The sequence below is a fragment of the Miscanthus floridulus genome, chromosome 1, assembly GCF_019320115.1.
Source record: "Miscanthus floridulus cultivar M001 chromosome 1, ASM1932011v1, whole genome shotgun sequence".
NCBI lineage: Eukaryota > Viridiplantae > Streptophyta > Magnoliopsida > Poales > Poaceae > Miscanthus > Miscanthus floridulus.
The window spans coordinates 43,064,039-43,135,576 of NC_089580.1; the positions used below are offsets into that span (position 1 = coordinate 43,064,039).

Consider the following 71,538-nt stretch of genomic DNA (forward strand, 5'->3'; position numbering starts at 1 on the left):
GTTGATCAGAAGAAGTTTGGTGGCGATACCCCATACAGGTAAAGATTGGTCTCCATCGATTTGTGTATTCAAGCTATAACATCTCTGACTGGTTGATTGAACAAACTCTATCTGTAATTTTTACTGTCAGCATCATGTTTGGGCCGGATATCTGTGGGTATGCCACCAAGAAGGTACATGCTATCCTTACTAAGAACGGCAAGAACCATTTGATCAAGAAGGAGGTGCCATGCGAGACAGACCAGCTGACACATGTTTACACCCTGATCATCCGGCCTGATGCCACATACAGCATTCTCATTGATAACGATGAGAAGCAATCTGGCAGCATCTATGTTGATTGGGATATTCTTCCTCCAAAGAAGATCAAAGACCCTGAAGCCAAGAAGGTGATGTTTAGACAATTCTTCCTGCGTTTGCTAAATACTGTAAAATCTTGGTTGAGCTCTTTTCACAGAGGAGCTTAATGTAGAATGTAATGGTTGCAGCCAGAAGACTGGGATGATAAGGAATACATTCCTGATCCCGAGGACAAGAAGCCAGAGGTATATACTTTACTAAGCTTGGCATAGTAGTTTGGGTTATATTCTGTCCACTATGTTCTGTAACTCAGAAAGCTTTAAGTAAAAGTATCATTTACTTGTATGACAATCTGAGCCTATATTGTAGTATTATAAGCAGCCTTTTTACGAGTGATCTTTATCACTGTTGGTGTCTGACTTAGATTGTTCTTTGCAGGGTTATGATGATGTTCCCAAGGAAATTCCTGACCCCGATGCAAAGAAGGTGCATATTTTGCTTATTCCATCGTTTGTTTATGGCACTTATTCCATAGTATATACACCTCCTGTGATCAGATCATCAGCAGATCCTTGATTTCACATTCTTCAATACCTGTTGCAGCCAGAGGATTGGGATGATGAGGAAGATGGTGAATGGACAGCCCCAACCATTCCTAACCCAGAGTACAAAGGACCATGGAAGCAAAAGGTATGAACATGACTAAGTGGCTTAATTATGCAAGACAAGCTGCAGTGTGTCATGACACATCTGCTGACATGAGTTGATCTTTGTGTTGTCCAGAAAATCAAGAATCCGGACTACAAGGGCAAGTGGAAGGCCCCTTTGATTGACAACCCAGGTATATTTTCCTTTCAATTTTGAGAGAGGCAATTTCACCTGAGGCTAACCCTACTTTCCATTTCAGCTTTTATGCTTATTATGAAAGTTAATTGAATTTATTTTTTGATGTGTGCAGATTTCAAGGACGATCCTTACATCTACGCTTTTGACAGTTTGAAGCACATTGGCATTGAGCTGTGGCAGGTTATTGATTTACTCCATGAACATGATGACTTTCTTAGTTATCTTGTCCGATGCCCCACTAATTTTCATTCTCTATCATACTAGGTTAAATCAGGAACTTTGTTCGACAACATTTTGATAACTGATGACCCTGAGTACGCCAAGAAGTTAGCAGTGGAGACCTGGGGCAAGCAGAAAGATGTATGCCAACTTGTCTATATGGGGTTACTGTTTTGAACTCTGCATTCCTAAGTGCACACAACTAAAATAATGATCTGTTTCAGGCTGAGAAGGCTGCCTTTGACGAGGTTGAGAAAAAGAGGCTTGAGGAGGTGATACACATGCACTGTCTTTTTGCAATCCCATACCTGTTCTTTTTTGAGATTCATGCGTAGCATAGTCCTCTCCAAAACAAAATAAATTTTATCCAGTTCAGTATTAACTCGCAATGTTTCTCTTTGACAGGAATCTGCAAGCAGTAAGGACGATGACGACGACTTAGATGTAGATGTAAGCTTTGGGTTGATTTGTTTGTGCTTAAGTTTCTACCTATATACCATGCCAATCTTTTGTTAATGCCAAATTGCAATTGCTTATGCCTGACAGGAGGATGAGGATGATGCGGACGATGACAAGGCTGATAATACTGATACTGATGAGGCCGAGGACAGCGAAGATGCTAAACATGTGCGTTAACGTCGTCCCTATACCAACAAGGCTACTCTATTTTTATTTTTTCACTTCTAACGTTCCTTCCTGTTGATGCTTGTGCAGGATGAGCTCTAGAGCGCACCGAGGTGGAGGAATGCCGTCACATCTTTTGTTCCAGTTTCAGTTTCAATCGGAGCTGTTGATGACAGAGTTACCACCCCAACAGAACAAGGCCGTAGCGCGTGCGCCGGTCTCGACATAGCGAGTAGTCCATCCCTTTGTAACACTACTGAGAAGAAGCAAATCCGGCAATTTCCATTTTCCCACTGTAGTGTCTATTCCCCTAATGCGGGCGGTAGTCAGACATCGTGAAACCAAGTTTTCATCAGTGTTGCGTAGACATATTCTTAGCTCGTTGTCTTAGTAGTTATATTATTTGCATTCCATGGCCTAAAAAATGGCCACCGCTTTCTTGTTGGGTATCTACCGTTCCGGCGATTTGTTTGGCTGGACGCGTTGGTTTAATTCTTGCTGGCCAGCGACAAAAACATGCCTGGCCTATTGGAGTCGATATGCTTGTTTGATTCCTTCCAGCGTTTGGCACAACGCCACGGGGGAAGTTCTAAACTCGTAATTCTTTCCTTTCGGCCTAATTGGCTGAGCATATCCTCTCCTTTGTAAAATTGATGTCAAACTCGTTGATAAGTCGGTGATTGAGACAGCGAAGCACCAGATGATCAATTTTCAGCATGCAGAGTGACGAAACGGGCGTTATATTTTGGATTTTAGAGTTACAAAAACTGTAACAGTATAGTATCCTGCAGTGGAAGCATAAAATTTTGCACTTTATCTTAAACTACATGAAGTTTTTGCTCTTTCTGTTTTTTTTCTATTCCCGATATCCTCCTCTTAACTCTGAAACCAAACAAATTGCACCCCGCTAACTCAAACCATTTAAATTATCTAACTCCCCGGAGTGATTCCCATAGTGATTTTATCATTTTTAAATAAAACTTTAAAAACTAGATAAGGTTTTTAAACCAAAAAGGCATCTATATAAACTCATAAAATTTTCAAGAAAAATCGTAGATAGATTGGGACACTACAAACCAGAATGAATTATTTATATTTTTGTGGAAATATATACAAAATTTTCAAAACATTCTAATAAATGTCTAAGCAAGTTTTAAGAACTTTTCATAACAAAAGCATAATATGCAACCAGTATGAATGCACTGCACATTAATGTATGTTTTTTTTTGGCCTCTCATTAAGTACAGCGGTAGAATCTGTTCGGATATAAATACACACCACCACACACGCACACCTCACACACATGGTATACGAACAAACCTACAACTATACCTAGACAACGAATGCAGCTGATAGATACTCGAAGATCACCAGACTCCGAGCGTGGTGAGCACGTCACTTGACCATTGTGGCACATCTGCGCGAGAGGCAACTGAAATTATTAACGGAGAATAAATATCTGAGACGAGGGACGAGCGCGGGTCGGCACGAAGCCACAGGCTCCGGCCACTCACGCTAAGCGCGGTCCTCACATTAATGTATGTTACATCTATATTGCTTGCATCTCATATTTTTGTTGGGGAAATTTTTAAAACACGTCTAGACATTGACTAGGATGTTTTGAGATTTTTTTGGATACTTTTCCCATTTAAGCTAAATCTATAGATATATTTTCATTATGTAATATTTTATTTAGGTTTTCATGTCTCGCTTTTTTAATGTGTTTATAGACCTTATTATTGAGTGTTTATTAGGCTTTTTTTATTAAAAATAATCCAAAGCTTCTTGGAAAAATGCTTCTGGTAAGGATGAAAACGAATGAAAAATAGCTCTTACCGTTTTTGTTTCCATATTTTTTGACGAAAACGGTAGCCGGACAGCCGGGACGAAAACGATAACGGTAATAAGAAAACGGGTAAATACGATTAAAAAAATAGACGGAAACAAACGGTAAGCAGGAACTTAGCAACCCAATTACATTATATATACACTTTTCCTATGCTATAGTCGCCTGAAATGCAACTTTTGTTCAGGCGACGTGTGGATCGTCGATCGTGCTTGATGATTTGTGCGCCATGGAAGCTATCTATTGGGTTTTTTATCCAATCGGTTGCTATCCATTACCCGTTAATCCACCGTATTCGGACATTGTTCGTATTCCTTCAAGCGCGTCCAGGGAAGAGGATTGGGGGCTATTTCCTCGAGCTCATCGCGGCGCGGTGATTCCTCCGGCGGAGCCGCGGGTCCTTGTCGCTGACGTTGTCGGTGGTCTCCGAGGAGCTCCGACGAGGCGGCTCCGTTGCTACTGCTGCAGCGGCACCACGGTGGCCACGCTGCTCCTGTTCCTGTTCACCAATGCCGTCTCCGTCGCTGCCGTCTCCTCCGGCGCCGGGCCCTCCCTCCTCCGCCGCTATGGAAGCTACAGCAAGCCCGCGGCTACCATCGTCCGCCTCTGGGACGGCTGCGCGGCGCTCCACGCGGCTCAACGCCACGCAGGCCGCGGCGACCTCGCGTGCCTCCACGCCCGCGTCCGCACCTCCAACGAGCTCCTCCAGACGCTCCTCCGCGCCATGCAGGACAACGGCGGCGGGGACCTCTGGTGCGTGATTTGTCCCTATTCTTCCTCTTCGTTTCTGTGGTCCTCATGCGTTGCTTTATTTATCCAATCCCCTTTCCTGATGTGGTGTGGATTTGTTCGATTGCTCGATCCCCTTTCCTGATATGGTGCGTGATTCTTCCTCTGGGTGCTAGGAGCTTGTTTTGTTGTCCTAGGATGAGATTTGTGAGCAAGGAGAGGAGTTCGCCCTCTGCTGCAGAATCAATTTCCGAGTCAATTTCGGGTTGAGCAAATCTGGAGCCCAGGTTGTGGCAGTGCACGCATTGATTTGGGAAATGGAACAAGAGTGCATCAAGGGCGCGAGCATGGATTGGGCAAACCAGGAGGTCTCAGCGGTAAGCTTAAAGCAAGACTCAAGTGTAGCTCTGTTTCTGTTAGTGTTTGGTGCAGGAAAGTATTTTCTGAAGGTAGAAGGACATGGGAGGGATCCACATTCTGTCAGTCCATGGATTTGTTGGAGGACATGGGAGCTTCGCTTCATTCAGTTACCCGAACAAGCTTCAATGCTTCATTCACCCATTACTTGTCACTCACCTCATTCTGTCATGGCTTGTCTTTTTTTCCAACACCAGTCATTGCCTGCTTGTCACTCTCCTCCTCTCCCTGTTGGCATTCTAGGGGTGCTATCCAATTTGATTTTAGACGCTACTGGTGCATTTCCTACTATCTGTTGCACTCTGCCTTCATATTGCAGCCACCAAATAGATAGTCGAGTAGAAATAATAAGGCGAAGCCATCAGTATAGAGTGAAAAATTATATGCAACAAACTAACCATAGGCCAATAAACTTATTTCCTGGTAGGAGACTAAGATTAAAAATAATTGTAAGCAATAAAATGCTGAGTTCATGCTCATACTGGACAATAGCTGTTTTGTTTGTTTGCTTGTTTTTTGGAAATTCCAATTATGATTTGCTGAGTGAACCGTTCATAGGTTCATAGCAGCTGCTAATCCACAGTTTGCCATTATCTAAATATATTTTTGTCATGTAGTCATTCAAAAGAAAATCAATTGGTTGAAAATGCAGCTCCTGCATATACTGTACAATAAATATGTGTAGTATCCATTTCTTGATTGCACATTTATAAGTAGTAAATTACACACTTAAATTACTGTAATTATGGTGTTTAGCATGTGTAATATCCAGTCTTTTAACTGTGTGTTCCATTCTTTTTTGTTCATTTCAGATTCAGATACTAGTTCTGATTTACAGTGAGTTGTTCGATAACTTGATCAGTTTTAATTTTTCTTTTTGTATGGTAGTGAGCTTCCATCAGAGTACGGTTCTCTGTTGAGCCTAAAAAAAACCAGAATTTTGGTAGTACAGTGTCATGTCTAAATTTGGTCTCTTTGCCAACTAGTTTAATACATACAAGAATGAACCTGAACTTGCTATGCTACTAAAAAGAGCTGTGCGTGGGAGCCATGCAGCCCTCCAGATATTTCATTTATAATTTAAGATGTTCAACCTCCAGAACTAATATTTACATTCAAACTGCTTTAAAGAATCATGCTCCTGCTTGGTCTGTAACCGAATTGTCTTAATGCATTTGAGTTTGTCCAGGTATGTCAATGATGAAAGCCCCTTTGGCAAAGTACCTTCCGAGTTATGGCTGTGTGTTTATATGGTTGCAGATGGGTGCGAAGGCATTACTTGTGGTGGGCATTTGCTCATTACCTACCAGTGCTTTATGCTCTCACCCTACCTCAGGTGCAAAGGCGAAATTGCAACTAAAATTGTCTGTCACTGCTACTTTTGTTGACATTAGAACTAGAAGGCTAAATTGCTATTTGACTTGTCTATCTTACAAGTAACATGATCTTGTGGTCAATGGCTATTTGTTAACAAATCAGTAACTATTTGTAGGTTAATGGATGATTACAGATTTAGTAAGAATATTTCACACTAATTGCTATCTTACTAATTTGCTAAATTACAGACTTATTCACTGAAAATAGGCAATAATGTGCTATCTTACTAAATCTCGAATATTCTTATAAATAGCTACCATGTTCAATGGATGCACCCAAGTATTTATGGAAAATCTAAAATAGGCAATAGTCATATTGGGAGTTTGAGATGTATAGGACAAGTGGCAACTAACATTATCTTTTGTTTTCCTATATCAAGTTACCACATCTAACACTAGTCTGTAGTAATTCTGACTGAATGAATACTATTTTTGGTTTTTTGAACTTTCCGTTTCCTTGTCAAACAGTAATGTGTGCTTACTGATTTTTCAACTCAACTTTACTAATTTTTAACTCAACTTTACCTTGTAATATTGTAAGAGCAGAAAAGAACTATTTCATCTTATATGAACAGTCCTTTCGCAAGTTGATGATGTATTGGAGTCGAAGTTGGATAGAAGATTTGAACTTGTCATGGATGAAAGGACTCTTGATGCAATTGGGCTCCATCCTGATGAACCTATGATGAAGAGGTAAATGCATGTTTCCTGTGTAGATCTGGATGTGTTATGAGACCACCTTCTATGGTTTTCTTACATGTCGAACTATATAGACATGTTGCTATTTATCTTGGCAACAAGTGTAAAAATGACATGACACCAGAAACATAAAATTCCAAAACCCAAATTTAGATATACACTTGCAATTCTGAAAACCACTCCTAGTGTAGAGTTAAGTTCAGATTTAAGTTATCAAATAATCTTGAATGGTGAAGACCACATGTAAAATCTCAGGTCAATCGCGTTTAGTTTGATTTTTGGAAATTTCTCACAGGGGTTGCTTGTTTGTTTATCATTCTGTGTGACTTCTGTCTGTCGGGCGTGCTCATGCTTGTTTTCTTTTTTGCTTTTGAATAATTGTTCAGTGACAGTTTCCTCTTGTTTTGGGCATCCATTTGGTTTCTACAGCAGTTCAGTCGAACTATTGTAGCTAGTTGACAGTTTTTAGAGTAAGTTATCAGCTTGTGACTTAGCTCTTGTTGCCTTGTTTTCCTAGTTCATGTAGCTATTCTGTTTCTAAAACTCCTATAATCCAGAGCAGCAATAGCTCTGCTGCAATGTGTTTCAAAGTTTCAGTATAGAGCTTCAACAGCATCTTATTTTTTCAGTTTTCGAGAGCTTGGCTTGACTGATTTGTACAGGGACGCAACCTTTTCGGTTTGGTCATCATTTGATCTTGTTAAGGTGCCAGCACAAACCACATTTTTGTCCTTGTCCTTTCATAGAAAAAAACTGTTTCTTGTGTTTTGTGCTAACACTCATTTTCATCTGTTTATTGTGATTTGTGCCTGTCCACACCAAGTTTTTTGTCCTTGTCCTTCCATAGAAAAAAATTGTCTCTTGTGATTTGTGCTAACTCACCTTTTCCTTTTGTTTATTGTGGTTTGTGCTCGCCCAAGGCAAGTTTTTGTCTCTGTCGTTGTTTTGGAATCGGGAGTTGTGGTTTGTGGTGCGTGTGGATGCATGGGTGACGTGGTCTGTTGATGCCCACTTGATTGTACTGGGAGAATGGTTGGGTTATGTGTTCCGCCTATGATGATTGAGTGCCAAGTGAAAATGAGGGTCTCAGGCTGTCTAGAATTCATATTGCTTGTCTATAAGTCAGGATACCTTGAGATTGGTCTGGTTGATTTTCTTTATCGTGCTAAGGAAATAGTGAATTCTGATAAGGCCTGATGGTTATACAATTGCAGATTGCAGTTGATAAGTTAATTCATGTGTGACATATATGTCAGCCCCCTCTCTTTCCTGGTTTCTCTGCATTGTATTCTGTTCTAGAAAGATTGTCAGAAAAAAGGAAATTTTCTGCATTTTACTATTGAACCCTTTCAAAATCCAAGTGACCACATGGGGGGTTTATGCAGAACTCTCCTTTGGGTTTGTTCCATTTTGTGCTTTTTCGTCATATCTACCAAGTGCTGACTAATAGGCGCATTCTACCATAGTCTCATAGCCATAGGCATGGTGCGGTTAACATAATAACAAATTGACAATGGCAGTGGCATTTTGTAGTTTGAACTCTGGTAGGCACCTTGTATTAGACCATCTTTGTACCTTGTTGAGTATAAGTATCACATACTGATGGAATCATGCTCGCTGCCTCCATGTATATACATCTTGTAGTTTAATTTTGAATAGTTGTAGTCTATAGTATCCTCTTCTTGGCTATATATGACCTTGGGAGCTTGTCTGGTCAGATAGTGAGTAAAACACAGATATGACCATGTATATTTGATTGTTCAATCAATCTACCACAGCCAACATGTGCATATAGCTGCAGGTCATATATAGCCCTGTGTGTCGGTAGCTGATGTGGTTCTCTGGAATATGTAGACTTGTAGCTGGTTTTGGATAGCTCGGCTGTTGTAATAGAATAGTAGGAGCTCACATCTTTTAACTGTGTGTTGCATATACTGTACAATAAATATGTGTGTAGTATCCATTTCTTGATTGCACATTTATAAGTAGTAAATTGCACACTTAAATTACTGCAATTATGATGTTTAACATGTGCAATATCCAGTCTTTATATATATAACTTTCCCACTATTTTGTTTTCCTTTTTACATTTGATTAAGCAGGAAAAACATATGTTCAAAAAGCTTGCACTAGGAAAACTCTTTACTCTAATAGTTCAAGTGTAGCATCATTTAGATTGTTTGATGATGAATGATATTGCTCTAACCTATTTTAGTGCTTGCAGCTGAATTATATGGATGAGTGCTTCAGTTCATGCTTCTTTACCTGATTTTTGAAGTCTAATATGCATTTAGGAAGCACGGTCTTCCAGTTTTGTCATTAGTTCTGTAGTGTGCAGAATAGAAATGTGTACCTATTGTTGATGTCTGTACTTTTAGTAGCCTCATCTTGTCTTCAGTAACTCATGTGTTGTTCTTGTTCTGGCCTTAATTGCAGGTCATCAATTACATGGTAGAACATGTCACAGGTACAACTCATTGTGTACAGGCTCATTTGGGATTGTCTTCCAGGTATGGTGCTTGGTCGTGGGGGATTAGGGGCTCTTCTTTGTAGGTGCCTAATATTGGTTGATACAACATGTACTTTCCTGGGGCCTGAATTGTTTTTTCTTCATTGTTTTTTCTTCATTGTTCACACTTATACCTTAGACCTTGTTCTTGTCATTGTGTGTAAGGTATCATAAGGAACCTTGGCATAGGAAATGGTGATCGAGCAGCATGCCAGGGCCATCTGGAGATGTGCAAGTACTTGGTTGAGGAACTAGGGTGTCATCCAAATATGGCTGCTACTGGATGCTCATGTTAAGGTTCTTTCTACCTCTTTTGTGCTTCTGGAAATTGTATTATCTCATTGTGTGAACCTTTGGAATCTGGCAGTATGAGATATGTAAATTGTTCTCTCATATGTGAGGTTGTCTTCCAGTTTATCATTCTTTCATGAGCTGAATTCTGTATTTATATACATATACAGTATAATTGCATTAACAGCATGTAGTTTTTGCACTATGTGAAACGTGCAATTGTCATATTCCTGTTTTGTAATTTTTGTAAATTAAATGTCCTTGAGCTTTAATTTATGGGATAATTACTGATCGTGTCTCTTCTATCCTGACCTTACACATATATGTAATTTTGAATGTAACATAGGGACCAAGCATCTTGCATTGCCGTGAACAGAAAACTGGACTAGTACAGTGAGTTGTGGATGAGCTTTTTGTATATTTAGGATCATCAGAAAGCACGTGGACTGTGAAGTTGTCAATGGTAACATACCAGCCTCATGCTGATTTAGAATCTACATTGCTAAGGGAGGGCCTAGTGCAAGCGGTAGAGACTTACTGCCTGTGACCGAAAGGTCCCGGGTTCGAGTCGTGGTCTCCTCGCATTGCACAGGCGAGGGTAAGGCTTGCCACTAACACCCTTCCCCAGACCCCGCATAGAGCGGGAGCTCTCTGCATTGGGTACGCCCCTTTATTGCTAGTTTCCCCCCCTTAGTTGTTAGGTTTGCTGAAGCTGAATAGTAAAATAAGTTATTTACCATGTCTCAGGTGGAGATATATTTGGAAAAGTGAGGTGAGTATTTGGTAGAGAATTTCTCATACTTCCTCTCTAGAAATGTTGTTTAAAGTGCTGCTATGGAGAGGATCAATTTTTATCTGTTCATATCTCAGGGACCTTCTTGACTTGTCCAAAGACAACCTGCTGATCAAGGAAAGTAAAACCCAAGGAATTTACATTTCTGGAGCAACAGAGGTCAGAATGAAGGGCATGGCACCTTCCTTCCATTCTAATTTTATGTGATATTCAGAAAGAAGTACTTGGCATCAGGACCTCCATGCTTTCACTTTAATGTCTGGTATCTGTTCAATTACCCATGCAGATGTCTATCCTGAACAGTTCAGATGCATTAGCGAACCTTTATGTAAGTCTTCTTGAGCTTTACTTGGAGTGCCTTTCTATAAGTAGATACTAATTTAGCTTTGTTGACCTATTTAAATTACAGCAAGGAATTGCCAACAGTTACACCTGTCATCAATATTCGCATTTCTAAAGTGCATATAATGGAGCAGTTACAGTATGGCCCTATAGGGTTGCGAAGGCGCTGAACTTGATATTTAATACAGTAGAGCTTGTATTGTTCTACACGTCTTTTAACATCAGTACATACTATTCTGTTATAATCCTAATTCATGTTTTTTGTGATTGACAGCTTGTACTTCTTGGAAGTCAGCTTACCAAATGAGATAAGCTTGTAAGCATGACGCTCAAGTACTAGGATGTCATCTGAAGCTGTGAGCTTGTCAGTAGATCCTGATTTATTGTGCTAACTCACCTTTTTCTCTGTTTTTTTATTTGTGTCCGCCAAAACCAAGTTTGCATTATCAAATAGTAACCGTTGCACTAATACAAATGTGCAATTTTCTTATGTGTGGTCTGAGTTTTTCAGCATCATTTAGATGGTTCATTCTTTACTCAGTAGAAATGATTATGCTTTCATTGTTATGCAGTTCGTAATGTCTTCTATCTATACTTGAGTGTGTATTCAACAAATCATCATGAAATACTAATCCTACTTTAGTGACAAGAGAGAGGAGGGGCCATGCCTGATTTTGTGCAAAGTGTTGTGTGTCAGTGTGATCTCCAATAGCAGATTATAGAGCATTACAGAACAAAGGATATGAAGGCAAAAAATACAAGATTCTGTAGGTTAGGACCTTTTCCCTTGACTGATCTTCGTATCCTTTCTTCTTCTTCTTCATGTTTTGATGTTTTTTCTGTGCATTTATTTACTAATTTTTACCCTTTTCTCCACTCTCGTGCTCTTTCTGGATCTAGATTTTATCGGCATGCTGGAGGGTGCAGTGGCAGAGTTGTAATTTTCTGTGTATGCATGTACGTGTGTTTATTGGGCCAATAGTTTCATTTTGGCCCAAATGAGCACCAACTTCAGTTAGCGGGTATCAGATCATGCGCCCGTTAATGTTTGGCGGGTTGATTCGCGGACCCGATAAGTGGCTGGGTGACAGAAACGACTACAACAGATTCTGACCAATGGATGTACATCTAAAGGCTGTTAGCCATCGCCTGAAAAGTTGTTATATTTCAGGCACCTGAAATATAGCAACTCCCTTGTGTATAACATAAAGCGAACTGTATAAGTGCACACGTAATACACGTCACAACTCTCATAGTCACGGCATGACATACATAAACATAAACCAAATTGAATAAGTACAGCTCACAAGAAGTCACGGGCTCACTGCATTAGTGCATGACAAACGCATAGTCTACAGCAGCATGAGGCAGGCCACAGCAACGCCACCACCGGAGGTCATAGCTGAGAGGTGAGCACTCGGCAGGGAGCTCCCGTCTGCGTCGACGAGCATGCGGCGGCGGCAGCAAAGCAGAGTGGAGCAGCTTCGCGATGGGACGACGGAGGAAAGGAGGGAGTAATGGAAGGACGGAGTGCCGTTGTGCCCAGGCCGGTGTGCCGGTCACGGCCTCACGGGAGGACGGAGGAGGGAGACAGGGAGTGGACGGCGGCGGCTGAAAGGAGTCACGGGAAGGAAGGAGGAAGTGCGTCAGTGCGTAGTGCTGCTGGTAGGGTTTTATTTGGGCCAAATTGGGCCTCTGCCGAACGAACAGGCAAGTAGGCCGCAAGACATTCGACTTATCCCGGATTGAAATACAAACGGGATCAAAACGGGATATCCCGGTTAAAAAACGGCGGAAATATGGACGGACAAACGCTCAACCATTTTCGGCTCCGGTCCCGGTGCATCACATCTCGTTTTCGTCCCGTTTCTGTATTTTCCCGGAAAAAAACGAAAATGGTCGGGAAAAAACGGTATACGGTTGCGGACGGAACGGGATTCATCCCATCCGTTTTCAACCTTACTAACTAGTGTAGGGAGGCACCATAAGCACTTTTACGAATTGATTGAGGAAGACATTTTGCCCGGTTTAGAATTAGAAGAAAACTTGGGCTACGATAATAGATTTTTTTAGAGGAGACTAAGATAGTAGCTTAGAGCATCTTCAAGAATTTTTCTTAAACTCACTATCTAAACCATCATTTGGAAAGTCATTTGGATAAAAATCGTTATCTATATCTTTCCACCCTCCAATAACTTTTCTAGATCTTGCGCGCATGCTAGAGAGCTAGCCCGCTCTCCATCTTAAGCTAGTGAGAAATCCATAATAAAAGATGATAATATTTAGAAATCTAACTTAAGAAGCTATTAGAGTTTTTATTTTGGTTGCCAAACTCTCCATTCCTATCAATTAGAATGGAGATATGGTACAAGGGGGGCTCTGGACATCTTATGTTGGGCCTAGGTATGCAGCAGCAAAACAGCCCTGTAAAGCCCATGTATCTCATCCGCAATTTCTCAAAAAAAAAAAAACTCAACGGCAACAAAAGAAAGAAAGAAAAGGGCCGCAGTATCGATTAGTTAGAGTCGTTATCCACCAACCAATTCGCATCACCGTCACATCCACTTCCTCGTCGAAAGCCTCCGGTCCACCAAACCATGCCGGCCGCGATGGCGGCTGCGGCGGCGCAAAGGCTCCTCGCGGCGAGCACGAAAATCATCGGCGTTGGGCGCAACTACGTAGCCCACGCCAAGGAGCTCGGCAACCCGGTCCCCAAGGTGCGGTCCGCGCGCCTCCCATCCTCGATCCCAAAACGCTGCCGCGCTTCTAACTTCCCTCCCCCTCCTTCCCGCGCGGCCCTCTGGTTTGATCTCGCTTATGTTTGGGTGTGTTGCAGGAGCCCGTCCTGTTCCTGAAGCCGACCTCGTCGTTCCTCCACGCTGGAGTGGCCACCGCCGCCGTGGAGATCCCGGAGCCGCTCGAGTCGCTGCACCACGAGGTCGAGCTCGCCGTCGTCATCTCCCGGCGCGGGCGCGACGTTCCTGAGGCGTCCGCCATGGACTTCGTCGGAGGTAATTTGAGAATTGCGTCACAACGAGTGACCTGAGATAATTAACGATGGAGCCATAGTAAGACTTTATATTCTCATTTATAGAGAAAAAATTCGTGTGTTTGCAAAGTGTACTAAAAAATTCTTATGGTTTCATTGTTCAGAAAGATCAATTAGGATTCTATGATGTGTTCATGCTCTGGAAACTATTTAGGATCATTGAGAATTATTTTGGCCTTACTGCTTTATTGTGAAAACTGACAAGGAGTGATGGCAGCTAGAAACAGATGGATTTTAGCAATTCTAGCTTCGTTTGATAAAGTGAAAGCGAGCAATTTAACAGTTAGAATTGCCAAGGCAAGCTCATGCTCATTTGATGATCGTTATTCCATAGGCAGGAATACGGAAGTATGTTTCATGGCATATAGAAATAAAAAACTGTTTGTAATATGTTCTCTTCATCATTATTGAACTCGAGTTAAAAGGTTACAATACCTAGTCTCCTTTGTGCTTACCTCATTCTTTTTTGTGCTTTTTGAATTGATCAGTTTAAGGCGTTTGTTGGAGACAAACTAAATATGAGATAACTGCTTGCGTCATTCAATTTCCCAGGTTATGCACTTGCTTTGGACATGACAGCAAGGGACCTTCAATCTGTTGCTAAGGTGAGTTCTACCTTCTATAGTTTTCCTGAGTCTCAGTACTAATTGTTCAATTATTGTTGTTGTAGTGTCATCTGTCATCTCCAGTTGTTGTTGAATGTCATGTACGATCATACGAGCATTTGATTTACTACATAAGGAAATTCAGTAACTAACTTTGCAATTTAGTCTCATGAGTGGATCTTCTCCGTGATCATATCTATTGATGAATAGCAAAGAGTCAGATGCTTTTAGTCGAGCTAGCTACTGTCTTCATCCATCCAGTATATTTCATTCATTTCACATAACGTTTTTTTCTCTCAATATATCTTGTTGTACAAATCTGCTAGCATTAATTGGCTGCCAAGACCTTAAGTAGACTCAATCTCTTGATATTTTTTATTCAAAAGAACTATTACCATTAATTTTCTTTTTCATATTCACCATCCACTAATTTGCAGTCTGCAGGCCTTCCATGGACTTTGGCTAAAGGACAAGACATCTTCACTCCAATTAGTGCAGTAGTAAGCAATGGCTTTTGTTCATGTGCTTGGAATTGGTTGGTGGTGGCTCAGGAGTCAGGACAGTATGTTGTATTTATTTGTCTTCGCTTGTTATAATTACACCTCAATGAATCAATGCCATATTCTAGTCAGTGCAGAAGTGTTGTTAGATAGAGACACTACCAACTGTATCCAGGTAGATGATGAACTAAGGCAGAAAGGACCGACAATTGACATGCTATTCAAGATTCCTTTTCTGATCAGCTATATCAGTTCCATCATGACATTAATGGAGGGTGATGTGATACTAACAGGTAGTGACATTTTCTCTACGTGCAGTTTTTGCGCATCTGAGTTTTTTCTGTGGCTTATTCATTTGTTCCTCAACAGGTACTCCTGAGGGTGTGGGTCCTGTCCGAGTAGGCCAGAAGATCACAGCTGGTATAACTGACCTAATTGATGTCGAGTTCGATGTTCAGAGGCGCAATCGGTCATTTTCCACATGATGCAATAAGCAAGAAAGTAATGGTAAGCAACAAGTATTGGGAACATATGAGCCAGAACTGATTTTTCTAAAAATAAGATGATACATAAGATAGTAAGGCTGCATGCTTTTATTTGTTGTGTGACTAAAAATAATATCATGCAATTGATTTCATAAAAGCAAACCTGTTTACCTGTAGCAAGGTCAATATGATCAGAAAGGGCATCATATTCATATTCGTGGAAATTCTTGAATATGTACTCCAATTGGACAGCCAGGTGGTGTATATGTATAGGGTATAGGGCCAATATGCCAAAGCTACGTTGTCCTAATCCACATTCTCACATATACATAGCAATCAAAACCTGAAGTATATGAACTACTCGTTAGTTAGAAGCTGTGCTATATGAACTATTGTTATCCTGATTGAAAAAAAGATACTATTGTTGGATAACTTATAATGGTCTTAACAATTTCAATAGTAACTATTGATGCCTATCCATTCAGCGACTTATTATTTCTTACTCGTGCTGTCTGCAGGTGAATACAAAGTGCAGTCCTTGACCGTGAATCGCTTTCCTGGACCTGGAGCAATTGCAGATAGCTCTTGAGCCTTATCTTGATTTTGTTTACCTAGGTTTGGGGAGGCTATCTATGAATATGCTAACTCGTTCCTGAAGTATCTTTTGTCCCAGTTGATTGATGGAACTTTAAGCTCGCTTTCTGCATGCAACAAAAAAAAATTATCGCAATTTTTTCCCTGCCCTGGTGCAGTGATGAGAGCGGTCTCACTGAGTCATCAGGTCGCGGGTTCGAAGCAGCCTCTCCGTAGATTTTGCGGGGGAAGGCTTGCCTCGGTTTTTCTATAGATGGCCAACGGGCCGGCCCGATAGCCAACGGGCCGGCACGGCACGCCGTGCCTCCCGGGCCGTGCCTCATAGGGCCACGGGCTTGGCCTCTGGCCCAGGCACAGCACTATGGGCCAATGTCCGTGCCGGGCCGGCCCGCGAGGCACGACCAATTTCACAGGCTGTGCCAGCCCGAGGCCCAACGCTGCCGACAGAGAGAGAGGGGAAGGGGGTCGACGCCGCTCGCCGCCGAGGAGATCGACGTTGGATCCGGAGGAGGCTAGCACGCTCGCCACCGAGGAGGCTGACGCCCTCGAAGCTGGATCCGGAGGAGCCGCTCGAGGCCAGCCACCACGCTCGTCGTCCCTGGATCCGGTCGCGCCCGCCCTCGATCCGCCGCCGGGGACGCCACCACCCTAGATCCGCCGCGGAGGCCGAGCACGCCCTGGATCCGCCGCCAGGGGATGCCACCACTCTTGATCCGCTGCCGGAGGATGGGCATGCCCTGCATCCGCCACCGGTGAGCGCGCCCACCCTGGATCCGCCGTCGGGGAGCGCCACACGCCTCCTCGCGCGTGGATCTCGTCGTCCTCCGCCTCATCGCGCTGGATCCGGATCTCGTCGGGGCTGCGAGCTCGGTGGATGCACCGCCTGCTCCTGGCCGCACCACCGACCCTCGAGAACCGCGCGTCGCCGCTCCTCGAGGACTACGCGCCGCCGCTCTAGGGCCATGTGCCGTCGTCGCCATGGAAGAGAAGGGAGCCGAGCGGACCAGAGGAGGGAGAGGGAGGGATGGAGGCGAGCGCACCAGAGAAGGGAGAGGGAGGGTGGCCAGCACACGACGAGGGAGAGGGAAGGAGGGAGGGAGGCCAGCGCACGGAGGGAGATGGCTGCGCGCGGGAGGGAGACGGACGCGCGCGAGGGAGACGTCGCCGCACGGGGAAGAGGCGAGAGGCGAGAGGGAGCGGGTAGGATTTAGGGCTCGGGGTGAGGGACTGAGGGTGAGGCGGGGGGAGGCAACAAGCGAGAGGGAGCTGGGCTGAATGTCGCCCTGCCCTGGCCTGGGGGCGCGGCCGCGCCGCTAGCAGGCCGCCTGTTCTGTAGCAGGTCGTGCCATGCCGGCCCACATGCCTGGGGTAAGGCCCAGGCACGGCCTGCTCCTCCGGGCCGGGCCAGCTCGGGCCCGCTAGATGCGCGGGCCAGGCTGTGCTTGGGCCGGGCCAAAAAAACGGGCCTTGGGCCGGGCCGACGGGCTCGGGCTGCATGGCCAACTATAGGTTTTTTCCTTCCCCAGACCCCACTCATGTGGGAGCCTCCGGCACTGGGTCTGCCATTTTTTAATTTTTTCCCTGCCCTGCTGCGAGAATACTGCAGCAGCGATTTGAAACAGCTTCCGAGTGCTGTGCACTGCCGATGAAATACACTCAAACGAGTGCGTGCCTTGCAGCGCAGAGCAAATAAGGTTTTAATTTTACCAAGTGTTTAATAACCATTTGATGTTACTGAATGTAGTTGTGATGACAACGCTGGATATAAGGGAATTACATGAGGGGTGGAACTTGATATTATTTCTCTATAACGATATTCACAGTGCCCCGGAGTTTCATCTTGTGGATCACTGCTATTCAATTCAGACCTTCTCAGTCTCAGCATACTTCTCATTCTCAGGCCTTTCCCCCTTGACTAAGGACCTCAATGCCGTTAGGGCCGTAAACCTAACTCTATTAGCCCGTACAATCGCCTTGTATACTCCCAAGCATTTCTGCTTAAAGAACTTGCCTTCAAACTTGGGTGCCTCAGCTACCAATTTTGATAGCTCATCATCTGACAAAATCTGAAAGCAAAACACTTTGGCCCATTAGTTGTATGTCTTTCCCTCAAACGAACATCAAGCAGTTATTGAACACATTTGCAATGCTTTATGCCTTTATATTACCTCATCATATTCAAATTCTTCTTCAGGGTAACATATAACCTTGAGAGCAAGGGCAATTTTCAGAGCATCCCAACGTCGATTCCAGATACCTCCTTGAGAATACTAGCAGAGTGTTTCAAGGATTCATCATGTCTGTTCTCACAACGGTTGCATTCAAACAAGGCGTCGCATGCCATCTCAATGATCTCTGCGTTTACCTACATACAAGGCGTTAAGTGGAAATACACAAAGGGCAGAATTTTCTGTATAAATACTACAACTATAACTGTTGTAAGTGGATATTTAAGAAAAAACGCAAAATATTGGGAAGTGTGAAGTAAGCAAGCAATAAACCAGGACTCACTATCTCTGGTTTGACATCGAAGCCATAACGTCCAAGGATGATCTTCATTCCTTGACTCATTGGGAGGCAGTCCTCCTTACTCAGCTCTACCCTTTCATCAGGCACTAAACTCTTCATGAGATTCTTTAGGCCCCACATCAGCTCCATCACAGCTTCTTTAAACAGGCAGTATATTCCCTGAAAAAAATACATAGCAAGGTTCCTGTTCAAAATTGTTAACATAAGCAAAGCAAACAAGAAAAGCTTACACTAACCAAGCTTTGCTTCAATGATTGTTTTATATTCGGGCTTTCCAACAGCTAGCTTCTGCCCAGGTCGAAGCCACTTCTTGATCATCCTAACTAGCTGATCATTGACACCCGTAAGTGTCGGTGTTTTCAGACCACCGACGAGTAAATTTGTATTTACGCGTCTGGCTCGGATGGTGTGCTCGGAGGACACAAGGGTTTAAACTGGTTTGGACAGAACGTCCCTACGTCCAGTTTGTTGCTGCTCGCCGGCACTTGGTTTGCAGTAGGGGTTACAAATAGGCGAGAGATGAAAAGGATCCCAAGTCTCTGGTGGAAGGAGTGAATGAGTGCTGAGATCTCGATTGCTGCTCAGCCGTGTGCTCGTGTCGCGCTCTTGTGTTTTTATCTCCTGGGCCCGGCCCCCCAGTAGGGGCGCCCTGCTTCCCCTTTTATAGGCGAAGGGAAGCGCGGGTTATAGAGGAGAAAAAGGAGAAGAACGGGAGAGAGAAGAAGACTTACAGGATTGTCGGGTTCTTCTTCTCCTTCATGCGGGTCTCACCCATCATGTAGATGTCAACAGGGATGGCTCCACGTCGCGGCCATGTTCGTCACTGGCATCATACGCAGGCGTCATATGCTGGTCATGGCGTTCGATTCCATCCCGGCGGGCGTCGTGGTGAACTGACTCGCCTGTCAGCGTTCGTACGAGGGTTAGGCAGAATAGCACCGGCACGTCCGACACTGTTCTTGATGTGAATCCTCAGATATGGCCCGTCATGGCCACGGGTTACATCGAGGCGTGCCAGTCTCATCCCTGGTGTCAGAGTTTTGACCCAGGCCCATACGCCTGGACCTAGAGTGGTTGTCGGCGGTATGTGTCCCCGTCAGACGAGACAGAAACCACGTCCTTAGGGTTGGGCGAGACAGAGCCCGCTCCCAAGGGGTCAGGCGAGACAGAGCACGCGGCCTTGGGGTCGGGCGAGACAGAGCCCGCACCCAAGGGGTCGGGCGAGACGGAGCCCACGGCCTTGGGTGATACCCCTGCGGCCTCGAGGTCGGGCGAGACGAAAACCGCATCCTTAGGGTCGGGCGAGACGGAGCCCGCAGCCTCGGGCGAGACTCCGCAGCCTCGAGGTCAGGTGAGATGGAGCCCGCACCCAAGGGGGCGGCTGAGACGGAGCCCACACACAAGGGGGCGGGCTAGACGGAGCCCACGGCCTTGAGGTCGGGCGAGACGGAGCCCGTACCCAAGGGGGCGGGTGAGACGGAGCCCGCACCCAAGGGATCGAGCGAGACGGAGCCCGCGGCCTTGGGGTCGGGCGAGACCTTTTAATACGTCTTGCTCCATTCGGGGAAGTCAGGGTATCCCTAATATCAATACCCGACAGTAGCCCCCGAGCCCACGGAGGAGTAGAATACTCCTTTGGAGGCTTTTTCAGACGGGAGGACTCTGAGGGCCTTGACCTTCTTTTTGTAGTCCGCGCCGTGTCCTAGTAGGACGATGGTTTCCTTTTGTCGCAATCGGTCTTCTTGGGGGCATGTAACCATAGGATTCGCGAGGTCGGAAAGATTTTTCTTGATTCCAGTCCCCTAGGATCCGATTGGTCCATCGTCGTACTGCGACCGCGCGTTCGGTCTCCTTGCGAGTCCAACTTCCCTCGAGCCCCTGCGCGTAGCAGGGGTCCGATCAAGGGTTGGCTCATCTTTGTGATCATCGTCCTTTAAGCTTTTTTTGATAAAATGGTGGGGCTGAGCCATGCCACGTTTTTCCTCGATGGACGAAACATGGTGCTCGGTGAGCTGTTAACAGGCTAGTTCGAGTGGGGCCCTAGCTTCCTGTTCGCCAGGGTCCAGCATGGGTTAGCTGGTGACCTACTCCAGATTCTCAGTGGCTAATCCATATAGTTCTCGAGTTTGTTCGACCGGTCCCGAGGGCTCATTGCCTTTCTTCGAGGAAAAACCATGGACTAGGAACCGATCAAGACTCGAACATGGGCCGGGATGCCTGTGACGCTCGTGCGCCCGGGTACTGGCCGCTAGTGGGCCCATCCCTTTCCACCCCTCACTCTAAGGGTGCCCCGGAGCGGCTGTGAACCCGTCGGAGGGCTAGCCTTTGAACTCCTAGGCCTAAATGGGTCGTAGGAGCGTTTTTAGCTCCGTATCTCACCTTACCTACGACGATTCTTGGCCCATTGAACGGGCGAACCGTCATCCGGTGTATCCTTCGAGTGCACGGCTAGAGATAGCGTGCGCGATCTTCGGAGGGAGGTGACGTGACGCGGCACAGCGGGCGCGTGAATCCAGGCGGACGGTTCACCTTCTCGCCCCGCTCCGCCCTATAAATAGTGGCCTCCCCCTTTGCATTCCTGCACACCAAAACTACAGCCTTACCTTCTCTGTTTCTCCGTTGCCGCAGTTCGGATCTATCGTGCTTGCTAATCCGCCACCGGAGCCCTAGATCTATAGCTTTCACTCCTCCGCCGCCGCCTTTGCTTCTTCGCAGCCACCTCCATCCTCCATGGATTCGTGGTACCGCTCCGATGTTACCCATGTGTGCATGGAGGGCCTCGTCAAGCGTGGTCTTCTCCACGGAAGGACCGATGCGTCGGAGTGGCTTGTGCCCGACCATGAGGATGCGCCGGCGCCACCCGATGACTACGTCGTCACCTTCGCGCTCTTCCACGAGCGTGGACTCACGGTTCCTCCCCACCCGTTCTTTAGGGGTCTGCTGCACCACTATTAGGTCAAGCTGCAGCACTTGAACCCCAATGGGATCTAGCACATCGCGGCCTTCATCACGATGTGCGAGGGGTACCTGGGGATCGAGCCCCACTTTGAGCTTTGGAGATATTTCTTCTCCATCTCCTTGATCAAGAAGAAGGAGAGAGGTCAGGAGACCCCGGTGCTGATGGGATGCGCGGGCATCCACCTCTAGGGGCAGCGAGCGACCGAGTACATGTAACACCCCTGGTGTTACGAACTTGTTCAGCACCATGATTTAGGCCTAAGAAAAATTTCCGAATCGAGTTTTATTGAGTTTTTAATTTAAACGTACTTGAGGCGATAAGCGAATCCTGTGTGACTTAGTTTCGTAAACTCAAATAAACGCTCAAGTTAAATTACATAGTGCATAGAAATATTTAGGAATATTCGATAACGATTCTAGCAAGTAAATGGCTAATGACTTGTTCTGTTGGATTAAACATGAAAACAATTTTTATAACCAAAAATACGATTTGACTGGTATAGAGTTCTTAAGTAAAAATTCGGAGTATGATTTTGGTTACAGTTAAAATATCGAGTAACAAACTTTAGTGCTTTAGCCGTGTTTAAAAATACAAATAGTTGGCTTGGTAAATGAATATTTGAGAGCTGAAATAATAACGATAGTGCTGCAGACCACTTATCTTACCTATCTCGCCGGTACGACGTGCGCGTTATGAGAAAGGACCGAGCTTGCTGGCCTTGCCGGCTGCTTGCTCTCCCTCCCTCTACTGGCCTTGCCGCATACTGCTCTCTCTCTCTCGCGCGCGCGCACTCTGCTGCTGCCCGTGTCCTTGCCACGATGCCTGTCTGTTGTCTCGTGCGCCTTTAAGCTGAGGCCAAGCTACGGCTGCCGCTTGTTCCCCTGCCTCCGAGCTCGAGCTCGGCCACCGCTGTTTCCACTGCTCTGTTTACCCGCGCAGCACGCGCACAGCGACGACCGACCATAGCAATAGCATCGCACACGCTACGCATTAATCTCACTTACAAGCTCGGCCCGCTGAGCACGCCGCTCGTTCGCTGCTCTGTAAACGCAGAGATTCTTCTGTGATCACTCTGTTTAATGCCGTGGTACGTGCGATCGTGCGATCAAAGGAAAGATGAGCTTTAGAAAGTTTATTAACGTTGCAATGCTACAGTTTATAAGCTACGTATAGTATATAAACACTCGTCGCGGCCACCTGGATGGATAGCCGAAAGCAAAAGCTGAGCTCATCAGGCTCACACACTCACATATGTTTCGTGCAAGTCTGGTTCTATCTCTCTGACCAATTATTTGTGTACTAGTATTTCGCGGTAGCTGAGCACTGTAGCCAGCCATGTGAGCAGCAGCAGCCCCTCATGCAGCCCTGACGATATGAATTCCCAGGGTTGTGTTGTGCTGTTCTGCACCTGGTTTGGTAGCAACTAGCTTGGCGACGATGACCGGTCGGATGACGAACCGTGTACTGGATTGGATTGGTGGAAGGGATGACCCATGGCCATGGCATATATACCCAGTCAATCGTCGTGTTGGTCGGGGCACGCCCATCAAACACGCACTTGAATTAATAGCAAATGCAAGTAATAGGGATCCACGTACGACAATTTGTTAAGTCTACATTCCATGTTTCCTAATACAATGATAGCAGATGCAAGTAATAGCCTGTTACGCTTCACGTACTCTACTTAAGCCACAAAAGGCAAGCTTGAACTAACACGGCTATTACTAAAACAACAATAATGAGGTATTTGGTACAACACTTCTTTACTGATTGATCATCCCTTTCTTGTACTTTTTCTGTTGGCTTCTTTCCAACTTGCCCATTCATTGCTTCTCCTATTGCTGCTTGAATCTCCACAGCTTGCTTTTGTTCGTGCATGTACTTTTTCCAAGCATGGCCAGCTTCTTCCCACGAAACACTGTAGCACGCATAAAACACTGTAGCTACGACTTCTTTTGTGCTCCTGTGGCCAGTTTTTGCTCTAGTCCAGGCCCATCAGTGATATTAATTGCATTTTGCAGAAACCTTTTTCGTCCAAGAAGCGAAATAGCTAAATGCATCGGTCAAGCAGCATATATGCATCATGTGCTTTGCTCCATTGCTTGACTCGCACACTCAATCACTAGTTGGTCAATAATGCACCAGGTGAGACGCACAAGTACCTAGCTCTAGGCCGGTCAGAGCATTAGTTATTTCTTCCTAGGTCCGGTCCAAGCGTCTGAAGCATCCAATCACCTACAAGTTACAGTGGAGCTAACTATTCTAGATTTCCCACAGATCCGATCCATCGCTCTCACCTTATCTATAGCCCGTCCAACACGCGCACGATGGCAGGCGGACAAGCTTGCCAACTTCTCTTCGCGGCCTATAAAATGCGAGCCCGCACAGTCCAGCAGCTGAGCCTCCGCTCTCCGTAGCTCCAGCTCTCTTCTCACTCTCTCGACTTTCCTGTTCTGTCCGCAAGCTGCACGCGGGCCGGAGTCGACATTTTGCCGGGCGAGGAACGATGATGGGTCATGGGATCGATAGGAGTAGCTAAAAGATGATGCTATGGTGATCATATCACGGAGATGGAATGTTAACTTTTGATTACATTTTACCAAGGCAAGCCCCGGTGCATAACCCCTACTTTTCTGCAGTTTAAATTATATTTGTGCATTAAGTTTAAGGAGTTGAATGAAACCCACTTGCATATATATATATATATATATATATATATATATATATATATATATATATATATATATATATATATCTTTATTCTATGAGTCTTACTAGTATGACAGGATCGTGTAGATTGCTATGCTACAGGACTTCGGTAGAAGTCGAGTGATGGCTGTCACTCGCGAGAGATAGGAAATATCTTAATGGATTATTATCACTTGGAAAATATAAATGGTGGAAAGGAAAATGGTGACCGGGTAGAGATATGGTTTGGGTATTGGTGGGTGCAAGAGGTTGTGGCGCCGTGGATGCGGGGCATGGCTTGGTTACACTGCTTTCCCTGTCTGGTCGGTTAAGGACCGATCGTTGCATAAGGCTCTAGGCAGGTCACAGACTTATTATCCCGAGCACATACTTGTGTATGGGTGCTTGGAAGACTTGTTGCTCTCTTGTCACGGATCCAGCTCTTTCCGGACCGACTGTTAGGGTTTTATTTTGGTGGAGGAGGTCCTTGCACCGCACTGAGTCTGGGACTCAGCGGCGGGGGCTTGGAGTCCCAGTTTGGACGGGGACCTGGACAGGAGAGTGATGGGTTGGTCCTGCTTGTGCCTGGGGTATAAGCAGGGCGTGTGTTTTTGGGGTACCCAGCTGGGGGCATTGATTCGTGAATCGTCAGGAAATCCAGTATGGCTTGTCTACGGTTTAGCATCATAGTAAGAACTGAAAGATGAAGGATGTAATGGAAAAAGGAACTCTGATTGCTTACCACCTGCTTGAAAGTAGTACAGGTGCTTACATAGAATGGTTAGTTAATGAACCAATGTGGCTTTTAATAAAAATCAAATATAAGGACGCACGCTTAGTAATGCTTCCTACAAATGCAATAAACCCACAAGCCAGATAGCCTTGCATATCCTTGGAGTCTTTTCTTTCCTCCTGTCAGGTAAGTCTTGCTGAGTACAATTGAGTACTCAGGGTTTTATTCCCCCTGTTGCAGGTGACAGGTGGAGGCTAAAGCTGACCTTTGTGTGTGGATTCCTCCTGGTGGGCTCAGCGAGGATTTCCTTTACGCTGCGATTGTAGTTGTTATTTATAACTCTCACCAAAAGCTTTTATAAATGAAAGTATTATAATCTATTGTCATAGTTTATATATCAATGCTTCATCATTTCATGAATAGATATTTATTTCCGCTGTAATTCTGATCACATGTTTATATTCCGCTGTTACATTAAATTATTCATAACTCTGATAATATAATTACATTCTTCTATTATAGTAATAAATATTATACTCTGATGTTGTACTAAAAGCGATGTAAGAAATGGTTAAGAATGATGTAAGCTTTATTCTCTCATTTGTGATCCTGATGGCGAAAATGTGGATTTTCGGGTTCTCCCCTGGGGTGTGCCCGACGGAACCGAGTAATTTAGTGTTCTCCTTTAGGTGCTTAGTGTCTAATAGAAGACGAGCACTCCTGGAAGACATTAGATTAGGTGGTTCTGCCACAGTACATGCCCTGCCAACTCTCTAGATCCAACAAGCGGTGGCACTCGCATTGGTTCTACCTAAAGAACGACCCTGCTGCTCCCTTGCCGGTCTTCTCCGGGCGTCTGATCGAAGAGGTACCACCGTCATGGCTGTGGGGGCCACCCATCAAGGAGAAGAAGAGGATGCGCGGCCTCCTCGAGGCCATCAAGTTCCTAAATACCTACGGCCTCCATAGGGCTAGCGTCATTGGGGGTATCACGCGAGGAGGGTGGCGCTGCTGATGGCACATGTCCTCCTGCTGTACGGGATGACGCCCGGCGTGCAACTCATCGGGACGACACTCGCCTAGAGGCTGCTTCACGATAGTGAGATCGCACAGCACGTCAAGGAGGCCACGAGGAGGCCGACGTCATGTTCCTAATCCCGGGGCATCCCGTGATGTGGCCGGATATGGGCTTCATCGAGCTACCAGCAGGGTTAGCCTTCTAGGACTTTGTCGCGCTGCTGCCTGAGCACGCGTCCGTGAGGGCGGCGAACCATGCCGCGGATGAACAAAGGAAGAAGAAGAAGGACGACGAGGAGAAGAAACGGCGGTTGAAGCAGCGAGGGAAGCGGCGTCAAGGTTCGTCGGAAGAACAGGAAGAGGAGGAGGAGGATGATGGCTCCATGTCGCCCATCCCATGGGATGATCTGGCCACCAGGGATGAGGACCCGCCTTCACCATAGGCGGGGCCCATCCTGTGGCATGCCATGGGGTGGGAGGGGAAGGATGCGCCCCCAGAGCCGGTGGAATCAAACTGTCCCGCCCCGTCTGGACCTTCGGCGGTGGCCTCGGAGCCGGTGGAATCAGGCTACCTTGCCTTCTTGGGCCTTCAATGGTGGCTATAGAGCCGGCAGAAGCGGGTCGCTCCGCTCCATCCAAGCCCTCGATGGTGCCTCCGGAGTTGGCGGGAGGCGACCGTTCTGATTTATCTGAGCCCTCTGAGCCGAGAGAGGGCTCGAAGCGGCAACGTGCTAACGAGGAGCAGCCAGGGTCAGGCAAGCTGGCCCAAAAACATCCTCGCAAGATGGCATCAAGGTGAGTCAAGAGTTTTTTGATCCTTTTGTCTTGACTAATTTCTACCACGAACTGACCGCCATGTCCCTTGCAGTGTCGAAGGACGTGGGACTCTCCTGTGGCTCACTCCGAAAAAGATCCTCCTTCGACAAATGCACCAGGAGCCAGCTGGCGCTATGCCGGTGGAGGGCGTGAGTGGCTTCGGGTGGCCATAGTGTCGACTGGGGAGGCGCAGCCAATGGCCGTGTCGATGGGAGAGCAGGTAGAGGAGGGCACGTTCGAGGCGCCCGTGGCGGGCATGATGCGGCCAGTCGTGTCCTCGATGTCGTAGGCGGAGGAGGCACGGCTGAAGCCACCGTCCGTGCAGGTGGGCATGTCCATGGTAGGGCAAACGGAAGAGGGTCACTTGAGGCATCCTTCATGGATGTGGCGATAGGGCAGGCCTCCACGTCCATGTCACCCGCCCCCTCCATTGCTAGAGGAGCCACTCTGGAGGAGCTAGCACCGCTAGAGAGGTCGACGCCGCTTGAGGTCGGCATGGGGATGTCCCGGTCTCTGGTCCGGGTGGCTACCCTCGATAAAGTGGTAGAGGAGAGGGAATGGGGGAGCGTCTACACAGAGGTTGGGGACGCGGTTCACGCCTTGACCACCATGCTGAGCTCGATGCGCGACATTGTCGCCCCGGTTGGCCAGGTATGATATGACCGTGCTTTCAACCCTCATGTTTTCTTTTTGAACCTCTAATTCTTGTCTTCTTCGTAGATCCTTATGGCATGCAGCCCAGGAGAAGTCCTAGTTCCTTGCTAAGGAGACGTAGTGGAGTGAGAGGCTAGCCGCATAGCTTGCTGCCGCCCGTTAGGAGGTGGCTGAGCTTGCCCCTGTCGCCTAGGAGGTGGCCGACCTCAGAGTTAGGGAGAAGGACGCTTGCAACGATGCTCGCAAGTCCAAGGAGAAGCTCACGGCCCTAATCGAGAGGGCGTGCACGGATGTCGTGGAGGTCGAACGGCTACTTAAGGAGCGGGATGATTTGCTTTGGGCTGTAGAGGAGCTCTGCATGGGGACTACACTGGCTCGCCAGGAGCGCGCCGACGCTCAACAGTGGATCAACCACCTCGAGGGTGAGCTTTAGAGGGAGAGGGACCTAAAGGTTGTAGCCAAGGGCGTGTCCACCAGGCTCGCCGTGGTGGTCGGTCAGCACTAAGAAGAGGTCCGGCGCTTGGAGGCCGAGGTGACCCGGCAGCGTGATGAAGTGTGCAGGCTTCGGGCGGATGTGGATGGTATGTCTTTGGTTTCCCTTCTTGTCTTTCTCCCTAGAATCTATGGTATGCCTTTTGACATGATCAGTACGTGACTTAGGTAGGTCTCGATGATAAGCTCGGGGTAGAGGTGGTGAAGAGCCACGGCCTAGAGAAGGTGTTTACACCAAAATTTGGGAAAGAAGAACGCGGGAACTCAGAGCTCCTAAGATTGTATCATCAAGGAATCGATCAGATGTGAATTGATATCAGCTGGTTTTGATGCAGTGTTGGAATCTGCTATTTTGTGGATGACATCAGTAGACAACATCGACGGACTACGTACGGATGGTGTCAGGGAGAAAAATGTCGAACTCTGCAAAAGGGATAAGGATTGGAGTCTAAGTTATCTTAAATTAGGAATGTTTTCTTTTATTTCAAAGATTGTAATGAGTCATATTTGAGTAGGATTCATGCTTAGGTTCTGAGTATAAATATTGGACCTCGGCTATTGTAAAAAAACATCCAATCAATACCAATTACTTTTTTTGGCTTCACGCCAACCTTTAGGAGTAGGAGTACTATAGATATCGGCGAGTTCTTTAACAAGCCGGGCTGCATCGATCCGATCGACCTCCGGCTTGTCTGTAAGTACCATCATGGCTTGTACTTCTGTGTTGTAAGGCTGCATCGGTCTGACCGACCTCTTGCGAGCTCTAGTATAAGCTAGTTATCGATCCTTATCTAGTTCAAGTATGGCTGCATCGGTTAAGTTCGACCTCCACTGCTCGAATTAGATTAAGGTCAAGTTATCGGCTCTACCTAAGGGTGGCACCCTTTGGGTAGATTCATTAAGTTACCAATCTTGCTAATGTTCTTATTGTTATTAGTTTCAGCAATATCAACCTGCCCGATTGAGATCAATCTATATCGGCCTCATATCCTTTTAGTCCATCGTTTATTTTGTCACATCATTATGGTTCATACTTTAAATGATGGATTATGTTTTATCTGTTGTTCTACTTTGATCTTGATCATGTATAGTACGTGGTCAAGGCATGTCTGATCTTGAGAAGGTTTACTAACTAGTTGAATCAGATCTATAGCTCGCTATTATGGCTGTAACGATCTGGTCGATCCCTACTGTTAGCACTTTAGATCGGAGTATGCTAGCTGGTAGATTTGCTTTCGACCAGGCATGACCTCGGATGTTTGCTATGCCTGCATCGGCTAAAATAGCCGATCACCCGTACTTTAACGCTTACAGTGTGTCTTCTTGATTCTATTAAATGTGAATACATTTGTTTACTTTAAAAGTTTAATTTATTATCTTTATTTTGGCTAACAACAATCCGGTTGAACCCCACTGTTAAGGATAATGGGTTAGATCTGATGAGTTTATAGGTCTGTCCATATTAAACAGTCGATTGTTCACATGGTGTAATCCCTTTTCTACCTGAATCGGCTATTTTAGCCGATTTGTCTATGCCTTCACAGATATGGCACACTTTCATGAACATGTTGAAGTATGGTTAGTTCTATGGATTTTCTGATCCTAGACTATCATCATCATCATAGCTGCATCGATCCGGTCGAACCTCACTGTTGACGGTAATAGATTAGATCTAGACGGTTCGTAGATCTATCTATATCAAATAGTCGCTTGTTTGCATGGCATATCCCTTTTCACCAGATTCATTGGCCCTACACCATGTATTGATCAAACCTAATTTAGCCAGTGATACATTTTTGATGCATACATGTTAATAGCTTAAGGGAAAGGATCATTAAAATTGAGTACGTTGCATTCGTTACTATAAAAACAATCATGGCCCGTGAGCGTCATAGTCCTTAACAGCCGATTTCTTCTCGTATCAGCTATTTAGTCTATTTTCCTATCTGGCTGCTCCCAAAGCGGCACACTTGGAACTATCTTGGCAAAACCAGCATGTTTCACCCTAAATTTCTGATAAACTTTCTCTCCTTATCAATTGCAGGTCAAATTGACTGGCATGCCTTGGGAATTCATAGGATCGGTTGGTCCTACGTTGAATCCACGCGTATCTCCGAGCTCGCTCCGAGCATATCCTTCTGGCTTGCTGTGTGTTGACACATTTTTGCACCGATAGAAGGAGCTCAGCAAGGTGAAGGATACCCTCTAGAAGGAGAGCGACGAACATGACAACCTGCGTGTCGCTGTCCAATTGGTCTACGATGAGCTCGAGCTGGCCTCGGAGCAGGAGACAAGCTCGCTCGCGGTTCATGCCACCTAGATCATGGACTAGGCATGTGATATGGCAAGGAGCGCGCTTCGCTTTGGTGTTCACCAATCGTTCATGATCGTCCGTTCTCATTACAAGAACATCGATCTAGCAACGATGAGCCAAGGCTTCGCGCCCATCTATACCGACGCCGAGCTGGACGACATCGAGAAGGAGGTGGCCCCCAGGTGCATGACCTTTCTGCCAAGATACAAGATAAAATCATCCCCCCGAGGGGTTAGTTTAGTCAGATAGGTCAGGCGGTGCACTTGTAATAAGTGAACAATTTTCAACCCTTCTGTTTCATCTAAACAAGCTTATTTTTTCATTTTGGTTGAACAAATTTGTTCTTTATCTCTTTTTATGTGTAAAAAGGGTTAATGCGTTCTGACCCTTCCTGTTGTTTAAGACTATAGAGCTCAAAGTGTGGGCGAGAAACTCTGGTCACACTGGTAATCAAGAGTGCCATAGCCGCTGGGTCGTAGGTTTCTTGCAGTCCGACCAGTTTTACTCAATGTTTGTTTCTGCAAACCTTGACTCTAGATTTTCAATGTGAGGAAGGGTCGTGCACGGATATATATACCCTTATTATCCCCCGAGTGAGACCCGACCCCTTGCCGTTGCTGGGGTTGAATTTCACTAAAGATCAAGGAGATGATAGCGAAACTGGTAGGAGAAAGCATTTTTTTGTTTCAGAAACATTATTCTTAGTTTTTGTACTGTTTATCATTGTCGCTTTGTAATTCCTACGCCCATTGCACCGTGGAGGTGGCATGCCAACTGACAGTGTTTTCTCCCTTGTTTGTTGTACTGCGTAGGTAACCGAGTAGGATTTAGGCACCCAGCCTCTACGGGGAGAACTGGCAAAGGCCATGGAGGCACACCAGGGGGATATTGGCGCCTAGCCCCTGAAGAGGGAACTGGCGAAGGCTGCGGAGGCACGCTAAGTAGACATGGGTGCCTAGCCCCTGAGGGAGGGACTCATCGGTAATTCATCTTCTGCCAGGTGCGCGCAAACGCACCCGGTGGGTGTAGCTCCCGAGCCTATGACTGACTGGTGAGTCAGTTGGAGGCTGAGCACCTTATTACTCTTTCCTAGGGCCACAGACTCCTATGTTCCTGATGGTCGGGGTGTTCGCCAATGTTTGTCCTAGCCACAACCTGCGCGGTCGGTCAGATTCTCGAGTTGGGGTCAGGCGGCTCGAGCCCCCGAGCCCCGTTGGGCTCTATAGGGGTCGGCCGAGTTTCATGCATCACCTTGTCCATGGTTTCCACAACCGGAAGGGTTGAGCTAACATCACTTGTCTCGATGGCTCGAGTGTCGCACTCGGTGAGCTCGATAACGGGCATGTCCGAGTGGAATCTGGGTCCGTCGTTCGTAATGGGGTTGGCATAGCCCTCATGTGGCATTCCACTGCTCCTTGATCCGCCTCCCAGTAGATGCCCAAGTTGTTCCAGAGACTGACTTAGGTGGCCCGCTGGCCTCCCCTCGATGGAGATTCTATGGGCATGGCTTGAGGTTAGGATCGAATGAGAAGGTTGAGATGATCCTGTCCACTTCTGAGCAGGTTGGGCAAAGGCCGCTAGGGCTCATCTGTGTTTTCTCCTCTGGCTCCGTTCGAGCCCTTCGCAGGCTGGCCTTCGAACCCTGGTCGGTCGCCGCTCATGTTGAATGAGACGACTACCGCTTTGTGACGCAACGCGAAGCATTGTGATGCAATAATTGCATATGCGATGCTTAGATGTATGAGAATGGATGAATGAATGCTCATGCACTGGAAAAGTAAAGTGGGGGTTGGTAAAGTTACCTCGATGGCTCGAGTGATGGGTTCGGGGAGCTCTTATCGGATATGTCCAAGTGGAATCTAGGTCCATCGTTCGTGATGGAGTTGGCATAACCTGCATGGTCCATCCTACTGCTCCTTACCCGTCTCTTGGCAGCGGCTCGAGCCGTCCGATCGACTTGGATGACCCGCTGGCCTCTCCTCGATGGACATTCCACCAATGGGCCCCTCTAAACCGTTCCTGGGAAGGCGGAGGCTAAATCTTGAGGTGCGGGCACAAAAACTTAGATCACGCTGGTGAGCAAAAATGCCATAGCCACTGGGGCGTAGCTTTCTTGCTGTCTAACTAGTTTTACTCCGCGTTTGTTTGCACAAACCTTGCCTTAATGTTTTTAACGTGAGAAAGGGTCAGGCACAGAGAACGTCTACCGAATAGATATACTCTTTAATGTGTTTCGACTCTTTTCGTAGTTAAGGCTAAAAAGCTCAGGGTGCGGGCAACAAACTCTAGTCACGCTGGTGAGCAAGAACACCATAGTCGATGGGGCATAGGTTTCTTGCGGTCTAACCAGTTTTACTCAGTGTTTGTTTTTGCAACCCTTGCTTCTAGATCTTAACGTGAGAAAGGGTCAGGCATAGAGAATGTCTACCGGATAGATATGCTCTTATCAGCCCCCAAGTGAGGCCCGACCCCTTGCCGTTGCTGGGGTCGGGCATCACTAAAGATCAAGGAGTCGATAGCGAAACCAATAAGAGAAAGCATGCGTAGATTTAAGGGTAAAAGCGACGTAGCTATTCGATGTTCCAGGCGTTGATGAAGACTTTGTCCGTCGATGGTCCTAAGCTTATAGGTGCCTAGTCGGAGCACCTCCACGATGACGTACGATACCTCCCTTGGCGGAGAGAGCTTGTGGTGGTTCTTGTTGCTCTAGATGAGGTGGAGTACCAGGTCCCCAATGTTGAAGGCCCGACCCCGCACTCGACGACTGTGGTACTGGCGCAACGCTTGCTGGTACTTTGCTAAGCAGAGGAGGGCAACGTCACATGCTTCATCTAGCTAGTCCAATGCACCCTTGAGGGATGCCTTGCCTCCCTGTTCGTCATACGCCCTGACCCTCGGCGCTCCATAATCGAGGTTGGTTGGGAGGATAGCCTCAGAACCGTAGACCATAAAGAATGTCGTATAGCTAGTGGCCTAGCTGGGGGTGGTCCTCAAGCTCCAGAGCACCACGGGAAGCTCTGTGACCCATCGTCTGCCAAACTTGTTCAATCGATTGAAGATCTTAGGCTTGAGGCCTTGTAGGACCATGCCATTCATGCGCTTGACCTACCCGTTCGTGCGAGGGTGCACCACGGTGACCCAATCAACACGGATGTGCTATTCATCACAGAATCAAAGGAACTTCTTCCTAATGAATTGCGTGCCATTGTCTGTGATAATGGAGTTTGGGACTCCAAAGTAATGGACAATGTCAAGGAAGAACAGCATGGCTTGCTCGGCCTTGATTGCAGAGATCGGTCGAGCCTCTATCCACTTTGTAAACTTGTCTACGGTGACAAGCAAGTGCGTATAGCCCCCGGGCGCCCTCTTGAGAGGTCCGACCAGATCGAGCCCCCAGACCATGAATGGCCACAAGATGGGGATAGTTTGGAGTGCTTGGGCCGGCAGGTGGGTCTATCGAGCGTAGTATTGACACCCTTCATAGGTGCGCACAATCTATTCAGCATCGGCTACTATGGTCGGCCAGTAGAAGCCTTGTCAGAATGCATTTCTGACCAGGGTCCTAGGTGCAGCATGGTGCCCATAGACCCCACTGTGGATATCACTTAGCAACCGCTTCCCTTGTTCGATGAGGATACAGCGCTGTAGGATCCCGGTGTGGCTTCGCCTGTAGAGCTCACCTTCCATAACAACAAAGGGCTTGGCACGATGGCTGGTTAGCTTCTAAGCCCAGGGTAGGCGGCCCATCACCGGTCTATTCTAGCTCCTCATAGCGGACTAAGGGCTTGTACTGATCGCTGGCAAAGACGCCCATCGGCACCGGCTCTCGGCCGGACGCCGTTTTTGCCAGTGCGTCGGCTGCCTTGTTGAGACGCCTTGGGATGTGATTGAGCTTGAGACCGTCATACTTGTCCTCTAGGTGGTAGACTTCTAGGCAATACACATCCATATTGGCATTGTGATAGCTTGATTCCTTCATGACTTGGTCGATAACCAGCTAGGAGTCACCCTAGACGTCAAGCCGTTAGATACCCAACTCGATGGCGATGCGTTGGCCGTTGATGAGTGCCTTATACTCGGCCACATTATTGGAGGAGGGGAATGGATGCGAACCATGTACCTCATGCGTACCCTGAGGGGCGAAAGGAAGACCAGCCCCATGCCGGCGCCTTTCTTCATCAGCGATCCATCAAAGTACATCGTCTAAGACTCTTGGTCGATGACTCATGGCGATATTTGGATCTCGGTCCACTCTACAACGAAATTAGCCAGTACTTAGGACTTGATGGTCGTCCGGGGGGCATATGAAATGCCTTGACCCATCAGCTCGAGTGCCCACTTCGTGATTCTTCCCATGGCATTCTAGTTTTGGATGACCTCGATGAGAAGGAAGGATGTCACGACCATCACCGGGTGTGACTCGAAGTAGTGACACAACTTCCTCTTAGAGATAAGGACGGCATATAGGAGCTTTTGGATTTGGGATAGCGGGTCTTGGAATCGGACAAGACCTCGCTAATGAAGTACATGAGACGCTGCAGTTTAAGGGTGTGTCCCTCTTCTTCTCGCTCTACCACTAGGGCGGCGCTGACCACTTGTGTGGTGGCCGCAATATAGAGTAGAAGTGGTTCCCTATCATTTGGGGGGGCAGGATCAGAGCCTTTGTTAGGAGCTGCTTAACCTTGTCAAGTGCCTCCTAGGCCTCAGGCATCCATTCAAAGCGGTCGGCCTTCTTCAGAAGCCGATAGAGGGGGAGACCTCATTTGTCGAGGCATGAGATAAAGCGGCTGAGCATGGCGAGGCACCCGGTAACTCGTTGTACCCCCTTTATGTTCTGAATTGGGCCCATCCTTGTGATGCCCGAGATCTTCTCCGGGTTGGCTTCGATGCCATGCTCGGAGACAATAAAACCCATCAGCATACCCCTTGGGACCCTAAAAACTCACTTCTCAGGGTTGAGTCTGATGTCGTTTGCTCGGAGTTTCATGATGGTCTGCTCTAGGTCGGCTACAACCTAGTCAGCCCGTTTGGATTTGACCATGATGTCATCAATGTGGGCCTCACCAGCATGCAATGTTGGTATGTAGCCCCTGCATTCTTTAGTCTGAACAGCATTGTGACGTAGCAGAACGATCCGAATGGGGTGATGAAAGACGTCACGAGCTGGTCGGACTCTTTCATCACGATTTGATGGTACCTGGAGTACGCATCAAGGAAGCAAAGGGTTTCATACCCTGAGGTCGAGTCAACTACTTGGTCTATGCATGGCAAAGAAAATGGATCCTTTGGACACGCTTTGTTGAGACCCATGTAGTCAATGCACATTCTCCATTTTCTACTCCTTTTTCATACAAGAATGGGATTGGCCAACCACTCAGGGTGGTATACCTCCTTGATGAACCCGACCGCCAAAAGCTTCGCAATCTCCTCGCCTATAGCACTGCATTTTTCCTCATCGAAGTGACATAGGCGCTGCTTCACCAGCTTGGAGCCTGGCCTGATCTTCAAGGCGTGCTCAGTGACTTCTCTTGGAATGCCTAGCATGTCCGACGGTCTCCATGCAAAGATGTCTCTATTGGCGCAGAGGAAGTCAGCGAGCACGCTTTCCTATTTGGAGGAAAGCATGGTGCCGATGCGCACCACTTTGCCCTCGGAGCTGCTAGGGTCTATGAGGACCTCCTTGGTGCCCTCTACAGGCTCAAAAGACCCAACCGTCCGCTTGGGGTCGGGTGCTTCTTCGGCGGCCTCCTCCTTGATGGTTGTAAGCTCTTTGGAGGCGACAATTGCCACGACGTGTTCGCAGCATTTGACCTAGCACTCATAGGCATGCTGGAAGGAGGTGTCGATGGTGATGACCCTGCATGAACCCAACATCTTCAACTCCAAATAGGCGTAGTTGGGGACGGCCATGAACTTCATGTAGCATGGACGTCCTAGGATGGCGTGGTAGGTCCCGTGGAACCTGACCACCTCGAAGGTAAGGGTCTCCATCCTATAATTGGTCAGATTCCCAAAGGTGATGGGTAGATCAATCTGTCTAAGTGTCATGGCCTGCTTTCTAGGTATGATGCCATAGAAAGGTGCACCTGTCGATCGGATGCATGATCGGTCGATACCCATGGCGTCGAGCATTTCAGCGTACATGATGTTGAGGCTGCTGCCTCCATCCATCAGCACCTTGGTGAGCCGCTTCGTGTCGATGATCGGGTTGACCATGAGGGGATATCTTCTCGACTACGGGATGCTTTCCGAGTGGTCAGTCCGATCAAAGATTATGGCAGACTCCGACCATCGGAGAAAGGTAGGCACGGCCGGCTCGGCTGTATAGACCTCGCAGCACGCAAGCTTCTGGCAGCGCTTGGAGTCGTAGGCCGCCGACCCTTCGAAGATCATGAGGTAGCCATCCAGCGTCGAAAATCCACCGACCTTCCCCTCAGCATCGTCTGTGGCTGGCTTGGGCTCCTTCTTGTGCTCCCCCTTGTTGGATCCTCTGGACAAGAACCGCTTCATGAGGACACAATCCTTGTATAGGTGCTTGACGGGAAAGCATGGTTCGGGCATAGCCCTTCAAGCAGCTTCTCGAAGTGGTCCGGGGTACTTTCGGCGGGCTTTCGACCCCCCTTGCGGTTGGCGGTGGCCATGAGCGAGTCCTTGCGTTGCTGCTTGTTCTTCTTCTTGTTGGGGTGGTTGGAGGTGCCTTCGTCGGCATCCTCGTCCCGCTTTGCCTTGCCTTTGAGGTGGTCAAAAATCGCCCCGACCGCCTCCTCGCTCGAGGCATGGCTGGTGACGATGTCGAGGAGCTCCTTGGTAGTTCGTGGGCCCTTACATCCAAGCTTGTGAACTAGGGACTCGTAGGTGGTCCCAGACAGGAAAGCTCCTATGACATCGACATCGACGACGTTGGGTAGCTTCTTGCACTGCCAGGAGAAGCGTCGGATGTACCCATGAAGAGTTTCCCTAGTCTTCTAGCGATAGTTTTTTAGATCCCATGGGTTCCTAGGACGCGCATATGTGCCCTAGAAGTTTTCCACAAAGATCTCTTTTAGGTCCACCCAACTTTGGATTCGGTTGGGCAGAATGTGTTCCAACCATGTTCACGCCAAATCGGCCAGGAACAATGGAAGGTTGTGGATAATGAAATCATCGCTATTCGCTCCACTGGCTTGGCAAGCAAGTCGATAATCCTCAAGCCACAGTCCGGGGTTTGTTTCCCTAGAGTATTTCAGGATGTTGGTCGGCGATCGGTACCGTGGTAGGAAGACGTCGTTGAGGATGTGTCGACCAAAGGCCTGAGGTCCTAGCAAGTTGAGGCTCAGGCTTCGGTCCTCGCCGCTGTCATAGCGCCCTGCTTCCCCTTTTATAGGTGAAGGGAAAACATGGGTTACAGAGGAGGAAAAGGAGAAGAACGAGAGAGAGAAGAAGGCTTCTAGGATCATTGGGTCCTTCTTCTCCTTCATGCGGGTCTCACCGATCCTATAGATGTCAATAGGGATGGCTCCATGTCGTGGCCCTGTTCGTCACTAGCGCCATACGCAGGCGTCATCTGTCAGTCATGGCGTTCGATTCCGTCTTGACGGGCATCCTAGTGAATTGACACGCCTGTCAGCAATTGTACAAGGGTTAGGTAGAACAGCACCGGCACACCCAAAACTATTCTTGATGTGAATCCTCAGGTATGGCCCGTCAAGGTCACGGGTTACATCGAGGCGTGCCAGTCTCCTTCCTGGTGTTAGAGTTTTGACCCATGCTCATACGCCTGGACCTGGAGTGGTTGACGGTGGTATGGGTCCCCGTCAAATGAGACGGAAACTGCGTCCTTGGGGTTGGGCCAGATGGAGCCCGCACCCAAGGGGTCGGGCGAGATAGAGCCCGTGGCCTTGGGCGAGATGGAAACCGTGCCCTTGGGGTTAGGCGAGATGGAGCCCGCACCCATGGGGTCGAGCAAGACGGAGCCCGCACCCAAGGGGTCAGGCGAGATGGAGCTCGCAGCCTTGGGCGAGACCCCACGACCTCGAGGTAGAGCGAGACAGAAACCACGTCCTTGGGGTCGGGCAAGACGGATCCCGCACTATGGCAGAACCACCCGAAATAATATACTTACGGAGGCGCTCGTCTTCCACCAGACACTAAGCACCCCGAAAGCCAGCTACAGTGGGCGGTATCAGTTGGGCACACCCCAAGGGAGAACCCGAAAGATCCACATTTTTCCCAAGGATCCAATAATGAGAACGAGTTACAATACTTAATCCATTTCATACATCCAGAGTTCGTAAAAGATTACATTATTACATTTCCAAAGTCAGAGTGCGGAATATTAAGCAGCGGAATAAAATAAACATCTAGCGATAAGGAACATGGATCCGTCTGTGTCCACCAGAAGAATCCTTCACACAATGGTACTCCTCAAGCATTACCTACAATAGGGGTAAATAAACCCTGAGTGCACAATATACTCGCAAGACTTATTTGACTAGTGGGAATAGTTTCCCGACTCTAAGGGATATGCAAAGCTTTATGGTTCGTTGGTTTCCTTTTTGCAGAAAGCAATACTAATAGTGAGTCCTTATAGATGTTAATATTAATAGCCGTATTAATTCATTATCTAGCCATTCTATGTAAACACCTGTTCTACTTTCAAGCAAGAGTTGAGCAACCAGTTCCATTTCATCACCTTCCATCTTTCAGTTCTTACTACGATACTAGAGTTAAGACAAGCTGTACCGACTCAATGGCGATTCATGAATCAATGTCCCCAGCTGGGTACCCTAAAAACACACGCAACGCTTGTACCCCAGGCACAAGCAGGACCAACCCATCACCCTCCTATCAAGGGGTCTAGGTCCCCGTCCAAACGTGGACTCCAAGCCCCCGCTTCTAAGTCCTGGACTTAGTGTGGTGCAAGGACCTAAACCATGCCCGTCTCCAATCAGTCGGTCCAGAAAGAGCCAGAACCTACGATAAGAGATCAACAAGTCTTCCCTATGCCCATACCTAAGTATGCGCTCGAGATAATAGATCTATGACTTGTCTAGCGTCCATTGCAACGACCGATCCTTAATCGACATGGGCAGGAAAAAAGTGTAACCAAGCTATGCCCTATTGGCCGTAGGACCCAACCCCTTACACCCACCAGTACCCCAAACCATATCCCTGCCCAGTCACCATTTTTCTTTCCACCATTTTATCATGAGTGATCATAGTTATCACCTATTGTGAGTAACGGCAGGTCATTCATGCTATCGAACCCTGAGCATAGCAACTACTTGACCTGTACTAGTAGGACTCATAGGTAGATACATTTATGCATGTAGTTTCCATAAAATGCATGTAATGTAAATGCACATCATATAAATATTCAGTGATCATAAAATGTGGGTTATGCACCGGGGCTTGCCTTGGGCAGGCGGTGGGTCAACAAAGTCAGCACCAAAAGGCCCCGGGGCTCCCTCCTACATGAGGATCTCCTCCTCATACTCCTCAATGACCTCTTCGTAATCCTGTTCGTCCACGGGCACGAACTCTACCAACTCATGATCTACATGTATGAAATGATGATGCAACACTTAGTAATACGGCAACAGCAGCTTTTAAAATAAAACACATCTATCAAGTTATTACGCTAGTCCCACCGACTAAGGTGCTAAGTCACCCACTGTTAACACTAACAAGTATGAAGCATGTCATATATTATCTTAGCAACTAAAGGTATTCTTATTCCTAATACCGATTTATTTTATATATGATAAAACAAGGGTACTAGCTACTCTATTTATCAACCTACTCTAGGGCTACAAAAATTACAGGGAGTACATAATAATCTAATAATCATACTGTAAAAATTTCATGGCTAAAACTATCATCAATTTGCCACAAAAAATCCTACAAATATTAATTTATAAAATACTAAGCTCTCTAATTTAAATTTATGAACCTATCATTATCACAGCTAACTATAAACTAACTACACTAACAGATAGATGGCATTTTTGTGAACGTAACAAATTTTGTTTCACTATTTTTGGACATCTATAGAATTTACTATTATTTTTCAAAGTTTAGCTCAAAACTAAATTGAATAAACATTTGTTTATTCACTGGAAATTGAAAAAGTAAACTTCACCACGCGGCCCACTACATGGCTTGGCCCACTCCCGCAACGCGTGCAAACACGAGCCGCCAGTGCGGCCCACGCGCGCGGCGCGCGGACACGGCCCACGCAACGTAGCCCACGGCGAAGCCCGCGCGGGAGCTGGTCCTTTTGCTAAAGAGTCCCCGTGATCTTTCCTATTCACGCAGCTCATTCGACGCTATTTAACTGAGTCACGGTCTTCACATCTAGCACCCTACTCTTACTAAAATTCATGTTTTCTAAGGTCCCTGGCCAGAACTACTAACGGCCGCGGCACCTTCGGCCCAAACACCGATGAGCACGGACCTCCTCGGCCTCAACCAACACCTCCTTAACACTCTACGAGTGAAGCGCAACCAATCAAGGTCTCACACACCACAATTGGTGCAGCACAACGGCGTGTCCATGCGTCGCGGCAGGGTCTGGCCACGGCAACACCGGCACCGGCGAAATTACCTAGCCCAACGCCTTTACCGCTACCCTGTATCCATCTATAGACTATGAGCAACAACATAGAAGTCCTAATTGAATCACTACCACTCCCAATCGCGCTGGCCATGGGAACGGCATCCACACCAGTTCGCCGGCGGCAGCGAACTCGTCCCATCATCCTAGACCTTAATCGGCTCAAACACCTACCCTGGGAGAAAGAGGGCCTCACTAGAGACGCATAGGGCAGACGGGACGAAGTCGTGGGGCTCGACAAGGTGGGTGGCCACGAGCGTTGGGTGACTCTGGTTCACGGTGAGCGTGGCGACGATGTCCCTGGCGACCTGTTGCTCCACCGGCGAAGTTGCTGCACGGGCGAGGCAAACCAGTCAAGGAGATGCAAAAGCCCTGCTCAATTGATACAAAGGAGCAAGGGCGCCATCCTAGCCAAGCGCCCACCTCGACGCCCATGGCGGACCACCGCGAGGAGAATGCGCCGCATTACCTCACTGTAGAATGGAAGCTCACCGGAACGACTCCAATCGCTGGCTAACTAACAGGTCTAGTTGGGTGCACGGTGAATTGGAAAGAGGTGGACTACACATGGCCAATTTGATGGACGACGACGTTCGGGCTTAATGAGGTCGACGGCGGGGAAAACTCCAATTGAAACCCCAACATTGTACGGCCGCCATAGTGGCAAGCTTGGCGTGAAGCTGGACCCCAACGCGACCTCCAGACGTGCGCAATTACAAAGCTGGGGCCAGCTCTGCGGTTACTGCCTTGGCACGGCTCGGCCGGCGTGGCGCCATTGCAGGCATTGTGACGGCGGCTTGGCATGGCACAATTTCTAATTAGGGAAAGGACAGTAGCGCGACGGGGGAAGACTCCACGTGCGCGTACGGGTTCGGCACGGCGACGTGCGACCACAGCGCCACGCCCGCAAGGCGACGGCGGTACGGCACAGCGCGCCACAGAGGCAGACGCCGGTTCGGGGGTAGTAGCGTGGCGACGCAGCGCGCGCGGACGTGGTGGCGAGGGCAGGCGGGCGGGCCCACGCGCGTGCAACCGTAAGGATCAACGGTAGCAGTGACCGCGCGACAGCGATGGTCGGGGAACAGCGCGGCCGTGGATGTAGTTCGACGCAACGGCGATGGTGACGGCGAGCAAAAGGCTTAGGCGGACGCATTGGTGGGCAAAGTGGCTAGGTTCGCTGGACCCCCGCGTGCACGTGTGCGTGCGTATTGCGTGCCAGAGCGCGGTAGCAGGTGGTCGTGGCCGGCAGTGCGGAGCCACGCGCGCGGGCGTGCATGCACGTCGGTGGCCGACGCGACAACGCCGAGTACCGGCAGGGTGACCGCGACCAAAACGCTGGCACCGTTTAAAATGTGACTTGCACGCTTTTTAAAGCTGCTCAAAAACCCAACTCGATGACCTAGTAGCTAAACCAACTATTTTACGTTTGAGATGGTGTATCAAGCTACTAAAACCAACCTTAAGACCATGCCACCGCTTAACCCGATTCCCCTATAAAAATTGTCGAACTTAGCTCCGTCGAACCATTTTCCGACTTAAGAAACGACTAAGTTATTTGTTCGGATTCGCGTCACTTTCGATTTCCAAGCTACCAACTATGCTATCTAGCGAACCCCATTCCCGACCGCAAGTATTTCACCGACACCTACGAAGTTTGTATTACCAACTTTATCAAAGTTTCGTCTATGCGTTCTATAGCATTCTTGTTCAACAAAAATTCGTTTAGAACACTAAGTGATATAACGCGACATGAAATGTAACATTCGTTTCGTGTTTCCGATGAACGTTTCAGGTTCTGTATATTACTTTACACCCTATATTACACACATTTACACATAAGTATGATGTTCATCAGTGTTTTAGCAAAAACTGTACAGACCAAAGGGGTCGGGCGAGACGGAGCCCTCGGGCGAGACCCCGCGGCCTCGAGGTCGGGTGAGACGGAGCCCGCACATAAGGTGGCGGTCGAGACAGAGCCCGCACCCAAGAGATCGGGCGAGACGAAGCCCGTGGCCTCGAGGTCGGGCGAGACGGAGCCCGTACCCAAGGAGGCGGGTGAGACGGAGCCCGCACCCAAGGGGTTGGGTGAGACGGAGCCCGCGGCCTCGAGGTCGGGCGAGACGGAGCCCGCGGTCTTGGGGTCGGGCGAGACCTTTTAATACGTCTTGCTCCATCCGAGGAAGTCAGCGTTGGCGCTACTTCCTTGCTTTGGGTATCCCTAATATCGATACCCGACAGTAAGCTTAATTACAGTGGTCCCATTGTAGTTGAAAACTGCAAAACCAGAGGGTGTCTCAAACAGCACCAGGATCTCCCCACCGTGCCCTAACCAGTGAGCTGTTCGCTTCTCTCACAACAAATCAGTCGGAACAGTGTTTCGGCTTGTTTTTTCAGCGAAGCGAACGGGACCGTAAAGTTAAGCAAACTCTTCAGGCAAGCAGGATTAGAACAGAAACAAATGTATACACAGATGGATCGCCCATTTTAATGAGTGAGGTCAGCGGCCGTGGAGAAGAGGATGAAGGCAGGCGCTGACTTTACCAAAATCGACGGTCGGCGCCCCTGGAGCCGGAGGAGGGAGAGGAAGAGGAGGCGGAGGAGGGAGAGGAAGAAGACGACCACGACGATGCCGCCGGTTTCGTCCCATCGAGGTCGTCAAGTACTCAGGTCGAGATAACTTTTTTTTATTTGAAAAAAGAGTTTTGTTCTGCTTTTGTTTAGGAAACCAATATTCAGAGTTACAAAAGAAAAGCTGAGGGGGACACCAAGACGGTCTGCAGCTCCTCAGTCCTCACAAACCGAAACTACTTATAATTTGCATCATGTCGCGCCCGCAGACCCCATGCACGCATCCTCGGAAAAACCTCCCGGCCACACCGATGACGAACACCAAGAACCACCACTCCCTGCAGCATCCGTCAACGTATATATATCTTCGTGCGTGCGATCAGGTGATGTGCTTCCACAGATCACATCGTTCGTCACTCACTGCTTCATTCATTCATTTTCATCAACTGCTGGAAATTAGAGAGCAGGGTCGTCTCTCGGAGAGCTGGAATTAAAAAGAACCTGCGAAGGAGAGAGATAAGATCGACGATCGGTCGAAGATGGCGGCGGCGCTGTCGGTGCGCATGACGACGACGACGACCCAGCTGCTAGCAGCAGTCCTGTCCCTCTGCGTCGTCGTCTCCCTCTCCCTCCGCGGCGCCGACGCCGCGCGGGGTACCCCCGGCGACAGCCCGATCGTGGCCACCTGCATCACGGGCCCGTACCCGGAGCTGTGCGTGGGCGAGCTGGGCCAGCGGCTGCTGGACGTCCAGACGGTCATCGCGTCCGCGGCGCCCAACCAGGGCGCGGCCAAGATCGCCGGCGCCCCGGGGCAGGTGGACGTCAAGGCGCTGGTGTCCGTGGCGCTGGAGGCGGCCACGGAGGCGGGCACCATCTTGGTGTCCATCTTCGAGGGCAAGCTCCCGGGGTTCAACACCGGCGTGCCGGACTTCAAAAATGCCTCGGCAACTGCACCGTCACCATGAAAAGGGCCATGCAGAAGCTCCACGGCGCCAAGGCCGCGCTGCACGCGGGCGACAAGCAGGTGGCCAAGACGCTCGCTCTGCGCTCCGTCGCCGACGTCTCGTCCTGCACCATCAGCTGCAGGGAGCTCAACGGCGACGTGCGCCTCATCGTCACGCAGAACCTCACCGAGTTCACCAAGATGCTCCAGATCGCCATCGGGTTCATCAGCAAGATGAAGTCGGAGCCGTCGGAGCCAAAGCCACCGTCGGAGCCACAGCCACCGCCGACGCGGACCACGCCATGATCACGCACGCACGCACGCATGCACCGGACGTGTTTTTAGCTAAGAGAGCGGAACGAACAAGAAATTAAAGCTCCTAATAATTAGCCATCGTTCTGCGGAGTTTCTTTCATTTCTGTTTGTTTTCCCCCCATTTTGTTATAGTTTTGGTGTTGGTTTAGTATGAGTTCTCTCTTCTGTAAATAAGATTTTCCATGCATGACAAGCCTGGACATTGCTTGGCTGATGCACATCCTAACAATAAGATGCAGCTGCTCATCCTTACATGCATGTTTTCTTTCTCATGCAAGAAAAACCTGTGGATCTTATATTACTGTAGTAAACTCTGTATTTGACAGTACTACTACACATGGTAACTTTTTTTTTTGTTATGAAACATAGTTCAGATGTAGACATTCAATGCTCCTTTTTGTCCCTGAATAAATCAATCTCTGGACTTATCTTAAGTAAAAAAAATCAAATTTATCGAAAAATATAACAATATTTATGACACCAAATGAAAAATTTATGAAAATATATTTCATATGGTATCTAATGATATTAATTTGGTGTCATAAATATAATCTTGATGCTCTTTTCCATAAATTTGAAAAAAAAAATAACTTAGAATAACTCTAGAAATTGATTTATTCAGGAAATGAGCGAGTATATGTTAAGCTCAGTTCGCTACACACGGTATATAAAAGAATCCTTGTACGTAGCACTACTAGATCGTTGTTGGATGTTGGCATGCGACAGTAGAGGAAATAGTGTGCGTGGGGATGTGTGCTTATCTTTAGTAGTATATATATAATTAAATGATAAAACCACCTCTACACATAAATGATAAAACCTCTTCACATGAGCTTTCATTATATTCATTACCACATAGGTCTGAGTCCTACTAATGAAGTAATGGCTCTTCAAAACTGATCATTTCCTTCGTGTTTACTTTTGTTTGCTGGCTAGTTCATGAGCTTTCATTATATTCATTACCATATGGTCTTCAAAATGAATGCTCCAATTTAATTAGCCGGGGTTTTTTTCCACAAAATGAATGCTTGAAAGCTGTTCATGCCTAGATGCTCTTTCAGACACACCAGGCCACCAGCAACCAGGGCCTCTGTGTTCCTACCATACCAACTCTTGTATAAGTAATAAATAAGCATTTTGACTGGGTTCCTGGACTCAAGGTTTGTCGGTTCCCCCTTCTTGAATTTGATCGTTTTTTTCCTAGGTTCAAACATAAGATTTAGTGAAATAAAACAAATTAGGAGAAATGATAAGAAGGCAATTAACATTCAGATGATCATATGCTTCCTAATAAATTACTTAAGTTCGCCCATTTGCAAAGGTTTCCATGACTTAGACCTAAAACTAACAAGAGTACAAGAATTTTTTGGTTAAAATACTGATTTCAATACGTAGGTACAATGATACATCATCTATATGTAGCTGTAAGTCAAGAACATATATAAATAACATGCCATAAATAAACTAGGAGAGTTGTTTGAATAAATAAAGTAAATAAACTAGAAGCAATCCTAATGGTGATTAGAGTGGTGGTGCCATTAAGCAATCAATCATTAAGTTATCGTGCACAACCTCATTACGGATTCCACTGGAGGTTAACCCCGAATACAAAGGCATTTCAATACTGCCTGTTTTAAATAAAGGTTTTAAAAACTACTTCCTCTATTCTAAATTATAAGACGTTTTAGTATTTCTAGATACATAGATTTTGCTATGCATCTAGATATACACTTAGGTTTAGATACATAGTAAAATCAATGAATCTAGAAATGCAAAAATGTCTTATAATTTGAAATAGAGGGAGTAGTCAATTTCATTGCATAGCAGAAGTGCTGACGGAATTGTCGATGCCAGAAGGCTTGGCATGAATGATCCTTTCCCCTTGGAACGCCCATTGGTATTCCATATGGCACTCCATATCTCTGCCCTTTTCGCCATATCCTGTAAAACACTAACCGACGAAACATGCCATTCTTCTCATACGCTTGCAGATTTGCAGATCCAGGAAGTAAGTTACCTCGCCTCAGGGTCATTTATGTTTTTCCTCGTCAAACCTCAAGCGCAGTTTCAACAAACTTAATATTCCCCTGTAGTGAAGCAGCCTTGCATGGTGGCAGGAAAGAGAAACCGTCCAGCAGTTTCAAACACTTAAAAGTTCAAGCCCCACTTGACCATCAAAAACTCAATCAGATTATGACCACTGCGTAGACAAATCCAACTGATTTATCAGAAATATTGCTTGCCACACTTCTTCCAGGTGAAACAGGGGGTGAAATGATTCGTAGGTACCTACGGTTGTGGTATGTATGTGGTGATGAAAACTGACCCAGAAGAATTTTCGAGAAGAAAGGTCAGATTATCAAAATCTTGCAATGGTACGTCAGTCAGCCAAAACAATGACAATACGAATGGAAATTGGTAGGTAATCAGTGAATGGATGGGACACAAAATGATCATTCACGTTTGAGAAATAACAGTAATAGAAAGACTGAACATGGTAGCTCACCTGCTGAGTCGTAAAGTACATCAGCTCCAAGAATAATGTCAGGATGCAAATGAAACACAGGTAGAGCAGACTTGCAGAAACCAAACTAAACTGGACGCTAAACTTCATAGGCAAACAGATCGATGCAGTTGATGCTATACTATACAGGAAGCATCGATGCATGCATCAAAAACGGAAAAGCAAAGACATGAACACATGCAACAAAAAAAAGAGCAGGAAACTTGCCCTATCCCAATGCTTCCACATGCAGGAAACATCATCCATGTTGCCGTATACGGTTACAAAGTACCAAGGATCAACCGCAAGCACAAATAAATATTATACAGCCTGTACGTCCAACTAACTAGGAAAATATTACATCACTGAGGATATCGAATCAATCAACTTAGATTTCCTTTCCTCAATGATGCAAGTTCAACGCTCAGTTCATCCACAAAGTTCAGCTGTCACATTTCACCTAACACCAAGATAATCTAGAGATAACAAACGACACTCCTACAGACATGTCTACTCTGGGGACGGAGGTTCAGGAAGCAGCCACGGCGCCACAGCAACCAGCAGGTACCCCATTAACCTGAGCTGCCTTCTTGGAGGTGGCGCTCTCTTGAAGCTGCTGCGCTCTGGCACAGGATTCACCTGAACTTTGGCTTCTTGGAGGGTGGAGCTCCCTTGAAGCTGCTGCGCTCCGGCGCACGCGACTTGCTGAAGGTCTTCGCCTTGCGGCGCCTCCTCTCTTCCTCGCTGTCCGACTCTGCACCGTGCTCACGGTCCGCATTGCTTGCCTCGCGCTCCAGCTCCTCCCAGGTCTTGCCCTTCTCCTCCTCTGAGTCCTCATCTGACTCTTCATCATCATCATCAGATTCCACCAAGGACTCGCGGTCGGAGTCATCATCTTCTGACTCAGACTCAGGCTCAGCATCGGAAGGCACATAGCCTTGGTCTGACTCCTCTGTGTCCTCAGTCTCTGAGTCACTCGCCTCCATGTTCAGGAACTCCCAGCCGCCATCGTCAATGAACTTCTGAGGATCATCAATTATAGTTTTCAGGATAGGACGCCAGTTCAGATTCAGCCTGCTCTCGTAGTACTTGAGGTCAGTTGTGTCCAGCCACTCCTTTATCGCGTCGAGCGATGCTGAAGGGATGGAGTCAATGCGGAGAACATCCTTCTTGAAATCCTTGAACACAATAGCCATGTCAAAGTTCTTCGTTCCAAAGCCCACCCTCTCCAGGTTAACAATCTCTATCTCACTCAGGCTCACCACCAGGAAGGGGGTCTCAATCAGCTCAACCAAACAAGTAGAAGTTGGAATGATGAAAGCGGAAGCTTTATATGGGACACCATGGAACCCAAGCTCCCTAAGGGGGACATCAAACTCCAGGTCAAGCCCCTTGAACTGTGGTTGCGACCAGTGGTCATTAACCTTGTTCACAAAGTTCTGGAAATCCATGTTTATTCTGTTCTTCCTATCCCTCTCACGCTGCTCTTCTTCAATCTCATCAGGATCAAGTGCCGATCTTCTACTGCCACCAAGAGTCTGAACAACATCCATCACTTCAACATAGAACTGGACATCCTTTGTCTTTTTGTTTCCAACCATGATATGGTTGTGCAGATGGAAATGAAGGAGAGTAATCATTTCTTTCTCTGCAGGCTGGAAAAAGGCATGCTTTATATTTCCAAACATGATGTCCACGCGCTCATCAGACCTTGAAGTAGAATATCTGAAACCATTGAAATGAGCCTCAAGATTTCCAGTGAGCTTCCTCCCACGACCACCAAATGCAGGTCGTATCCACACATCACTAAGTCTCATCATCTTCATTCTGTTGTTTCCAATCTGAAGTTTCTCCTGGGTAACAAGAGTTGCCCTTTCAGCTCTCTCCGACTCCCTTGAAGCAACTTGCCTCCTCAACGTTTTGATCTGCTGAACAACTTCACTGCTATGCCGTGGATCTTTTGAGCGGAATGTAATTTCTTTCAGATAGATAGCGCCTTGAGAATTTAGCTTGCTATCATTTGAGAATGGCATTCCAGGCACATTGAAGAAGACGCGGATAGTGCAGGTGCGGTTGTCCTGGTGGCTGGTCACACTCTTGACAGTAGAAACATGGAAAGGAACCATGCTGCCATAAATAGGTAAGAGGACAGCTTCATTCTTCTGGTCTACTTGGATCGCCAAATCTCTCACAAATGGTACATCATTAACATTCTTGTATGCAACAAGCTCATTTGAAGCCCTTGCAGGACCACGTCCCTCACCAGATCCAGAACCACCCCCAGCAAGCCTTCTAGCAGTCTCTTCATTCTTTTGACGAGCAAGTTCAGCCTGGTGCTGTCTCCGGAGCTCTTCCTTCGACATTTCCTGGTTGTCTGACCTGAGAGTTGCCTTGGTTGGCACGGTATCTATGGTCTTCGACTCTGTCTTCACCTCAGCAACGTCTTCATCATCTTCATTGAACGAATAAGCAACATCTTTGACTGCCTTGGAGCAAGGTGCTGTTAAGATCTCGTGTCCTCTTTCATTAACTAAAACTGTATCAGCTAACAACAGTGAAAACTGCTTTGTCTTCTCACTGGTGGTTTCTGCCTGGACGTTATGCAAACCAAGGGAGACATTAAAAACCATTCCATGTTTTATCTTACGATCATTCTTGGCATTCAGATTTAAGCCAGATTCTCGGAATTCAAGGCCTATTCCAGTTCCAGCTGACTTTGTTAGATTAGGAAGTAGTTCAGGGGCATCCCTCTCAATCACTGCCACTGCAGCTTGATAAACCGCACTCATCGGATTGCCTGGTTTCACTTCTTGAACAGCAGCTTCATGAGCTTTCAAAAGGGTCTCATATGCTTTACTTTGCGTAGGGGTAGCATCAATAAGATATGTCCGAGCAACATTTGAACAATAGCTACTGTATTTGGAACCAATTGCACAGATGATAACACTTGCAGAATCATAATACAAGTACTCGTTGTTGCTAGATGCACCAGGCTTCAGATCAAACTTACCCCCACTTTGAAAGACTGGAGGATAGCATATATCAACATTGTCAGGCTTCAACTTCACCTTGACCTTGAGGGGATCAAGAATAGCCTTCTCTGTGTCATCCATCAAAGATGAGTGTGAGATTTTCTTCTCCTCATCAATAACCTTCTCCAGCTTTGGAACAACAAAATTTTTCAGAACAGATGAAGTTAAGTAAGCAGCCTTCTTCACACACGTGATCTCTGTGGTGTCCTTCACAGCAAAGAGCTCAGAGAAGCCGTTTGTTACATCTGTAAGTCGTACGCCTGACCCGGATAACTTTTGTGTCCATGTTTCAAGAAGCTTACCCTCAGGTACCTCTTTGGCAATGTGTCCAACAACTGGCTTGTCTGATTTCGATTGATTACGAGCAGCCTGCACTATGTCATCCATCAAGTCAGCACCATCACCATTCTTGGTTTTCACATGCAACACAATGTCAGCACCAACAGCCTCATTTGCAGCCTTCTTGAGGGTCCCGATAAGATTTGCTTTCTTCTGACTGCATAAAACATGTATTTGCTTGTGCATGAAGACAATTATCGTTTCTGGAAATTCATATCCAAGTAGCCAAATATCCAGGGCTGATGATTTCAAATAACGAAGATCATCAGAAGGAGGTGGGGTAGCAATTGCAATAGCATCAGACGAACTCCAAAGATCAGACTTGTGCTCCTTCCAATGGTCATAGAATACCTTCAGCCGCTTACTGAAGTTCTCGAGATTAATTGTATAGGCACCAGATCCCCCTTTGGCATTACCATTATCAGCCATCTTTGTCAATAAGCTAACATTAACCGAAGCAACTGCAAAAAGAATTGATCCATAGTTAGCAAACCAGAAAATCACAAGTTTATCCTAACAGTAAGCCATGAAAGTGTGAGCCTTAGGAAAATCCTTGAGAACAAAACAAAAAACGTACAGGCAAATATGATGGAGCAGTAACACAGAATTCAAAATGGATAGTGGTCATCAAAATAACATTTTCCCCATAGAAAGGAGAGCAACTTGCAAGTTACTTCGATTACTATGGATTAGCTATAGTCAAAACAGGCAGTAATTGTCCCAATAGCACCAACACTGCATATTAAGATGTTCATTTTAACATATAATACAAAAGAATATTTTCCTAGACCACACTTGAAATCTTAAAGCATATCAACTTCCATGAGTCAGTTTGGGAAGGGGAATTCGAAACCAAATAATTAGGATTTACTTCATCGAAACAAGCCAGAAGTGACCGAAACCATGAATAAATATCCATACAGACAGCTGAATATTAAAAATGCTAGTTGTGTGTATCTATTAAGCCATGGTGGTGAAGAAAACCACTTAACAGTAGCATTTCCATAATCTGGTATTAGAGACACTGATGACTGATGAGATGCCACATGCCAGTCATGTCAAAGAGAACAATAACATAAGATTTCAAAAGGATATTAACAAATCATGTTGCTGTGGCTGATGGGCATATAGGTATCTATGCAGCACGGATTCAGGTAGGCGTATAGGTATTGGAAGGATACTGGTATGTAGGCCTGTTGACTCACGGGTTCAAGCAGTTTCAGCCGGTTTTCCAACCCAGCCCGCTGGTAGACAGTTTCCTCGGTTGGTCGGGTTTTTGTGTTGCGCGGAGGGTTGCTCATCGGGTTGGGTTGGGCTGGGTTGCTGTACGGTTTCAATGGTTTGAAACCAGTCTGCTGGCTGGCTGTGCTTGTACGTGCTTCTGGAAACATTTAAGCGTTCCGTGCTGCTTGCAATTGCTACAGTGACAAATCGATGATTGATTGTACATGCTGGGTTAGGCTGCTTGCAATTGCTGCCGTCAAGAACTAAAAACTAAACTGCAAACGATGTTTCAATCCTGTAAAAAATCATGCTCTAGCTGCAGCACTATTTCTATCATGTACAAAAGAAATCCAAGCACAAATTAAATCCTTTGAAATGCAATTCCTATCATATATAAAACTTAGAAAAATCCAGTCACACCTTATCCAAACATGTCACATGCAAATGAATGTAATAAGGTTGACACAAAGGATTTGAGTTTTCAAATCCATCAAGCAACATTTAACACTACAATCTCGGTGAATCTAATGTCATAATATTGGAAGAAAACCATATCAGAGCCCCACGAGCATATCTTATAATGTTTATTTTGCAACAATTCCAAAAAAACTCAATTATCATCGAGTTTTGAATGGAAAACAGATTTCAAATTGTAGTGATGACCCTGACCAAATATGAGAATATAGGCATGTATGATATTTGAAGAAGAAACAATCACAATGCATGCTATGAACTGACGGAAATACAATACATTGACTCTATAAGGGCCCAGTGTATTCCAAAATGTGATGCCTGAACTGTTGCACTGTCCTGATATCAGGTTGTAATAACCTCATGTTCAATATAACTAAATCCGAGTGACTGATCCCATAAATACTGTTAATTTTGCACACATCCATATCACATTGAATATAATTACTTGTACACTCAGAATAATCTCATGTTCCTTGTCAGGAATCACTCAAAGTAAGGTCTTGACGTACATACATATTCAATTCAGATATTATTCCTAAGACCACCAAGCAAGTTACAAGTCATAGACAACAGCCAAAAGCTAATCTACAATTCCAGAACAAAAGCTTGATAGGAAAAAAAAATCACTGGCAAATTATAGGAGCAAAGCATGATGTACAATTATAATGGTAGTAGGCTAGGCTAGCACCTAAGATGACCAGAACAGGCATCACTGAATATAACACTAGGCTAGTAGCTAAATAGAAGTCTAACTTGCATCAGTCTATCAACACTGGCATTCTTAGTAAAAAGAAACACAGCCAATGAGTTGCTCGTGTTTGCAATTCAATCATTTTCATGTAGGGAAGAAAAGCATTGCACCTCTTGTCTGAAATGGCGAGAAGGAATTCTAATCTCCACAGTTCAATTCTCAAATATAGCAGTCTCAAATTTAGGAAATTCACAAAACGCATTCAGGCTCGCATCAAGTTTGGTCTTCGTCATTTGTCTCATTCTCGTCAGACATCAAGCCGCAGATCATACAAACCAAAAGATGCAGCTTGCACTAGCACTACTCATATTTGGAGACTTGCACTAGCACTACTCATATTTGGAGACGTCATCTATTGCATAGAAACAATCAAGCATGGAAAACCCTAATCAGTACGGGGAAGTGGGGAACAAAGAAAATCAAGCAACGAGAAGTCAATAACTGCAGAAATAGAGTAGACCGAGAATGGGAAGGGGAAGTGGTGGACAACGCAATCAAGCAACGAGAAGTCGAGAACTGCAGAAACAGAGTAGATCGAGAATGGGGAACGGGATGAACTCACGGGTGGTCGCCGGATCGACGTCGCGGGAGCCGAGCGCAGGATCGTCCCTGGTGTCAGGCGAGCGGGGGCGGGGGCTCGTCTCCAGCGACCGCCGAGCAGGGAGGAGGCTCGTTGCCGACGGCCGGCGAGCGGGGGCGAAGCTCGTCGCGCGTGTGCGGTAGAGGCGGCGCGAGGGCGAGGTGCTGGCGTCGGGCGGGGTCTAGGGCGTGCGAGCGTCGGGGACAGAGGGGCGATAAGGGCGCATGCCGCGCAGTGCTATTGTTGGGCTGGGCCGTATTCAGTAAAAAATGGATAGGTGGCGTATCCATATCGGCCCATTGTACTCAATATTTTGGACACTATTCATGTTATTATATACAGTGCTTCGAGTGCCATAGCCCACATGGCCACATTCCTCTTTCTCAAAAAGAAAAAACGAAAGGAAAACACATGGCCAGGTGTGTTTAGCAACTGCATGGGAATTAGTAATGGGAGTTGACAGAAGGAATTGAGATGAAAAAATGACTTTTATTCTCAATCCCTTGTTTGGTTTGTGGAGGGAAATAAGAAAAGGAATTGAGGAGGGAATTTATATCCCCTATTTGGTGTGGGGATTTTGAGGGAGAAATTAAAAGGCAAATCATGATGGGCGGTGAGGATCTACTTTTCTTTTATTATGAACACAACTCCCACCAAATTTCCACCCTTCCCTGGGGAATTGATTAGTAGGAGTTGGCCCTCTAAACTCCCTTCCCCTTCCCACCAAAACTCACATTCCCACGAAACAAACAAAAGATTTCTAAACTCCTATCTCTAAACTCTCATTCCCTCCTTTTAACTACCCCCAACCAAACGAGCCATAAAGCTAAAAGCATGGTAGTTGATTGATAAAGTAACGGTGGACAAGAACAACACTTGTGGAGAACGAAATTCCCCTTAAAAAGGGGGAAAACTAGTCCAGTGATTTCCTTAATAAAAAAATCATGTGGGTAATGGCACTAACCTATGTTAAAGGTTTTCTAGGTAAAAGCTAGATATAATTGTGTTACCCTTGAGAAGTTGAAAGTGATGACATGCCTTGGCGCATGCCATATAGAACACCTTGACTCTTTTAGTTGTCCTAAGATTACTGACACAGTATAGCACACTGATTCTGGTATCTAACATGTATATACCTCAATCAGATAGAAATCCTCCAACCTTCCAAATGCACACATCTCCACAATCCCGCCGAATAGGCCATGCTCATGAATCCTAAGGACAATCACCGTCTAGATGACCAAGGGAAAGAGCATTTTTTCTATTTGGCAGACATCCCTAAGCCCCAGCTCTAGTCTAGGGTTTCTATAACGAAGCCTACAACCAGTACACCCAAGATGTCCCCACGCCATGGGAGAGGCCTCAACACGCCAAATCATGCTTCGCATTTCAGAGGCGACAACTATCCCAAGATGCGGCGAGGCAAATCCCCGACAAAGCGGACAGATGGGGGCGTTTGTCTGTGGAGGTTGAAATGGATTCGCGGGATCACGTCACCGCAAACATCACACATGAACGAAAATCGAACAAGGTGCACAAGAGAGTAGGGTAGGGTTTCCTTACCTGACGATGCGAGGAGGGGTGCGCACCCTTTGGGACTAGTGCTCTCGACGGTAGCGGTAGGGCACCCATGGGAGGTGGAGTGGGGCACAGTGGGCGAGAGGAAGGCTCTCCTATGGCATGAGACTACATAGCAAGGCCGTGGTAGGTGGCGCCTCATCGTGGGCGCCGCCGCCAGTGGGAAAGGGAGTAGGAGAAGGGGACTTTTGGTTAGGGTTTATGAGCGGCGACGACTAAATAGAAAGAGTGTCATCGACAGGGTGAAGGGGAAGGAAGTGGGCCATAATCGAGGAGAAAGCTACCAATGCTTGCTAGGCTTTCATTGCTGGGTCGGGCCAGCATTCAATTGCAGTAATGGGTGGTGTGACTTTTCTTATTTGATAATTAAAAAAAGCAGTACGTGAGAGTTTTTTTTCTTATTTTTAGAACTTTTCTTTGTTGTTGATGCTTGAGAGGGAGCTATAAAAGAAATTGTGAGTGAGGTTTAACAATGTTGGTTATTCCACTGAATTATTTTCTACTATATTTTTCTAGTATAATAATAAGGACACGTCAACAAGAAAAAAAAGGTAACAATTGTATCTATTCGCTTGAGAGCAAAGTCAAAGCCGCTGTAGCTTTTTTTAGTTCTATCTACGGTCGTAGAAGGCAAATTATAGCTGCAATTGCAGCGAACACGATGTTTTTATTAGCATTGCTACTCATGTAGTCTTGTGCATCTACTTGTGCCTACTGTACTTAACTGTGTCGTGGGGATGTGTGAGTATGCGAATTCGGAAACTCTATCACGCGATGCGTCGTGTGCACTCGCATGATCCATGTGCACGCTGCCGCCGAGAGGAAGAAGAAAGGGTTAGGGTTCCTGTGTTAGGGAATCAACCAACCGCCAGCTATAGAAGAGGCTTTTGGGGGAGGTGGTTGTGAAAAGTGGTAGCGGGTGACGAGAGTCAAACATAGGGGTATGTTAAGTTCTCGGTAGATAGACTCCCGACCGAAAGACCCCTTGACCAACCCCTGTAGGATCGCTCGGGGGCTATACCCATCGGATACGCTCGTGCGTACTCTCCGGCAGGATCAGGCCTCTGCTTAGGGCCCGGGGCCTCGCTAAAGCCTTGGGCTCCCAACCGACGGCAGCTCGAGCCTAACCCTAAGCTTGCCCTCGAACCCGAGCAAGTGCTCGAGCAGGAGTCCTACGCCCCGAGCTTCACCGCTCAGCCCGCCCAGTGGACAGGGCTCGGGGGCTCCTCAACGTTGCCCCGACCGACGGGCGTGCGGTGCTATCACCCACTCCTCCGACAAAGTCACACAGGCGGCGTGACACAAGAAGACAAGCCTCAACGCTGGCTCCAGGGGCGTGGGGGCTCCCGAGCCCGCTCGTCAGCACCCCGAGCTAGGCGCCTTTGCCTCCAAGGAAGCCTCGAGAAGGATCACCTAGTGGAGGTTGGCCCAAGCCGACCGCCCCTGACGGTCAGAGTGTTAGAACCAGAAGAGCTAGGCAGAACCCGAAAAGCTCCCCCGACTCGACGACAACACCAGAGTCCATCCATGCTGCAGCAGCACCCTCCTAGACTCCCACGCATGTAGACCATAGACTCAAAACCCCCGAACCGCCTTGTACCCGACCTTCCTCGGTCTATAAGGAGGAGGTCGGATCCTATAGAGAGGGGGAGGACGAGACCAAAGAGGTCGAGGGCAAACAGAATAGAGCATTCGGAGCTCGGCCCAGAGGTAGAGCAAACCTAAGAGGAACAAATGAGCGTTCCTCCCCACGGCAATCCGGTGAGAGAGTATAGCGTTCTTCTCCATCGCCGGGGAACCAACCTCACCGCTGACGAGCCTAGGACAGCACCGAGCAATCCCCTGCCAAATCTTTTTCTCTTTCGTTGTAACCCCCGATTTAGGTGCTCTCGAATACAAAGAACAAACCACTGCTGGACGTAGGGCTCCGATAACCTGAACCAGGATACATCGTCGTGTCTTCTCTTGTGTTCTTGAGTCCACCGAGCCACCAGAGACCCAGACTCAGTGACACCCGACGAACAACAATGCTTGCCGCAGCAACCAACCTACGACAACGGGCAAGATGGCGGCTAGGCGGGGCGGCGGGGGCGCCCTATGCCGGGATAGCGAGGGCGCCGCCCATCGGGGAGGTGGGAAATGGCGGCCGGACAGGGCTGGTAGCGGGGGAGTCGCGTGATTAGGGAGGACAGGGTCGAGAGACGGGTGGTGCGGCAAGGCGACGGGAGCCATCGATCACGGGTGATGGAAGCCGGGGTGAGGATGACACCGGCAAGGTTGTGTGCTCCTTGAACGCGCGACCACTCGCTCGTTAACTAGGTCCATGCAAATTAGACTAGCAGCTTCCGTTCGACTATTGTTGACAAGTGCTGTTAGTGACAGAGCCACGGTAAAAGACAGCTACAGAGAAGATCCAGCGATCGATAAGTAGTAAAACCCTCGATCAGACGACTCTAAGCTTCTGAATAATTCGTCCTTTTTTTTTACAACAGAATAATTCGTCCTTGTGGTCATCCCAAGAACAGTCTTGTTGCATCGCCAGCAGTAGTCCCTAGCTCACTGAAACAACACAAGTTCTAGGATACCACTGTGCCGCACGGGCGCTGCTGTAACGTAACAGTCCCATCCATATGCCTAAGCACGGCTCAAATGGAGGATCACACGCACTAATCTGCAGCTAAGCTGCTTCAGTTTATTCACCACATAGCTACTAGCTATAACGGATAGGAGTAGCTCGTAGCTAGTCACAATCTGGTCACATGCCCAAGCCATGGGAGCTCGTACGAACAAGAACAGGAGCAGCATGATTGGGACGATGGGGCCCACAGGCGGCTGTTTTAATTTTCTCACCTTTAACCGTCAATGAGATGCATCCACCACGCTTCGAAGCGCAACAACATGCATAAATCCTCCATCAATAGTTCGGTCAGTGTCAATGAGAGATATGGGGCACATAAATGACTCTTATTGGAAGCCAAGAACCATCTCGGACAGGAACACCGGTGAGAGCAACAAGTCCAAACTGTTCTCGGCCAACAACTCCACGAAGGACGTTAGGCCCCAATGTTCAATTGGTGCTAGGTGACTTGATCTGCATTTTACTCTCCATATTCAAATGAGAAGCGATCAAGATCCAAGCATGGGAGGATCATCAGAAAGCCCAAATAGAAGCTGAAATGAGAAAATTCGAGGTTGGCAGATTTTTCCTTGAGTTTTGTTTAGCATCCTTGTACCACAACATTTGCAAAATGCATATGCATGCAACCATACCTTCATGGGAAGCTTTGTTCAGTTGTGGACTAGTATAATAGTATCCTAGCTCTGTTAACACTGCACGTCCTGGCTACAGTTACTGTATCATTTGGTCACTCCCCATCGGGGTGCTTTCTCAAACAAATAGAATATGAAGATAATCTTTGTTTTAAAATTTAGCTCGAGATAATACTTACAGCCAAGACAGTAATTTTCTTTTGCATCAGCATAGCAGTTGGTATTAGTATCCATTTGGATTTGACATAGCAAGTTAAAAGTGTTGTTTATTCTGATATAGAATGGTAAGTTTTCTAGGTTACTCAACGAGTCAACGCCGTTGTGCCGCTACTCTTATTCAGTTCTTTTGTTCAGTTTGCTATAGATGTTCAGTTTCAGAACATGTAAAATCAAAGAGTACAAAGTTCAGATATTTTTTTGTCACCGTGTTTGTGGATACTGCATTCTTCGTAGTATCAATAACTTTAATCATGGCTCGTGATTTGTGTTCCTGAAGGTTGAGGTCGAGCGGATGCGTGCCCGTGCGAAAAACAAGCTGATTTCCCGGCTCCCATCGGCGAGGCACAGGGCCGGCTCTACAAATTTAAGGGCCCTTGGCAAGCAAGACGATAAGGACCTGTTGAACTATGTAAAGATCAAATAATAAAAGTTTATTTGCAGCATATACTTAGTTTGTATAAAAGATAACGATAGTATAACAAGAAAATTAAAAAGAACAATAATTGTTATGATTACCTCAAATAAAAATATAATGCTTCAGTGTCTTGTAAAAAACCGTCTTTAAGCATTTATTGATGCAAAATCTTTAAGAACAATATAAAGATCAATGTGGTCCAAAAAATTCTTCTCAATATTTTACTTTTCTGAGCGCTCGACAAATGCTTCTTAGGCAGCATCTAATAAGTATCTAAATAAATACATTGAATTAGAACTTTATAACCCTACCTCTGTACAAGTAAAACGCATACACAAAATAATTAAACAAATAAGAAAAAATAGGCTTCAATACGGTAATGTTCCTGGCGCTAGCTTCCAGAGGTCCAAGTAAAAAATTGGAAATTGGAAAATACTAACCGATCATGGGTATTGGCATGTTGGGGTTGCTTACTGTGATCGCATGTGCTGTTCGCCGTCCTTGCATGCAGTTGCAGCTCGCGCCGTCGCGGCACCACGGCGGTGTGCCGGTGTGCGGTGCGTCGGCGAGTTAGCGACCACGTCGGGTGAGTCGGCGGGGCGTCTCCACGCAAGAATAGCGCGTCCACGTCAATGAGCAAGAACATGAAGCACCGGCGCCGGCGGAAAACGAACGCTAGCTCCTCGCTCGATCCGCGGCCTGTGCGGCAGAATAGAAATATGTAGGTATTGTATGGCATGGGCTGATGTTTGTTCGACCTTTAAAAGCTTATGCCAAATAAAAAATTATATCTATTAATTATCTATATGCTCTTGGCCCCCTAGCTCCTTGTCGGTGTTTTGGAACCAGGGGTCCCTCAACCAACGAGTGAATTTGTGCTGCGTGCTCCCGAACCGGATGGTGATGCAAAGAGACACAAGGTTTATACTGGTTCAGGCAATCGGGGCCCTATGTCCAGTCTGAGAGATCGATCTTGTATTCCTTGCACCGGAGTGCTCGTAGTAGGGGGTTACAAGCTGAGTGAGAGAGGGAGCTAGCCCCAGGTCTCGGTGGGGGTGGTGCGGGCTGCTTGAGGCGTTGTTCTCAAGCAGCGTGGAAGTGTGTAGTTCTATTGGTGTGTTCGTCCTTCTGCTCGTTTTTCTCTTCCCCCTAGAAATGGTACCGGCTACCTCCTTTTATAGCCGCAAGGAGAAAGCCAGAAGTACATGAGGGCTACTATTTGCTGACGTATTCTGCTCCCTGGAGCAGCGTGGCGTCGTGGGGGATCGGCGTCTAATCGGTATGGTCTCCAAGGCCGGCGACATGCTGCGCTCCTGTACATTTGTTGACTTGGTGAAGTGCCGAGGCCTGGTGGCCGCTGTAGTCGGTTGTGCCGAGACCCGCTGTGCCGAGGCCGGGCCATCGTGGGGGGCTCGGCGGACGTGGATCCTCAGGCTGCCGAGCCCCTGAAGCAAACTGCCAAGGCTTTGGGGGGAATTATTGGTCCTGGGTACTGATTCCGAGGCCACAGTATCCCAGATGTGGCTCCCCACGCCGCGTTGTTCTCGGAGCAAGAGTTGGCAGCACAGTGAGGCATGGGCGTCAACCATGTGCATGGCAGTGGGCACAGTGGTGGGTAACCCCTGCCCAGTCCTGCCTCCTGTCCCGTCGGCCATTCCGCTGTACTGTGCCGAGCATGCGGCCGATGTCAGCGGCAGCAGTTGGCTGAGTTAATGCGACGCGACGTTTTGTCAGAGGGACAGGCGAAGGAAGAGGCAGCGGAGTGCGGCCAAGCCCGCCTCGCGCGAGACGGAGGGTCGGCAGCCCGGCCGAGGCCTGCGACGAGAGGGGGTCGGCCGAGGCCTTCGGTGGGGGATCGCCCGAGGTCAGCGGTGAGGGGGCCTCGGGCGAGTCGGAGAATCGGCCGAGGCCAGCGGTGTTTAGCTGGTTTCGATCTTTACGAAGTCTAAGCAGTCGTTTTTTGGTTCTTGCTTAGGGTACCCCTTCTCACGGTATCCGACACTCCTTGGGCCCCCGGCGGTCGCACCGGCTGCCCTCCCCTGAGCCGGGCCTGGCGAGGCATAACGCAGTGTTTGTTTAGTTCCCAACCAAATTCCTAAAAAGTGCTACAGTAGCCATCACATCGAATCTTACGATACGTGCATGGAACATTAAATGTAGACAAAAAAAAACTTATTGCACAATTTGGTAGAAAATTACGAGACGAACGTTTTGAACCTAATTAATACATGATTGAACACTAATTGCCAAATAAAAACGAAAATACTACTGTAGCCAAATTTCTAAAATTCGCAAATTAAACACGCACGCAGACGAGAAGCGTGCTCCCGCAGAGCTGAAAAGGAACCGTGCAACTGCAAGGACTGCTGAACAGGCAGAGCACATCAGGAGAACTGGCCAGATGCCGCCTTCGTTTGGCTGCTGGAACTGGTGCTCGAGGGAGAGAGAAAAAAAAGCTCGAGGGAGAGAAGAGAAAAAAACATGGCAAGCAAAGACCTCTCTTCCCTGCCGTGAAGTGCCTCCCGCATAGATGAAGCATTGATTTTTGGGGAAATTCATTGTGAGCTATTAAAAAAAAGATTGTAATCCCGGTAAGTCACTGAAAAAGTTCAGCGGTCTTCAGCGTCACTGTTTTAATTTTTTTTTTGCCCTCCATGCCATTGCCGTCAGATTGGGCTCTAACGGTGTCAAACTGCAGATGTGAAAAATAGAAAATACCCTTAAGTCTAAATATCTCATTAATTTTTTTGAGCATCTTAACAACTTCAAATGGAAAAAATCAAAACTAGAAAGTTGTAGATCACGTCGAGATCTATAATTTTCATATAAAAATTATCTTCTTTTAATACCGTAAAAAAATATGATTTTTCTAAGATATATTAATCATATCAAATCATATATTTTTTTGCGGAATTAAATAAAGATAATTTTTATATAAAAATTATAGATCTCGACGAGATCTACAACTTTCTAGTTTTGAGTTTTTTCATTTGAAGTAGTTAAGATGTTTAAAAATTAATGACATATTTAGACTTAAGGGTATTTTTAACTTTTCACATCTGCAGTTTGACACCGTTAGAGCCTAATCTAACGGTAGTGGCATGGAGGGTAAAAAAAAATTGGAGCAGTGGCGCTGAAGACCGATTAATTTTTTTAGTGGCTCACAGGGGATTGCGATCTTTTTTAATGTCTCACAAGGAATTCTCTCTTGATTTTCTTAGGGGAACTAGCTACCATAAGAGTAAATATAATAACAGGCTGTAAGCTGACTAAATACTGAGATGGAGGAGAGAAGGGAGGAGAGAGAGGAGAAGCGGGTTATAAATTTATAGCCAACTTGAGCACAAGAATCAAGAACTCTGTGAGAGAGACAAGTGGGCTATGTATTAATAGTGAAGAGGTAACACTATATTGGTGGGCTGAGAGAAAGCGCAACCTTACATCCGGCTTGCTAGCTGTATTATTAGCCTTGCTCTGATTGTACCCTCTTTATTTAAAATTATAAGTTATTTTGATTTTTCTAAATACATTGATTGACCTATGTATTTAGACATAGTGTATGTATATGTAAATGTGTAGTAAAATTATTTATTTATAAATATAAAAAAACATTTTATAATTTGGAATAGAGGGAGTAGAAAGGAAAGGAATTTAAAAAGGGACACAACACACGTAGAATATGTGGGAGAGGCGACGAAAACGGATTTCATTTATTGCACAAAAGTCAGAGCTCTCTACCAAGAAAGAAATGCAGAAGCCGTGGGATCTTCTTGCAGATCATCGTCTATCCTAAATTATAGGTTTTGAGGGTTTTTTATGTACATAATTTTTATTATGCAGTTGAATATATACAATATGTCTAGATACATAGTAAAAATTATGTATCTAAAAAAGCCAAAACAACGTATAAATTGGATGCGGAGGTAGTATATCGGAAACCATACCGCCTATAGCAAAGGACAGACTTTTGTAGTGGGTTCCACTTGTTTCCTTCAGAGCTATTGGGATGGGGCTCGCTTATGCAAAGACGACATGGAAGTAAGAAGTGCCACAAGGTAAGAGACCGAGAATCAGACAATGGAAGAAGATGAGACACGACACTAACTCTCAGGATGATGTAGGGGGTGCAGTATAGTAGATGGTCACATCCTCTGTCTGATTCTGTGGGGTAATTTGGTCCTCCATTCTAAATTATAAATCGTTCTGTCCTTTTTACATACATAATTTTTTACTATGTATATATATAATATGTCCTAAATACGTATAAAAGACCGTATATATATCTAGAAAAACTCAAAACAATTATAATTTAGAAAGCGATCAGATAAGGCTAGTACTGACACGGTGATACGAGAGGTGACGATGGTTGCTACTCTGCTACTTATAGCTAGTTAATATAGGGCTGTGAGCTTTGCAGCAGCAACTAGCAGCCATCGGAACGAGGGAGCTGCACCTCCAAAAGGATGGCCTGAGCTCCGCCTAGCCCGCCGGTGGCCACCCCGGCCTTCATGGCCGCAGCGCAGCGCAGCTTCAATGTCGATGTGGCAGCGGTGGATGCGCATCCTCGAACGCGTTCTGCTGTAGCCCACCCGGCGCGGGTCTCCACCGAACCTGATGCCGATGGCTTCCACCAGGTGCGCAATCATCGTCGTTGGTGGCATAAGCCACCACTACGCCTGCCCAAGCCGGAAGATCTGGTTGGGCTCTGTTTCAACTGCCTTGGGGACTACCACATCAAGGCCGACTGCCGTTTCCCGTCGCGTCGTCGCACCTATCGTCGTGAAGGTCACCGCGCACGCAATTGCCCCTACAGCCCTGTCTTCGCTGGGGCCAAGCGGGGGCGCTCGCCGGCGCGCTCCGGCAGTCGCCGTGGTATGCCTCTCCCTCGCCGCCGGGCATCGCCAGCTAGGTGGCGCAAAGACACGGTGTCGGTGCGCTCGGTATCCACTGGCAGGGCTCCCTCCGTGCCACATTGCTGCGCCCCACCCAGCCTGGAGGCCGTGGAGCAGCCTGCACCTGCACCGTCTTCGGGTGTCGGGAGGCCGCCCGATGTACAGTAGCAGCCGTTGAGGCAGCACCGTCCTAGGCCGCGTCCTGGGCCTACGGGTCGAGAACGGCCTTTCGTCGAGATGGTCGTGGTGCCGCGCTCGGTGGAGATGCGGGCGGTGGAGGATGCTCTGTCGCTTGCGCTTGTCGCGTTGGTCGGCGGGACCAGGCCTCCGGTCACTCCAGCAATGGTGCGCGACTACCTGCGCACCAACTTTGGGATCATCGACGACGCCGTCTCCGTGCTGCGCCACGCCCCTTAAGATTTCATCATGCGGTTTCGGCATAGGGAGGACCTCGAGACGGTGCTTGGCACACCGGTCGCCTGGGAGGCAGTGCCATTCACGCTCATCTAGAGGCGATGGTCGAGATTCACGAATGCCTCCGCTGGAAGCTTCACCTTCAGGGTTCTCATTGGCATCAAGGGTGTTCTGGCGCACGCTTTGAGCCAGCCCGTGGCATAGTTTCTGCTGGGATCTTCTTGCCCTAGGGTAGAGCTCGCCACGGCAGAGGCAGAGGGTGTAGATGTTGATGATGCTCATGAGCTATTCGTTGCCGCTTGGTGCGTCCACCCAGGGCTCATCCCGGACCAGAAGATCATGATCATCCCGGAGCCAACGCCGCCCCATGCCCCTTGTGGGATTCTATTCCTGCGGGAACACGAGACCATCCACTCCGAGCTTCCGACGCTACGCTACCTTGCCCGCATGAGGGTGATCGAGGTCCAAGACTGGTGTGGCAGAACCGCCTAATCTAATACCTCGCAGGAGTGCTCGTCTTCCATTAGACACTAAGCACATAAAGGAGAACACTAAATTACTCAGTTCCGTCGGGCACACCCCAGGGGAGAACCCGAAAATCCACATTTTCGCCATCAGGATCACAAATGAGAGAATAAAGCTTACATCATTCTTAACCATTTCTTACATCACTTTTAATACAATATCAGAGTATAATATTTATCATTATAACAGCGGAATGTAATCATATTACCAAAGTTATTAATAATTTATTATAACAGCGGAATATAAACATGTGATCAGAATTACAGCGGAAATAAATAGATATCCATGGCATGATGAAGCATTAGTATATAAGTTATGACAACAGATTATAAATCTTTCATTTATAAAAGTATTTGGTGAGGGTTATAAATAACAACTACGATCGCAGCGTAAAGGAATCCTCGCTGAGTCCACCAGGAGGTATCCACACAAAAGGGTTAGCTCTAGCATCCACCTGTCACCTGCAATAGGGGGAATAAAACCCTGAGTACTCAATTGTACTCAGCAAGATTTACCCAACAGGAGGAAAGAAAAAGACTCCAAGGATATGCAAGGCTATCTGACTTGTGGGTTTATTGCATCTGCAGGAAGCATTACTAAATGTGCGTCCTTATATTCGATTTTTATTAGCAGTGCATTGGTTCATTAACTAACCATTCTATGTAAGCACATGTACTACTTTCAAGCAGGTGGTAAGCAATCAGATTTCCTTTTTTTCTATCTTTCATTTTTCAATTCTTACTACGATGCTAGACACGAAACAAGCCGTATCGGATTGCCCGGCGATTCGCGAATCAATGCCCCCAGCTAAATACCCCAAAAACACACGTCCCGCTTGTACCCAAGGCACAAGCAGGACCAACACATCACTCTCATGACCCAGGTGTCCAAGTCCCCGTCCAAACTGGGACTCCAAGCCCCCGCCCCTAAGTCCCGGACTCAGTGCGGTGCAAGGACCTCCTCCACCAAAATAAAACCCTAGCAGTCGGTCCGAAAAGAGCCGGATCCGCGACAAGAGAGCAACAAGTCTTCCAAGTGCCTATACCCAAGTATGTGCTCGGGATAATAAGTCTGTGACTTGCCTCGATGCTTATGCAACGACCGGTCCTTAATCGACACAGACAGGGAAAACAGTGTAACCAAGCCATGCCCCGCGTCCACAGCGACACAACCTCTTACACCCACCAATACCCAAACCATATCCCTGTCCGGTCACCATTTTTCCTTTCCACCATCTATATTTTCCAAGTGATAATAATACAGTAATATATTTCATATCTCTCGCGAGTGACAGGCAATCACTCGACTTCTACCGGAGTCCTGTAGCATAACATTCTACACGATCCTGTCATACTAGTAAGACTCATATATATATATATATATCTCTGTGTGTGTAAATGGGTTTCATTCAACTCCTTAAAACTTAATGCACAAATATAATTTAAACTACAGAAAAGTAGGGGTTATGCACCGGGGCTTGCTGGGGTAAGATATATATTAATAGTTAGTATCTGCATCTTTAGATCATCCACCATCAACTGAATAGAAAGCCCATTGCATCATCTCCTGGAGAGAATACCATTACACCATCTTCGGATTCCCAATCATCCTTCAATTGATCCGTTGATCCGTCATCGTACCTATATGAGATGCAATGCGATGCAAATGCAAAGACATAATTAATCGACTGCAATTGTGACTCGTAAAGTACGATTTACGCCTCTTAAGTAACGGCTAGTTCTAACGACGACAATACTAAGCTACATATATACGCTGTCGGATAAGACGTTATTTCCCAACAATTGTTTAGTTATATAAACCCAAGGTGTTTCTTTATTTCACTCTATCAATTTAATCTTTATTCGAAATAGGGCATCATTATTTATCTAGCAACTAATTATTCTAAAACTACAAAAATTACAGTGAGTACCTAATCTTGAGCATACTGTATAAATTTCAGATTCCACAATATTACCAATTTATCATGGAAATTCCTATAAGTTTATATTTTGCAATATCAAGTGCCTTAAATTAATTATATAGCTTCCAAGAATATTATCAGACTATGTGAACAAAATATATTAACACGTAGATCATGATTTTAGAGACTCAACAAAACTGGTTTTACCATTTTTGGATTCTTATACCATTTTATATTGATTTACAATTTAACCTAGAAACCGATTTTAAAAAAACATTTCACAAATGGAAAGGGCCGGCGGCCACTAACTGGCCCAGCGGCCCAACGTTCACGCGCGGTCCAGCGTAGGGGCGAGCGGCACCAGTGGCCCAAGCGGCCAGCGGCCCAGCAGCGCGGCGCCAGGCCCAGGGGCAGGCGGCGCAGGCAGCGGCCCGGGCGGCACGCGAGCGACCCACCAGCCAGCCCACGCGGCCAAGGCAGGCCAGCCCAGCGCTGGGACGCGGCCCAACGCGGGGACAGGGGCGCAAGCGGCCCAGTCAACCGACAGCGCCGGCCCACGCGCGGCGAGCGCGGCCCAACACGGACTGCGGCAGTACATTTAGCGAGAAGGCCCCCGGTTTAACCCAAAACTAACTCGCAGTACAACCTATACTGTTCATGTGAGTCACGTATTCACAGTAAAGACCTTGTATAAAAATTATGCTTGGATTTATACCCTCACTTCATCTTCTTCAGACAAAGGAGCAGAGGAGGTCCGGCCGGGCGCTGCAGGACGTCTCCACGGCGGCATCGGCGGCGCACGGCAACGGGCTACGGGGCACGGCGGCCAGTGAGGTGGTGGTGCGGGGTGACGCGGAAGGGCAGCACGGCTGCTGCGGTCCGGCTGAAGGGCGCCCGGAGCAACAGGCCATGGCGTGGCCGCACGGGAGGTGCGGACACCGGGGCAAAGCACGACAGGCGGCGAGACCGGCTCTGGTGGCAGTGGATCGGGGAAAGGCGGCGGCGCTGCTACGGGTGGGAGCGGGCATGGCAGGCGCCGACGCGCCAAGGCAGTCAGAGGGAGAGCGAGCTGGGGGGGAAAAGAGCAGAGCTGGGTAGCGGCTCCGGTGCATGGAAGGGAGAGCAAGGGAGGCGGCAGAGCCGAGTGCGGTGGGAGGCACAGGAAGGCAGCGCGCGAGGTGCAGCAGGTGCCGCGCGGGAACGCGGGGCTCGCACGCGCGCCCATGGATGACCGGCGACGGACGACAGGAGGCGCGATGGCTGTCGTGCTGGGAGGGCAGCGCAGAGGGCGGCGGTCCAGCATGGACCGAGGTCCAGAGCGCGGACACCGAGGTGCCGAGCGGTCGGAGGCGAGGAAGAAAAGGGCCTATTGCCGCTGCGAAGGCTCGGATGCTGGTGCTCTATCGCATCGAGAGGAAGGCACTCGATTTGCACTTGTACTTGTATTACGGGGTTTTTCATCGTGAACCTTCAAGCTATACACAAACATGGATAATTTGTTTTTTCATTTTATGTGAGTTTAAAAACTTTAAAACATGAGAACTTGGATAATCAATTTCTTTTAGGCCTTAATTAAGGTGCTAAACAATATCATAACACCAGGGGTGTTACAACTGGGTGGCGCCGTCGTCCTCTTCGGACGATGACTTCCCCAGAGCAGAGAACGATGATGACAGTGGAGACAGTAACTACAACGGCTATCACCCAGGGATTGATGGCCCTCTAGGTTGCGCTCGTTCGCTCCCTGGACGGTTCGTTCGCGGGAGGCCGGCGGTGCGCCGTCGCTTCGTGGCAGTGGCTCGGGGTTCCTCCCTCGCATGGTTGCTTTGAACACACGCCGCCTGGTCGTGGCCACGAGCTCGGCTACCGGAGCTCGTACGCCGATGACGGAGACGAAAGAATGCACAGTGCGGTGGTCCCCTGATCTGTACCAGATCGTGCGTGAGGGTACCTATGCCCTAGGAGGGCGTGCCTGGTCCTGGTCGGGTCGATGCCGCTTCGGCCGTGGGCCAGCCCCGCACGAGATGCCGGACGTCGCGTCGTCGCGGTGCGAGAACACACGCGAGGTAGGGATTCCTGACGCCTGCGTGCCCCTGCAGGGCGTGGGCGGAAAGGGCGTGGAGGAAGTTGACTCCTCCCTCTCGCCTCGTTGCTCACCCTCTCCTGTTAGGTCGCCAGTCGAGGACCCAATGCTCGTCGAGGAGCTGCTGTGCACGCCCTGGAAAGCTGTCAGCGGACGCGACCGCGTCGCGGACGCCCACTCCATCGACCTCTGTCCACGCGGCGTGCGCTCGTCGCGCTCCCGTCATCGCGGATTTGTGGGGTCCGCCCTAGATTTGGAAATGGAGCTGCTCTTGGGCCACAATGCCTTCGTTGCGGATGAGCGGGCTAATGGGCTGGACTTTCTGTTTGGTGCTCGGGACTACTGTGCGGATGCTGTGACTTTCTCCAGCGGGCTGGCTCATGAGGTGGATCTTTGCCTCTCTGGGCCGGAGGAGTACATCTCGGGCCGCAGCTCGCCGTCGCGTGGTTGCACAGCACCCCTGGCCCATGACGTGCTGGACGGTGAACAGGCCAATGCAGCTTCGCCCGTTGTCGCCGGGGGAAGTGAGGCCCGAACCCCAGAACCACAGACGTTGGCTGCTGATGGGTTCATCAAAATCTTCAAGAAGACTCTGCCGTAGCCACTACTCTCCGTGCCGCCGCGTGCTCATGTGACACGGGCGGAGAAGGCGCGGGCGGCCTGCTGTGAGGATCAGGACCTGATCCCGAAGAGAAGCGCCCACCTCGCTGCAAAGAGCAAGAACAGGTTGCAAAAGCCGGAGGCACAGGCACGCAAGGTAATGATGAGACGCACTGGTGTCGAAGTGGAGACGCAGCTGCCCGACGAAGCCTCGTTTGACGAGTTCCAGATGACGTTCAAGCTCCCGATTTCGCCGACGACCAGGGAAGCCATGGAGGTGCTCTTCATGGGCAGGAAGCAGCGGGCTAGCCGGCCCGTTCGTGCCGCCTAGAAACATAGTTTCTACGGCCCGTTCGCGTGCCCTTAAACCCGGCTTGATCCGCTTATTTTTTCATCCGGAACAATGTTTTTCTCTCACAAATTCCTCCAACATTCCTCCAAACCATCTAGATTCCTCCAGAATTCAGACAAGCGAACAGACTCGTCTATCTCTTTAGCGGCACTTTGCCCTTTGTGGTCGCGACAACAGATAAATATGTAATCATTCAATGTAAACCTGGTAGTTTAGGGCAGCCCCTGGTGGTTGTGTGCTGGCCCCTCGATCGAGAAAAAATAATATGATTAACGGCTGCCTAAAGAAATGAATAATGTGTTCACCAATGGCTAATTGGAAAAGAAAAATGTGGTTGCATTGATGGCTACTCCTATGCACGCAGAACACAGGAATTAAGCCCTTGTTTAGTTCCACCTCAACTTTCAAAAAGTTGCTATAATATCTGTCACATCGAATGTTTGCGGCCTGTGCATGGAGCATTAAATGTAGACGAAAAGAAAAACTAATTGCACAGTTTGGTGGGAAATTGCGAGACGAACGTTTTGAGCCTAATTAGTCCATGTTTGAACAATATTTGCCAAATAAAAACGAACGTGCTACAGTAGCCCCAAAATCCAAATTCCTATAACTAAACAAGGGCTAAGGCCGGGTTGAACAACACTGCAAGATATGAGATATCTGTCCCGGACCGGGAAAGAAAATAAATCTTTAAACCTAAAAATACTCTAAAGTAATCATCTATCCGATGATAAAAAAAACGTATACGTCACAAAGACTACCAAATACGTATACTGTCCGGACACCGTACATCCTCACCAGAAATCCAGAGTCCGTACGCTCCGCGCGTCCACGGGCAGACCCAAACAATGATCCCGTCTTGCGATTCGTGTGTGCGGTGATTGAAAAATACGGATCGGTCTCCGGCCCATCAAAACAAATACGGATCGGCCTCGGCCTGCAAACCAATTTCGCCCGCAACGCCAGCGTTCCAATCCCACACTCTCCGACGGTCAGCCCGCATGCAAGGCAAATCAGCACTTTTCATGTATTTTTTTAGTTCTAAATTATCTTTTTTAATACGTCGCAACGACAAACGGCTACACGTTACATCCAAAATTGCTTCTCATGTATATGTATCAAACATGCTAAAAATGCAATTCTCTCATGATTATGTCTTTTCATCAGACCTAAGGAAGCAAGGTCATGATTACCATGAATACAATATCTATGTATAGATTGATGATTAAGAAGAGTTTACGTGCCGGAGAAAAACTAAATGAAACACTAATTTAGTTTACATACACACGGGAGCTTTTATTCATACACAAAGAAGTTTAGGAATTCTAATGTAAAATCATTTATTAACTTTTATTGTTTTCTAAAAACAATAAAATGGGTCCAAATAAGCGTGGCCAAATATTTGTCTCTGAGATAAATGCACTATATGTCCATCAACTTTTGGTGGTGTGTTACATAGGTACATCAACTCTCAAACTGCATTTTTGAGTCCTTTAACTTTTTAAGTGGTTCACCGGATG

General features: G+C 47.4%; 3 protein-coding genes, 1 long non-coding RNA gene and 2 pseudogenes across 4 annotated transcripts in view; 4 read left to right on the forward strand and 2 right to left on the reverse strand.

Moving 5' to 3' along the window:
- Positions 1 to 2,479, forward strand: part of LOC136501894 (calreticulin-like) — a 3,686-nt gene extending 1,207 nt beyond the window's left edge. Inside the window, exons 3-14 of the mRNA XM_066497442.1 lie at positions 1 to 38; positions 131 to 389; positions 489 to 545; positions 739 to 786; positions 904 to 990; positions 1,084 to 1,141; positions 1,259 to 1,326; positions 1,411 to 1,506; positions 1,590 to 1,637; positions 1,771 to 1,815; positions 1,912 to 1,992; positions 2,080 to 2,479. The exon at positions 1 to 38 is cut by the window's left edge and continues 155 nt beyond it. Of these exons, the coding sequence (XP_066353539.1) occupies positions 1 to 38; positions 131 to 389; positions 489 to 545; positions 739 to 786; positions 904 to 990; positions 1,084 to 1,141; positions 1,259 to 1,326; positions 1,411 to 1,506; positions 1,590 to 1,637; positions 1,771 to 1,815; positions 1,912 to 1,992; positions 2,080 to 2,091 (897 nt within the window). The 3' untranslated portion in view covers positions 2,092 to 2,479. The remainder of the gene's footprint in view (positions 39 to 130; positions 390 to 488; positions 546 to 738; positions 787 to 903; positions 991 to 1,083; positions 1,142 to 1,258; positions 1,327 to 1,410; positions 1,507 to 1,589; positions 1,638 to 1,770; positions 1,816 to 1,911; positions 1,993 to 2,079) is intronic.
- Positions 2,480 to 10,943: 8,464 nt separating this feature from the next.
- Positions 10,944 to 11,724, forward strand: LOC136481605 (uncharacterized). Its single transcript, XR_010764793.1, has 3 exons — positions 10,944 to 11,187; positions 11,266 to 11,355; positions 11,564 to 11,724. It is a non-coding gene; the product is annotated as an uncharacterized lncRNA (long non-coding RNA).
- Positions 11,725 to 13,522: 1,798 nt separating this feature from the next.
- LOC136481508 (probable acylpyruvase FAHD2, mitochondrial) lies at positions 13,523 to 16,316 on the forward strand (annotated as a pseudogene).
- Positions 16,317 to 36,237: 19,921 nt separating this feature from the next.
- Positions 36,238 to 36,642, reverse strand: LOC136455639 (uncharacterized). The gene has a single exon (XM_066455571.1). The coding sequence runs from the start codon at positions 36,640 to 36,642 to the stop codon at positions 36,238 to 36,240; it is 405 nt and encodes a 134-aa protein (XP_066311668.1).
- A 7,475-nt stretch (positions 36,643 to 44,117) lies between these two features.
- On the forward strand, positions 44,118 to 44,837 carry LOC136481520 (uncharacterized; annotated as a pseudogene).
- Positions 44,838 to 47,597: 2,760 nt separating this feature from the next.
- On the reverse strand, positions 47,598 to 53,923 carry LOC136501991 (FACT complex subunit SPT16). Its single transcript, XM_066497508.1, has 2 exons — positions 53,732 to 53,923; positions 47,598 to 51,181 (listed from the first exon to the last, which is right to left on the reverse strand). The coding sequence occupies exon 2, from the start codon at positions 51,147 to 51,149 to the stop codon at positions 47,985 to 47,987; it is 3,165 nt and encodes a 1,054-aa protein (XP_066353605.1). The 5' UTR covers positions 51,150 to 51,181; positions 53,732 to 53,923; the 3' UTR covers positions 47,598 to 47,984.
- Positions 53,924 to 71,538: the final 17,615 nt, after the last annotated feature.

What these genes read in the sequence shown, in the direction of transcription:
- LOC136455639 (XM_066455571.1), bottom strand. Translation starts at nt 36,642, where the DNA reads ATGGTCAACCCGATCATCGACACGAAGCGGCTCACCAAGGTGCTGATG.
- LOC136501991 (XM_066497508.1), bottom strand. Translation starts at nt 51,149, where the DNA reads ATGGCTGATAATGGTAATGCCAAAGGGGGATCTGGTGCCTATACAATT.